We start from the raw sequence: 72,089 nt of genomic DNA, 5'->3' as shown, positions 1-72,089 counted from the left end.
CATTTTCCTAACTAATGATATCATATACCTTTTCATATGTTTAATGGTACTTTGAGTGTAGTTTCTTATAAGCCTGTTCCAGGCTTTTCCCCATGTTTTCACTGGCTTGTTTGCTTTTTCTTTTGATTTTTATAGATTTCCTTGTATACAAAAGGACACAAATCCTCTTTTTAATATTCACTTTCTTGAAAGTATCTTTTGATGAGTAGATTTCCTGTTTTAATTTAGAGCAAGCTGTTTTCCCTTTATATTTAGTGACTTCTATGATCTGGTTAAGAAACACTTGTTTGCTTTACTCCAACAATGTAAAATATCTTGTTCAATGGACAATAGGAACCTATTGTCCAAATGGGAACTTAATTGTTTCATTATCCACATTTAAGTCAATAATTCATTCGGAATAGCTTTTTGTTTGTGGTATAATAGGGAGGTCAAGTTTATTTTTTCTATATGAACATAAAATTAACTCCAACTTTCATTGGGAAGATTGTCTTTCCTACATTGCTGTGTGGTTGTACATTTATTATAGAGTGTCCATATGTTCCTTGTGTCCACTTTGGACTTTCTACTCTGCTTCTTCCATTTGTCTAATTCTAGGCAAAAATCAAATTCTCTTAATCATTGTAGCTTTGTAATAGTTCTCTACTGAATTGAGTAAGACTTCAAACAATTTTTAAAATTTCATTATGAATTTTAGAATCATCTTGTTAATTCACAAATACACGTGCAACACACCCACAAATCCACAGAGAAATTCTGAGATTTTGATGGGATTACATTGAACCTATAAATTGTCTTGTGGAGAATATTTCACAAACTTAAACATACTAAATTATCCAGTCATTGATTATACTTTGTCTCTCCCTTTTTTAGGATTTTTAAAATTTCAATACCGTTTTACAGTTTCCAGAGTAGAGATGATTTATATCGTTGTAAAATTTATTAATAGATTTTTATGTATTTTAAATGGTAACCCTTTAAATAGACTCTTCTAAGTGTTTGTTAAAAAATATAAAGAGCTATCTGTATGGTGACATTGTGTTACCAATCTTGCTACATCCTTTTCTTAATTGAAAAGTTTGTGATTTTTAATATATTATGCATAACCTATCACTGTTCCTATAAGTAAAATTATTTGTAATTTTTCCATTCTATTTATTCTCTGAATGTGTTTATGTGTGTGTCTTTGTGTTTCTTGTAATACCATAGGTAATTGAATTTACTGCAATCAATTATGAGAAACACATTGATTTATTAATATGTTTTAGGAAAAGAAAAATCATACAGTGGTTATATATGCTGATTGTGAAATACATTCTTAATTCATACACTTTAGGTGTATAAACAAATTCATGTTAACATATTACAAATAAGGATACTAATCTTTTATTACAAATGAAGAATTTTATTACAAATTTTCTAAATTTCATAATAACTGTATTAACACTGGCAAAGTAGAATGTGTTGATTAGAATGCAGTCATTTTCAATCTTCACATTAGTATCAACTGGGAAGCTGGCACTTTTGGATCTGAGTTCTATTTGATTTTTTAAAATATTTTATTTATTTGAAAGAAAGGGACAAAGGGGTGTGGAGCAGAAGTAGAGGGATGAGCAGACTTCCTACTAAGCAGGGAGCTGGACACTAGACTTGGGACTCCATCCGGACCCTGGGATAATGACCTGAGTCAAAGGGAGATGCTTAACTGACTAAGCCACCCTGGTGACCCCTGTATGATTTTGTTGTCAAATAAAAACAGAGAATTACTATTAACATCTAAGAGTGCAGAGTGGAATTCTAGGGACATCCCATCCTGATTTTTTCCAATAGCTATTTGCAGTTCTTCAAAAACTTGATTTACCTCTCTGGATCTTACCTTCTTAAAGTGAAGGTAGGGCATAGTAATAGTAATTGCATTTACTGAGCACCAAAGTGATTTAATTATCTGATTCCCATAGCTGCATGCAAGTAAACAGCAATATCTTCACTTCATATGTTAAGAAATGAAGAATCAAAAAATTAAGATCCTGTCAAAGTTTATTTAGATAGTATCAAAGGTAAAATTTGAACACAGCTATGTCTAAAAATTCTAAAACTTTTGCACAGGTTGAAAGTTTAATGGTAAGGTTTTATTTTATAAAATATACATTGCAGTGCACCACTTACAATTGTACAGCTGAGATTTGCGCATTTGAACATAACGGTGTCACTACTAGCCAGGTACAGAAATAGAAAATTATAACACCCCAGAAGCCACCTTTCTAGATCTTTCAGGTCTTTTTCTCTCTCCTCAGACGCGACCACTATCAGGACTTCAATTAAAAAAGATTAATTTTGAGGAACCTCCACACAGTTTTCCAGAGTGGTCACTCTGGTCACACCAGTTCACATTCCCACCAGCAGTGCAGGAGGGTTCCCCTTTCTCCACATCCTCTCCAACATTTGTGGTTTCCTGCCTTGTTAATTTTCCCCATTCTCACTGGTGTGAGGTGGTATCTCATAAAGAAATAAATTTAAAAAACTAATTTTGCCTGTTTCTGACTGTAAGTGAATAGATTAGTACTATATTTAAATGTAATCTTTTAAATCTGGATTTTAAATGTTTTATTGTTATTTTTTGTTTCACATTATGTTTGTGGAATTTATCCATACAGTTATGTCTAATTATAGTTCTTTCATGTTCGTTGCTCTATGATGTTCCACCCTGTGGCCTCACTTCTCCTCAATTAATTCATCCATTGGTTATTACTGGGTATTTGTTGGGATTTCTGTTTTTTTGTTTTTTGTTTTTTGCCAATAATTGCCAATAATTGCAATTGCCAATAATTATGCTGTGAGCATCATTCTCCTTGGCATTCAGGAAACATATGCATGCACTGCCCATGGTTGCAAGCCTGAGAGGGAAATTGTTGAGCTAAGTGCTAGTAGACATGACTAGGGGGTTTTCTTTTATTTATTTATTTATTTATTTATTTATTTATTTATTTATTTATCTATTTATTTTATTGGAGTTCAATTTGCCAACATATAGCATAACACCCAGTGCACTCATACTACCAATTGCCCCTCCCCACTTCCTTCCACCCAGTCATCACCACCCCCTGCCCACTTCCCTTTCCACCACCCCTTGTTCCTTTCCCAGAGTTAGGAGTCTCTCATGTTCTGTCTCCCTTTCTGATATTTCCCACTCATTTTTTCTCCTTTCCCTTTTATTCCCTTTCACTAAGGGGTTTTCATTTTAGCCATTAGCACCCGCACCAGCTGGACAAAGAAGGTGAACTTAATTCACATTTTTCTCTATAGGTGGAACTGCTTAGATTTTTTTGTTTGTTTTGCTTTCTGGTGGATGTTTACTGGTACCTCACTAAGGTTTTATTTTATTTTTTTAAAGATTTTATTTATTTACTCATGAGAGACAAGGAAAGAGAGAGAGAGGCAGAGACACAGGCAGAGGGAGAAGCAGGATCCATGCAGGAAGCCTGATGTGGGACTGGATTCCTGGACTCTAGGATCACGCCCTGGGACACTAAACCACTGAGCCACCCAGGTGTCACCTCACTAAGGTTTTAATTTGCATTTTCTTTGTGGCTAATCAAGTAGACCCTCTGATATATATTGTCTTGTTTGGATATCTCCTTTTAGGAAATGCCCTTCCAAGTTTGTGTTTTTGTGAAGACAAGTTTAATTTTCTATAGGATATACTTGCAAACAATACAAATGGCCAATTAGAATGGTGAGAAAGCAAAGAGATAGGTGCTATTTGTAACTTATTCCCACAACAGAAAGCTCCTTGTTCTGTGGTTGCTGACCAAAGCCTGGCCTTCCCAAATATTTTGCCTATTTTCTACCCAGTGATGTTCTTTTACCTCCTCATTACTCATTCATGCTTTCATTTCCATATGGCTCTCCAGAGATCAAGCAGCAGTTACTGGAGTAAGTATTCTTATGTCATCACCATGAAATCACTTTTAGTACAAGTCAAGTGACTATGTTTCCTTTGAGGTTTTCTGTTGTGTCCTATTGTCCATTTTCCTCTCCTTGTGCTGATACGTCACTGTCTATAACATGCTTCGATGTCCAGTAGTATCAGTCCTTCAGTTTTATTTTGCAACAGTGCCTTGACATTCTAGATCCTTCACCTTTCCATGTAAATATTAGCATAATTTCCACAGGAACACCTCCTAGGAGTTCACTAGGATCGAATAAGATCTCTTGGCTCTTTTTGGAAGACTAAACCATAGAACCTTATAATTCATGAACATGATAAATGCCTGTATTTGGATATTATCTTTAATTTCTTAATATCTCCAGCTGATGTTTAATCATTTTCCTATAGATACCTTTCACAAAGTTTTTGATGTAATCCAACTTATGGGATTTCTGGTGGTATTTTATTATATATCATGTGAGCACTTTACTTTTTAATTAATAGTTGTTGATATATAGAAATACAATCAATATTTTAATAATGTTCTTATATCCAGTTATCTTGCTTTATAATACTAATCACTAATAATCACTTATGTCACTTATTTTATATAATACTGTGCTTGCTTATTGTTTCTGATTATGTGAATGCACAATCATGTCATCTGCAAATAATTTGTTTTGTTTCCTTCGCAGTGCTAAACAGTCTTTTACTTTTCTTGCCTTATTGTAGTTGTTAACATCTCTTTACTAAATCAAGTAAAATAGTGATGGTAGTTATCATCATCATCATCCTGTGCCCAAACTCAGAGAGAATATTTTCAGTATGTTCACAATAATCGTGATTTTTGATAGGAAATTTCTGTCCAGTTTACTAAGTTATCATGAATTACTATTGGAATTTATCACTTTTTACAAATTTATTATGGAATCACATAGTTGTTTTCTCTCTATTCTGTTAATGGCTTAAATATATTAAATGATTGTTCTGTATTCTTGCTAGGTTATTTTTAATAATATTTTATTTGGTATTTTTGTCTCTGTGTTCAGCAGAGATTTAATTTCATTTGTTCTTGTTTTATAATATCCTTTCAAGGTTTTTGGCCTCACAAAATAAGTTAGGAAATGTTCTTTCTTCTCCCCCTACAGAACCATCACTTCAATCTCTGCCTTTGTATTCACATGTTCTCCATGTGTGTATGTCTCCGTGTTCAAATTTATTTTTTTATAATAAGTTTATTAGTCACATTGGGCTGGAGCACACTAAAATGACCTCATTTGAACTAAGGTACCTTTGTAGAAACCTTATCTGCAAATAAAGCCATATTCTGAGGTACTCCAAGATCACAACATATTCCAATCAACATGGAATAGTTTTGAAATGGAAGGCACCAGGGGGAGGCACTGAGCAATGATGTTGGAGCCATTCTGGTGAAAACACAAAAGAAAGCAGAGCACTGAGATAGATATGCAGGGACAGAAGGACAGAAATGTGAGAGGCATGTATGCCAACTATCCTGAGCAGGGCTTCTCCACAGAGCAGCTACATGGCTTGCAGTGTCATAATATATGGTGTTGTAATGACAAATACATCAAATCCAACCACAAAGAAGACCACCAGAGACCATAGATATGGTCTGGTGTCAGCATTTGCCACTTTTAGCACAGCCATATGCTCACAGTATGTCTTTGAGGTGATCTGTTTGAGGCAGAAGGGCAACCAGGAGATCATGAAGAAAAGGGGGCTCACATACTGCACGCTTTGTGCTATCACAGTTTTCCCCCAGCTGTGCTTCCAGTTATTGGAAGAAAATGAACATGGTGGAGTAGAAAGGAGATTGGTACATCTAGTACCCAAAAGCACATGGCCACCCCTGAGTGACAGATGACAAAGTATGGACGAAGCCAACCAGCATTGTAGAGGCAGTTATCTTGGTTTATTTTATGGGCTTGCAACCAGTAAAATGGACAACTTCTTAGGTGAGGTAGATGTAAGAGGCCCTTTACCATGCAAGCTAGCAGGGCCAGGAAGAAATACATGGCTCATAGAAGTAGTCAGAGCTGGCCACATTGGAGAAGTGAGCTATTTTTCACAACAGCCACAGCATAGCTGATATAGAGCAGGACCCAGATCCAGAATTGTGACTCCTCATGCCTTGGAAAGACACAGGAAGTGGGTGGGAGGCAGTCCCTGGTGGTAGCAGCTGAGGATCACTGCTCCTGGGGAAAGAACCTACCTTCTGAAGGGTCTAATCAAGTCATAAATCTGTGCTGTTTTTGAGAAGGCTGGGAACTATGAGAGCTGAGTGATCAGAACATTGTCTTAACAAGAACCCACTTATCATATGTTATAAATATACTTTTTTCTCCTAAAGTACGCTTAAAAAAATGGGTTATATCCAGTTATTCCTGATGGCAGTGTTTATCCATCACAGGCCCAGATTTATAGAATGAGGAATATACATTTCAAGCATTAAATCTCTAAATGGGAATGAGTCACAGTAAATGCTGTGTTGATCTTCATCCTTTTCTACTCCCAAAAGTCAATTGCATCTAAAGAAAGAAATTACTCCTTCATAATGCCTATGGAGGTATCTGAACATTGATCTTTCACATAGGTTTAAATGAGGTAAATTTGAAAAATCAAGGGAATGGGGAGAGGGAGGGAGGGTGTGATGTGATTTAGAATCAGAAATATATATATATTTGGTCTTTGTCCTCTTTTCTGGCACAGAGCTCCTAAAACTCTTGGAATATCCTAAGTGATAAGAACCATTAAGGTGTCCTTTGTTATGTTAATGAAGTAACTTTTGTATCCCACCCAAGGATGGTGGCTGGTTGTCAGAGGAACCAACCTTGTGACAAGAGAGTTGGAAGTTTTAGTTCAACCCAGACACCCAGGAAAGGGAGAGAGAGGTTGGAGGTTGAATCAACTTCCAGGTGGCCAATGATTTGATTAATTAATGCATGGGTATATAATAGAGCCTCCATAAAAATCCCAGGAGGACAAGGTTCCCAGAGATTCTGGGTTAGTGATCATATGGAGACTGGGGGGCCTAGCACAATGGAGAGAGCAAAAAAGCTCCATGCCCTTTCCCAATCCCTTGCCCTAGGCATTTCTTCCTTCTGACTGTTTCTGAGTTATATCCTTATAATAACCTGGTAGCTAGTAAGTAAAATGTTTATCTGAATTTTATGAGTTGTTCTAGCAAATTCATGGAGCACTAGGAGCAGGACATGGGAACCTCTGATTTATAGCCAGTAGTAAGGAACACAGGTAACAACAATTTGTTCTTGTGATTGGTATCTGAAGTGCGGTGGAGAGTGCACTCTTGTAGATCTGAATCATTAAGTTGTGGAATCTTATGCCATCTCCTGAACTGAATTGTAGGAAACCCAGCTGGTGTCCTGAAAATTACTTGTTGATGTGGTGTACCCCATACACGCTGGAACTTGGCCATGGAATATCCCTTTAGAGGGAGAAAGAGAGAGAGAGAGAGAAAGAGAGAGACCTAACTATCAGTCTTGCCCATCCTTCTCCTTCTGTTGCCTGGTTGACTAGGGAGACCTTGAGGCCTGAGGCCTCTGCCTGGTTTGTCCTCAGGACCTTGTGTGAGTGGGGGAGGTCTTAGTCTTATTGAAAGAAAATAATTTAAGGATTGACCAGACACAGTGGTTGAGAGGTTCAAGTGAACAGTTTATGAAAGAAAGCACACTCTGCAGCTGTGAGAATAGGCATTCTCAAGGGACAGCTATGCAACTCAGGGTTTGGGTTTCTGTCTTTCATTGATAGTTGTTAACTAGGGGGTGGAATATTTATTTCTTGGGGAGGGGATTTCTTGGGAGCAGGGCTTAATGCCTTTTCTCCCAGCTTTGGTCAGGGTCTCTGGCCTTCTCTTTCTTGGGTCTGATTGATCTGGCTTCCTGTGGACTGCTACTAAGACAGCCTTCTGACTTTTCCAATAGCAGATTATGATTTCTTCTTTGCCTCTAGGTATCCTATTAAAGTTTAACTGCCTATTCTAACCTGGGGAAGGGTGGAGGCTTGCCCAGTCACCCTGAAGAAAGAGGCAAGAGCTGGGTCAAGATCCCAGGTCTACTGACTCTAGGTAGTGCTTCTCTCACTCCCATGTTATTTCAAGGGAAATCTAGGGCCTAATTTCTGGGAAACTCAGGGAAAGGGATGTTGCCTCAGGGCTAGTTTCTTCAGTAGCTTCTACTTGAAGCATTGTTATTGCCAGGAGCCAGTGTGCCTTATGAAAGTGAGAACTCCCAGAGAACCCATAAAACAGTTTATATGAAACAGTGTTTTAGAATCCAACATGAGGCTTTTCAGAATGCATATTCATCATTCCCTCTTTTGTCCATTTAACTAATATTTAAGTATTGTCTCTTTGGAGGAAACTGAGTGTTGGGCCTGCATCAGTAAGAATATTTGGTGTCTGCCCTCAAGAAATCTCAATCAGTTAAAAGTTGAAATAAAAAACCTAGCTGTGGAGGAGTAGTAAGATAGAAGACAGAGAAAAGTAACTATTGAAAAATTACTGAATAAATAAGGCCATGAATGAATGACTGCTTCTCCCATGTGGATACAAGAAAAACTGACTTCAACACTAAGGCCACTACCCCAACTGGGTCAGAAGCTACATTGTCTCATGCTAGACTTCTCCATTCCTTTTTCAGACTCATTCTTTCTCTTCCCTCAAAGGTTTTAACTTCCTTTTTTTTTTTTTTTTTAAAGATTTTATTTATTTATTCAAGAGAGACACACACACACAGAGAGAGACAGAGACAGAGAGGCAGAGACAAAGGCAGAGGGATAAGCAGGCTCCTTGCAGGGAGCCAGATGCAGAACTCAATACCTGACCACAGGATCAGGCCCTGAGCCAAAGGCAGATGCTCAACTGCTAAGCCACCCAGACATCCCAATGATCTTTCCTTCTTGATGTCTTGCCTACCCATTCCTGCCCCAGTCACTGTGCTTGTATTACTGCTGTTTCTTGTGGTAAGAGAACCACTGCTACAGATCTGGTTTAGGACACCCATGGAGCCTTTTATACTCCATTCAGGAAGCCAGTTGAAATGGGGAACTACTCCACAGCTTTCCTATCTCTATCCCCTCCCCTCCAGGCTGAGTCTTTTTTTAAATATGTGAGGTTTAAAATGAAGCTGCCACATTCAAGAAATGGAAATGGGCAAATTTCTTTTTAAATCTTTCTCTTAAGGTGTAGTTTTGTACAACTCCAAAGCTGTCAATAATATGGATTATCATGTAAATTCCTCTTTAGAGTTTTCTAATCCACAACCCTTTATTTGTCAGACTAAGACCTATAGGTGATTTCTTAAAAAGGGTCAACTCCTACCTAGGAATCTGTTTTTTTAAATTTTAGCTTGTTTATTCCCTCCCATCCCCATTTCTTGGCTCTGCTATATATTTTGGCTCCTAAATATACCCCAAGATGTTACTTAGATTGTTTGGATTCTGTTTTTTTCATGTACAAAATGTAACCGGATAATTATACCTACTTGTACATATGTACCTGCAGAGATGCAAAACCCTATAAGAAATATCCTGGCCAGTATTTACCGAGAATCCTGTATCTTTTCTGTGGTGGTCCTTTGGGAACCCAAAAACTGAGACTCCAGGTTTATCTGGAATGGAGATGAGGTGAAGGCTCTGCAAAGTAAGACAAAATACCTACTTGGGCCATTCTTCTTTCTCTGGGCATGGGAGTTTTAGCCTCAAAAAGAAAAAAAAAAAAGAGTTGCATTAGTCAGTAACTTCAGGAGTAGCAGACTGAGAATCAATAAACACAATCAGATCATTAGGGATAAATTTATGATAATAGCAGATTGTAGCAGGTGCTGTGAGAGCTTGGAGAAGGGGTTTTTAGGATGATGAACTTGTTATGTACATAACTATAGCACCAAACACAGTGCTGGCACATACTAAGTGATGAAGTAATGCTTGCTGAATTTTGGTGTAAAATGCCATACTAATAACAAGGTGTTTGGCTCTGTGCAGAGTAGTCATACTGAAAATGCATGATTCTCCTTTTGAAGTTACTCTGGAACTGACTCCAGGCAGGCATAGTTGGACTCTGAGTACTATTTAAAATCCAGGAGAAACTGACCTGATTTCGTTAAATATTTCCTGGCCTCTCCTAGTCAGTAGGTCACCTAGAGGTGTGTGCTCTCTGAGAGAAGAGACACACTGTGATGACTCTGACCAACTCACAAATGGGAAGTCCAGTCCCAACTCAAAGCACTCCCTTAAAAGGTTTTGGAGATGAATACAGACATGATGGAGTCAGTTACAGAATTTATGTCCTGGACCTAATGCCCTCTGGTTCTTCAGGTTTTAATGAAGGCAATAATCTGTTTTCACTGATTCAGAATATTTGAGGATACTTCTAATCATGACAGAGCTGCATGGCTTAAGTAATTAGTTTTCATATTAGAGCTGGAATCGTAGCTGTCCAGTGTCCTTCTTTTGGTCATTTGATACTAACTACGTTCTCTGCCAGTCTCTCTTGGTCACTATGCTCTCCCATACTTTTAGAGAATGTTTGGTGCAACAAAATTTTTCAATAGATATTTCTTGGATAGAAACTTAAAATGTTCCAAATATTTGATATTTGTTAATAAAAAGAAGTGAGTGAGGGAGAAATTGTTTTTTATATATCAAATTTACCTTCTTTGACAACAATATCCTTTCAAGTTTCCATGAAATAATGAAAAAGTCTGGTATCCCACTTGGCATCCCACAATACCTGCACATGCCATCTTGTGGTCAGCAATGGAATTGTTGTGACAATGGTACCAGGCAACTGTAACCATTTAGTCATTCTTTCATGGAAGTAGGTTTTGTTTTGTTTTTCTTTGTTTGTTTTCTAGTGAGCTAGGGTTGAGTATTGGATAGTGAACACCTGTGCTATGCTTTTATGGAAGTTATATTCAAGTCAGAGGAACAGATGGTGAATAAGTAACTTGAATAATTACATATTGTGTTAAGAGAGGGAAGAAATGAAATATTTGCGTTGACAAAAATTACAGGAGCAAGAACTAGATGAGATGAGGAAATTAAGAAACATCTCGCTGTAAAGGAGGGTACTAGTTGAGACCTAAAGGATGTCAAGAGGAATATCGTATGCTTTAGAAAATAACAGCTGAGGAAAGAAGGAAGATGTAGAGCAAAGCTGTAGGCAGATAAGAAGTGGATATGTTTGGAAGAAGGCCAGAAGGGCTGTAGCCAAGGAAAAAGGTAACAATTGGTATGGTAACAATACCTCAGTGAGTGTGTTGAAAACATTGACTAGACTACGCAGCAATAACAGGAAAGGACCTACTTCTCATACATGCAACAGCACAGCTGAATCTGAAAAACTGTATACTGAGTGGAAGACACCAGACTCAAAGAATGTACTACTTATTCTGTCATCTATCAAAGTGCTAGTGAGAGAAAAATTAATCTATAGTGAAAGACATCAGATCAGGGTTTGCCTGGTTGGGGTGCAGAAGGGGTTTTGACTCCAGAGAGGCAAGAAAACGTTCATGAAGTGATGGCAATGTTCTATGTATTAATCGGGCTGGTAGCTACAGAGGCATGCTGTATGTATCAGAACTCTTCAAAGTGGGTGTTAAACTATTTATATTTTCTTGTCACAGTTATGCAGCAACCAAAATGATTTGAAAAAGAAAAAGAGAGCCTCACAATCGGTAACAGATTTGCTGATGTCACAGTCATTACTGGTTTGCTGATAACAGGGTCATGGTCCCTTTAGATCTCTAATATTTGGGAATCATGAAAATGCTCCTTCAGAATACCCATTCATTTCTGGGGACACTTTTTGGCTCTAATAGTTTCTCCTGGGAGAAGCAAACATGGTCCTGATTCCTCTTCAAGCATCTTCATCTGATGTTGGTTTTACTAACATGAGAGCCTGAGGTCTAGAACCTTCTTCACTATTGGCTTTGACAGGAGAATGGTGAAAGAGGATAAAAGGACAAATGCAACAATTGTGATGGAAGGTTTTTACCTTGCTTGTGATGATGCTATCATGTGTGTATGCATATGTCCAAATTCATCAAAATGAATACATTAAGCATGTGCAACTTTTTGTGTAAGGACACCTCAATAGAGTTGAAAAAATAAGAAAAAATACAGTTTTCTAAAACAGCTTAAATTTTTAATTTAAATTATTTATTTATTTATTTATTTATTTATTTATTTTTATTTATGATAGTCATACACAGAGAGAGAGAGAGGCAGAGACACAGGCAGAGGGAGAAGAAGGCTCCATGCACCTGGAGCCCGACGTGTGATTCGTTCCCGGGTCTCCAGGATTGCACCCTGGGCCAAAGGCAGGCGCTAAACCACTGCACCACCCAGGGATCCCTTAAATTTTTAATTTAAAAGGAAATTAAATATTAACAAATACTCAAATTTCTAGTGACTTTCTCACTACCCGTAACCATACAATATATCTTCAGAAGACAATCTCCTTTTTATTTCCTTTCCAAAACTTCTTCATTGTGAAATTTTTTGGCAACAGGGAATAGGCCATTTGTGGAAAGAGAGATCAACACACAACATCCCTAATTCTCACTGTCAGCAGTCTCAAGGAGTTGTGATTCTGTCAGGACTCTTAAGATTTTCAAGCTTTTCTGGAATTTGCTGTATTCAGGAGTCCTTCATCTTCTCAGATTACCCCCTCCGTTCCCCTGGGCCTTGGCACTGAGTTAACCTGTTCTGTACACTTTTGTTGTTGTGTCAGTTACTTTTTCCTCATACAAAAATTAAACTTGCTAAATCAAGGGTAATTTTTAAAAAATCCATGAAAGTGCAAAAGGGAAATTGAAATACCACAAATCTCATTACTCTGAGTTGCTATTATACGATTTAGATGTATTCCCAGAATCTTTTTCTATGCAAATTGTTATCAGCATTATGTGCAAATGTTATGTGTCTTTTTTCTTTACCATTATATCTTGATCATCTTTCACATCTATAAATACTTTTTGCAAATACATTAGTTAAATGATACATGATACTCAATTGTTCATTCTTCATCTGGGTCTTACAGATCAATATGTGGACGTTTCCCTGTTTTTATAAATGACCAATCTATACATGTCTTTGTACTTTTTCCCTCAATTCTATTTTTATAATGAGTTTCCAAGATGGGAAAATATGTATGCTTTTTAGCTGTCTTAGTGACAAGTTCTAATCTCCTGTTTAATTAGGTGTAGCAACTTATAATTCTCCTGGTGACATAAAGATCATTTTCCCTTTAATAGTCTGTAGAAGATGGCATTCTGTTGAAATCTTCAGTAATTTGATAGATGGACATATTTCTTATTGTGTTTTTGTGATGATGAACGTTTGTCCACTCAGCGTTTATGATCAGTCACATGCCTCAGAGAGCTCTTGTTCTGGACATTCTGAAAATTGTTCCTTTTGCTGTGGGGATTTCTAACCTCTGGGCCTTTTGTTCACAAAAATGACTTTGTGCTGAATGCGATGGCCTGGCAACCTTTTTGTGTTTAGGTTCCTAGATCAGTGGGGTGATGGGGTTGGTTGTAATGCGGTGACCCTTGGCTTAGGGATCTTTTCCACAACAACCTTGAATATCCCTGTCCCTGATCTGCTTGGTTCTGACTCCATAGATGATGGGGTTGAGCATGGGAGGTACCAGGAGATAGAAAATGGCGAACATGATATGTACCACTCGGGGCACATGGTGTCCAAAGCAGTGGGTGAGGAAAGTAAAGAGGGCTGGGATATAAAAAGCCAAGATGATACAGATAAGGGAAGCACATGTGCCAAAAGCCTTGAACTTGGCTTCATCAGAGGGCAACCCCAGAACAGTTCTCAGAATCATCACATAGCATATACTGATGACAATTATATCAAAGCCAACCACAGAGAAGGCCACAAAGAGCCCATATGCACGGTTTACTCTAGTGTCTGCACACACCAGCTTTAACACAGCCATGTGCTCACAGTATGACTGGACAATGATGTGTTTGGGGCAGAAGGGCATCCTGGAGACCATAATGCAGAAGGGGCTCACCCATAGCAATCCTCTCATCATCACAGCTACTCCCAGTTTACCCACTACAGCTGGGGTCAGGAAAGTAGAGTGGTGGAGTGGGAAGCAGATAGCCACATAATGGTCCAGGCCATAGCCATGAGCAACCTGGACTTCACAGAGGAAAAGGCATGGATGAAGAACACCTGGATGAGGCAGGCATGGTATTCAATCTCATGAGCACGAAACCAGAGTATAGCCAGCATTTTAGGTTGCGTGGAAGAGGATAGAGCCAGGTCAGTGATAGCCAGCATGGCTAGAAAAAGGTACATGGGCTCAAGCAGGGTGTGGTCAGTTCAGATTATATGAAGGATAATGATATTGCCAACTATAGCTATGAAATACATGGCACATAGAGGAGAGGCAATCCAAAATTGGTAATTCTCCAGTCCTGGGATTCCAAGTAGGATCAAGAACACAGGATGTGAAGAGCTGTTCCCTGAAGCCAGTATCATACGATGGGTAAATTGTTCTCCATTGCAAAGGCAATCTACTCTCTGTCATTGATAATAAGCAAGTAATTATTATTTTTAATATTTGAAAGAATCAATTGAACAGTGAAGCATTTGACATTAATGGAATAATTTAATTTCAACTGTTTTAATTAATAATTTTTACAACAAAAGTTATGATACTTTTTTCCTCATTTATATTTATGTCATCAAAATAGGATCAGAACACACTAGCTGTGTGATTTTTGTGGAACAATCAGTATGTTCCTTGAAAGTAGAATCTTCCCACAGAAAACTATTCTGACACTTAAGTCACTAATATTCATTCTTGCTCTTCTATTCTTCAGAACTAAGAGATTTGTTTAACCTTCCCATAGATTCTTTTCATCTCTCTGTTTAAGTCAGTTAGGCATTTTTTCAGGGTTGGAAGCCAATTGGAAAACACTTTGTCTTAAAGGCTCATAGTAATAATGTATATAGTGATGCCAAGTTTGCTCTGACTCTAGGAGTTACCAGGAGAATTTGGGCTGGAGGATAACTGACGATTGTACACCTCTAATTAATCCTACTATCCTTAGTGTATGTCCTCCGAGATTAGAGGCAAGCAAACTTTTTTCTTTTTGTTAAAAGTTATATCATACATTTTTTTAGGCTGTGTGAACTATAGTTGCAACTAGTGAGCCTAGCCACTCTGGCATGAGAGCAGCCACAGTCAATACAGCAATGTGTGAGTGTGGCTATATGTAAATAAAATTTTATTTATAAAACAAGTCTGCAGGCTGGATTTGGTCTGCAAGCTATAGTTTTCTAATTCCCATGCTAGATGATAATTTTTATGAGGTGAGCCCTGAGCAGTGCACCATTCCTAGCACCTCTGTGCTTGGCACAGAATAGGGATATAATAAATATTTGTTGAACCAAATAACAAATATAAGTCATGGTTCAGTAGCAATGGACTTTTTAACTGATGAGCCATATCTTAAAAATATCCTGATATAACTCTCTAAACACTACCTTGATGGCATGTCATTAGACCACTGTATATATTTTTTATACCAAACTCTGCCCTGCTGGCCAGTGAAAGAAATGAAAGTCCTCCTCTGCCTATGCTTTCATTACGTGATTGAACCTGTCTAATCCCTCTGGTGACTATCACTTACGTAAGAGTCAATGACACAAAAGTTTACATGGTTCTTACTCAACACCTTTTCACTATGTCATCTTAGTTGACTCCTTTGTATGAGTCTCCTCCATAGGAGAAACACTCAGACAAGAGGAGTATCTTTTCAAATCCCCCTTAACAAATCACCTCTTTTGACTAACAAATGTTTCATCCAACCAGACCTAATGCTTCCTAAAATGGCTATCTTTGAGATCCCAAATAAACCTGACCTCTTTCTGATTTTCCCTACCTCTATAACATTTTGAGAGAAATGGAGTTTACGCTTTATCAATCTTGTTGTAAATTGGAAAGTTTACTATCCTATCTTGAAAATAGCTATAGGCTTGTTCAAAACAAATACTTCTCTCTAGAATATGGTGAAAATTCAGACATGCATTATCTAGAGTCTGCAGCTGAGCTTTACCCCTTCTGTTGGCTTGGTCTTCTAATTGGATGTTCCCTTTGAACCAGAGTCTTCCTATCTCATCTCCCTCTGCCCCCTGTATGTCACCCTCCATTTGTCAGGACATGGTCACTGAGACTCATGGGCACCGGAAAAACTACTTAGACCATCTTTGTTCCTGTACTGGGTGCTGGTGAAGGTGCTGGATAAACCTACAATTTCTCAAAGTCCATAATAATCTCTTTAATTAATTGTGGAAGACATTGCTGTTTTTGTAAATATAACACTGTAAGCTTTTACATTTATTGTTTTTAACTCACACCAAGTTTCTGTCCATGAGCCTTAATGGAGAACTCACCTGTTCTCCATACTCCTTTTGGAGTAATGAGTCTTTGTAGGTGGTGAGCTGGGACCTAATTCTGAAACAGGAGATGGGGGCTCTTGACAGGTGCCTTTCTTTCTTCTCTACACTTATAATACCATGGAATATGGTATCCTCACTATCAGCAATCCTTTTGCCTTTTTCCCCCTCAGACTTATGAACCCAACATGTGTAGAGTAAGAACTGCAAGTCATGTGGCTTGGAGAGGGAGTTAACCAATGTTAGATCATTCTCTATAGTGTGTGAGGTTTGCAATAGTATTTCTGAGGGGGGCACAGGTTATCAACTTGCTGCTGGGGGGAGGGATGGAAATGTGCATTCCCTAAAGAGTAGGAAAAGAAGAGCAGTATACTTTCCCTTCTTGCCCAATATTCCTTCCCTCTTTCCTTGCTTTTATGTATGTACCTGTCCCTGCCCCTCAGGGGCTAGACGACTTCTGAGTCCCATATCTAGTGAAAGAAAAATTAAATTATCTTTTTTTTTTTGGTCTTAAAGCTAGGGTGATCACACATTGCACTTCAGAGTCAATTTTTCTGTTCTCCAAAGTACAGGCTAACTTGTGCAAACTTGGCATAGCTTTTGGTTGAGGAAATACGGTTGCAAGAAGGATGTTCTTACACTGAAGGAGCTCATTTCATCTGTGAGTGTTGGTTTGAATCCAGTGCTGGTACCACTGGCTCTATTGGCCTTCAAGTACTCCACTCATTAGGTGGAGTTATTTATGTCCATCGTTTTAACCATGTTGCTCAAGCCTGAAAGGGTGGAGGATAAAGTGGACTGAGAGCTTGCCAAGGAATATTTCAGAGACATTTAGTCTGTTTTCTCACTTTGGGGTATCTAAACCCAAGGCACAGAGTAATGATGCTGGAGCATGGTTTCAGATACAGTGTCCTTCCTGGAGGGACTGTGTGTGGAGGCCGCCTTCTTACTTTTCCAGAATTTCCCTGGAGGACACAGTGTGAACAGCAGATATTCTCTCCATCTCAAAAGGAAATCCATCAGTCAGAGATCTCTGGACCCGGAGCGCCAACGGAGGCAGGCCATTCTCCACAAAGTATTGCCTTGTCTTCCAGCTTCTTGAACCTCCGTGAGTCTTGCTGTTCTCTGGGAAGGGCAGAAGTGACTGGGGCACAGGGAAAGCACTCACCTTGAATTCTGCTTCACCTCTGACCATGAGCATCTCTAACTGGCTCCTGTGATTCAGCTTTTAGCAGAGACTGTAGATTAGGACCTATTTAAAGACCTTTAAAGTCTGGCCTTTCCCTTCCCCAAGCATTAATTTTCCCCCTCCTGCTACGCCCCCCTGCCTCCCACTCTGGCTTTCTCTGAGACCAGAGAGTGAAGCTAGAAGCATTAACCCCTAACTTTCCTCTGTCCTCTGTGTACACAAATGCAAAGGGTGGGGAATTGAATGCATGGCCAAGAATGTGTATTGTTGAGAATACACAGTTGTGAGCTTATCGCTATGCATGTATTTTTGTTAAAGAGTATTTACAATTGAGGAGATATTTTATACAATGTGAAAGCATGTTGATGCTTGTTGATGTGTATACCTGAGAGATGTGTTAAGAAACGTGTGTAAGGGGGATCCCTGGGTGGCGCAGTGGTTTGGCGCCTGCCTTTGGCCCAGGGCGCGATCCTGGAGACCCGGGATCGAATCCCACGTCGGGCTCCGGGTGCATGGAGCCTGCTTCTCCAACTGCCTGTGTCTCTGCCTCTCTCTCTCTCTCTCTCTCTGTATGACTATCATAAATAAATTTAAAAAAAATTAAAAAAATTAATAAACGTGTGTAAGCCTGGATTTGCCTGTGAATGTATGTGCATAACCTTGTGAATAATCATTTGTGGTAAGTATACACATTTAGTGGGATAGCATGGCTCTGTGAGTACAAGGCCACTGCATACACATACTTTGTGAAGACATATGCTGAGCTCCAAAGCTGACAGTGTGAGATTATACATCAGTGTGTGTATATACATGGGCATGTATAGACAAATTGTGTGGTTTGAAGAGGTGTTGACAATTTGTTGGTGATATCATATGTACCTAGGTAGCTCTGGTTTTGATGTCCTCTTTCTTCGAACATGGAGAGGCAAGAGGACTTCCAGATGGAGGACTTGCCATAGTTATTTTTGAAACTTAGTGAAGTTGGAAGGCCCTCCTCACTCAGCCTGAACAGTTAAGCTTATGCAGAGCTTCCTCTCACTCACTCCCCATATAGGGCCTTCCTGGAATCTCTTTCTTCTTTTTTTCTCAGCAGTCCCTGATGTCTGATATGTCAAATGAAGATTTGAGAAGAAAAGTATATAAAAACAGAAAGTAAGAATTTATGTGTAGAATTCAAAACTGTCAGATTTCAGAAGCTATGCCTCACAAAATCCACAACCCCACATACATTTATAGGGAAACAAATCATTCAGAATTTTACCATGACTTTTAGGTTTATAGTAATCTGTTTATGGTGAATTGCCATCATCATGTTCACAAAGTCAGGATTTATTTTAAGATACCACCATAACAAAAATCTGGGATAGAACTGTTTTTGTGAGAGAGTCCAGGTTTACAGGACAGATTCAAGGTTTTTTTTTTTTATTTGGGGGATCAGGCTGGTATTATAGATTTATCTCTGCTTGCAAATTCTTTTTCTTTGTCTGCTTCTTTTATTCCTCGTAGATTAAAAATTCAGTTTTAGGAATGTGGAAAAGAATTCCAGTCTCCCTTCTTCTCGCTTCTTATCCTCCTTCTTCTTCTCTCCCTCTGCAACTCCCTCCACCCTTTCTTTCTCTCCTACCCCCCTGCCTTCCTATTCTTCTGTCCTTCTCCCCTTCATCCCCAACTTCCTCCTTTTTCTCCTTTGAATATTCTTCCTTCTTATCCTCCTTTGGGTCCTTCTCCCCCTCCTCCTCCTCCTCCTCCTCTCCTCCTCTCCCTCCCCTTGCCCCCTCCTCCTCTTCCTCCTCCTCTCCTCCTCCTCTTCCTCCTCCTCCTCCTTCTTCTCCTTCTCCTCCCCCTTCTTCTTCCTCTCCTTTCTCTCCTCTTCCTCCTCCTCCTCCTCCTCCTCCTCCTCCTCCTCCTCCTCCTTCTCCTCCTCCTCCTCCTTCTTAACTAGAGGAACTTTTATCCTCAAATAAAATGTGATATCTAGGGATAGGTCCTGTGTGTCATTATCTCTTGAATCTTCCCCAGTTGCAAGTGCCATGGTGGCTCCAAACACACATGACATCCAAGCTCTTGTGGAAGTTATTGTTAGGATAATTACATTGTTTATCAAGTGTAGTTGGATATGAATTGCTGAAATGAGTGCACTGTAGGCAGATGAGTCCTTTCCTGATTTATCCTCTTAAAGTTATCCTCATGGTTATTATCACAAAAGTTGGTATCTCTGCAGGATGCATTGAAGATTTGGGCACTTGACTCATAGCCCTGCTCTAAACCTCAGTCTCCAGTAGAATGTGCAAAGTTTTGTGGGCTGTATTAAGAGACTAGTTACAGTTGGTTACTATAAACTAGGCACACACATGTGAATTATGTTTGGTAGCCTTGTGAGGGGGGAGACAGAGAAAAATGTTTGGAAAGGAAGTTTTGATGGAAGAAAACTTATTGAGAATATAGACATGAGAATTCTGGGACAGTTCAATATAACTATGTTGAAAACTCATCCACATTCATAACTTCATAACTTCTATATCTTCACTTGTGTTGACCTTTATCTACATAGTACTCAGTCAATCGTGTATGGACATGGACTGTACCTTGTCACAGCTCAGAGCTACTCAATCTCTGAATTCTCGAGCATCTAATAACCACATTATCTTTCTAGTTTTTTTTAAACTCATTCCATATTTTCTACATCAACAAATCCTTTAAACCCTATATATTTGTTCCAATCCTTTTAGCCCTCTTTTCTTTTCTATGAAATCTAGTCCTCATAGTTCATCATTTCAACCATACTCATATGAATAATCTCAACACCTATCTATGCATCACAGCTACTACTCCGAGTGTGATAGTCTCCTGCTACCCCTGCACTACAGAGCAACTTCAGGAAGTAGTAACAATCAGATTGGAGCCATCTAAATTTCATAGTAACTGACTTTATCTGAGCTTCCAAAACAGCCCTATTTTCACATTTCTCTCACTTTAATTGTCCTGAGACATGGTACTAGGAAACTATAATAACTGACTTCCCTAAGTTCAGACTCTGCCCCCTAATTATAATTAAAATCTTTTTTCTTTTCTGCATCACCTCAAGAAGCAGAACTTCCAACCATAATGTTGAAGAGGAAACCTCCTTCTGTTGGGCCTCAGAAGGTGTAACACCAGATGGCTTTTGCCTGCCTCATTTCTTACATACCTGAGCCAGGTGTTCTCACTGCCAGTTGCTCCAGCATTAATGGTTCATTACCACATTCAAATAAGGAAATCAAATCTGGGTAGAGGGGAAATAATTTGGTCTATGCTCTGCTTCCTCAATCTTCAGGGAGTACCTTACTGATGTCAACATTATAACAAAGGTCCTAACCACTACATAAAGGCAAGAAAATGTATGTGCATTGATTGGAGAATTGTTATGGTTTGAATTGTGTTCCCCCCTCAAATTCACATGTTGACGTTCTAATCCCTAGTACCTCAGAATATAACCTTATTTGGAAATAGGGTCATTAAAGATGTAGTTTAGTGAAGATGTAGTCATAGTGGAGTAGGGTAGGCCCTACTCCAATGTGACTGGTGTCCTTTTATAAAGGGCAAATTTGACACAGAGACATATAAACAGAGAGGAAATGCCATGAGGGTAAGAAGACAGAGATCAAGATGATGTATCTCCAGGGAGGCCTGGGTGGCTCAGTGGTTGCCTGTCTGCCTTCAGCTCAGTGCATGATCCTAGGGTCCTGGAATTGAGTCCCGCATCAGGCTCCCAGCAGGGACCCTGCTTCTCTTTCTGCTTATGTCTCTTCCTTTCTCCTTGTGTCTCTCATGATTAAATAAATAAAATTAAAATCTTAAAAAAAAAAGATGATGTGTCTCTAGTCAAGTTTCCAGCAAACCACCAGAAGGCAGAGAAAGGCATTGAACAGATTCATCTTCATAGCCAACAGAAGAAACCAACCTGGATGATTCTTTAATCCTGGCCTTCTAAACTCCAGAACTATGACACAATACATTTCTGTTGTTAAATCTATTTAGTTTGTTGTACTTTGTTATGGCAGCTTTAGAAAACTAATACAACATTAAATACATTTTTATCCATTATTTCAAGTCTTCATCTATAAATGTCTCTACATAAGCCATGGATTTTAAATATAATTTTAATAAATGTTTTATCTAGACAGGGATCCAGCAGCATCCTACATTGTGGCCTTGTTTTTATATTAGGATAGATCAGTACATTATTGAGAAATGATAAAGAAAGCAGAAGTAGTTCCAAGCATAGTTCATTTGCAGTGGAGATCAATGAAATTAAGGGACAGAAAAATGTCATGGCACTAAACTAATTGTATGAAAACAAAATGCACCTCAACTCCTACCTCAATGAAAGGGTATCACCTCCTAGTCTTACCTCAAAGAAAAACCTTTGAGTTATAATAACCTGAAAAAAAAGCCAAAGCTGTATAGATTTTTTTAAAAGAAAAAATAGAATATTTTTATGAACTTGAGAAATGGAAAGATTTCTTACTCTGCAAAAAGCATTAGATAGAAAAGAAAAAAATTGATCATCAAGATAAAAAACATCAATTTCAAATGACAGCCTTATATATTTGAAAAGGCAAGTCACAGATGGAGAAAATATTCACAATGCATGTAACTGAAAAATAAAGTCCCACAATCATTTAATGAAAAGACAAGTAATTCACTAACAATTTAAGGAAATGATTTAAACAAGCACTTGAAAAAAAAAAGAAAAAATAATGAACAAGCACTTGACTAAAGGCAGTAGATGAATGGGTATTAACCCATGGGTATTAACCATTTATCTATTGCTTTTACCTAATTACCATTAATGGTTAATACAATTTCTTATTATTCATAAGAAAAAAATCAGAATGAGATACTAATAAAAACTTATTAGTATAACTAAAATCAAATACAGTAACAACACTAAGTAGTGGTGAAAATGTGGGTCATTTGGAGAACCCAGGACTGAGTACAGCCACATTGCAACCCTTTTGGCAATTTTTAACAAAGGTGAGCACCTTTTTGACATAGCAATTCCACCTCTAGTTAGAACCTGAAATAAATTTTTTAAGTATGCACCAAACGTCAAAGAATATTTATAGTAGTTCTATACATTTTACTCTATTTTAAGCATTTCTGTGTCTCTACAAAACACACACACACACACACACATATATAAACATTTTTACTCTCAAATTCAAAGTAATTCAACTAATCTTATACATTTTGATAATTTTTCCTACACTGACAGACTTTTAAGCACCATTATATCATAAGATTCTATGAATAGATAATATATAATAATAAAAATCAAAGCATTCAGTTTTGAATATGTTGTATATGAAATGAGTAAGGGAAAACCACCTAAAGATTTCCATGAATCTTAAGTGCCCACATAGGTGTGAATTTCCAGGCAAAAGTCACCTGAACATTTTGAAGTTATCAATGTATACATGCCATTTTAGTCTAACAGTGTGAGTGAACAACCTCAGAGAGTACATTTACAAGAGAAAACCAATGAAGACAAACTCTGTAGAAGTTATGGGAAAGAACTACATACACTAAAGCAAGATGGACCTAGAGAACTTTACAGAAACTATTAAAACCAAGAGAGGTGGTGTAATGACTGGGTGTTACATGAACAACAATGTCAAATTACTGAAGTGCCCAGGTCCTCTAAGGATTAAAAATTTCAAACGCAGCCAAGAGCATAGTGGCCCTAGAAAAAACAGTTGAAGTCCAATGAAGAAAGCTGAGAACCTGCTACAGTGGCTTGAGGATAAAGGGACAAATAAGTGGTAGAGCTACAGTGTATATTATTTCTGGAAACTCCTCAGTGAAGGCAGGGAGAGAAATAGGCCATCACTAAGAAGACCATAGATGGATGAAGGATTTTTACAAGCTTGAACAGACTTAGATAAATGAAAAGTTATAGAAGATAGTGAGAGATGGAAAATATAGAACACTACAGATTAATTGGCATAGAAAACTCATTAAGAAAGTAGTAGGTGGCTGACTATGGAGCATGATAGTAATTCGCCCTCAAAAAGATGAAGATCGGCATTTCCACTGACCCTTGAAGATAAGTGGCAAAAGGGGAGATAGGTGGAGCGTTGTGTGAGAGCATTATAATGCAGTGCCTACTTGGTTTGTTCTTTATTCCTTTAAAAAAAAATTGATCAAATGCACGTGATATAAAATTTACCATGAGAAGCGGGAGCTTTACCAATCTTCCCGGATGGAAAGGCGCTCGCGGAGAGCTCAGGCAGGATCCCAGGAGGGGCAGGGATGCCCTCAGGCTCCCAGGGGCACTAACAGAGGACCTGTGCCCTGGGCAGAGCGCACCACACCCTGTGGACGAGCTCCCTAAAGGGCTGCAGCCCACGCCCGCCTTCCCAGGAGTAGCTTGGGTGGTGGCTCCACGCAGAGGGGGTTCCATGGCCCAAGAGCGCGATTCTAGCGGCACAGGCTGCAGAGCCCAGGGTGCCGGGGAACACAGCCCAGGATCCTGCGCTCCACAGGCAGAGGCCGGGAGGACACAGGACAGCAAGGCGCTCCTGCCGGTTGGCCCCAGAGCTGTGCAGATTGGCGCCCCTCGCCCCCGGAGCATCCAGGCCCCTGTGGACTGGGAGCTGTGGTAGTTACTACAGGAGTTGACTCCAGGGATGGACAACTGGCCACCGACACTGTTGTTCCTCCTGGTATTGTCTTGTACCTGGGATTGAGCAGGGGCCTCACAGGATAAACAGCACCCACTGAGCTGTGCACCTGGCAGGGGGCTGAGCAGCTCCCCCAGGTGCACACACCTGAGAATCAGCACAGAAGGCCCCTCCCACAGAAGGCCAGCTAGAAGGACAAGGGAAAAGCAAGTTATTGACCAAGCAGCACTGGAAAGTTCCAGGGGAAGTCGAGGGATTTACAGTACATAGAATCAGAAGATACTCCCCCTTGTTTTTTCTTTTCTGTTTGTTCCCCTCCCCTTTATTTTCTTTTTTCGTTCTTTCTTTCTTTCTCTCTTTTTCTCCTTTTTCCAGTACAACTTGTTTTTGGCTACTCTGCACTGAGCAAAATGACTAGAAGGAAAAACACAGCTCAAAAGAAAGAATTAGAAATAGTCCTCTCTGTCACAGAGTTAAAATTCAATGTCAGAAACCCAATTCAGAAGCACAATTATAAAGCTACTGGTGGCTCCAGGAAAAAGCATAAAGGATTCAAGAGAATTCATAATTGCGGAATTTAGATCTAATCAGGCCAAAATTAAAAATCAATTAAATGAGATGCAATCCAAACTGGAGGTCCTAACGACGAGAAGGGTTAATGACGTAGAAGGACGAGTGAGTGACATAGATTACAAGTTGATGGCAAGGAAGGAAACTGAGGGAAAAAGAGAAAAACAATGAAAAGATCATGAGGACGGGATCCCTGGGTGGCGCAGCGGTTTGGCGCCTGCCTTTGGCCCAGGACGCGACCTGGAGACCCAGGATCGAATCCTACATCAGGCTCCCGGTGCATGGAGCCTGCTTCTCCCTCTGCCTATGTCTCTGCGTATGTCTCTGCCTCTCTCTCTCTGTGTGACTATCATAAATAAATCAAAATTAAAGAAAAAGATCATGAGGATAGGTTAACGGAAATAAATGACAGCCTCAGATGGAAAAATCTACGTTTATTTTTTTTAATTTTTATTTATTTATGATAGTCACACACACAGAGAGAGAGAGAGAGAGAGAGAGAGAGAGAGGCAGAGACATAGGCAGAGGGAGAAGCAGGCTCCATGCACCAGTAGCCCGACATGGGATTCAATCCTGGGTCTCCAGGATCACGCCCTGGGCCAAAGGCAGGCGCTAAACCACTGCGCCACCCAGGGATGCCGGAAAAATCTACGTTTAATTTGGGTTCCCGAGGGAGCCCAAAGGGAGAGAGAACCAGAAAGAAAGTGTATTTGAACAAACCATAGCTGAGACTTCCCTAACCTGGGGAGGAAAACAGGCATTCAGATCCAGGAGATAGAGAGAGCCCCCCCCTCAAAATCCATAAAAACTGTTTAACACCTCGACACCTAACAGTGAAACTTGCAAATTCCAAAGATAAAGAGAAAATCCTTAAAGCAGCAAGAGATAAGAGATCCCTAACTTTTATGGGGAGAAATATTATATTAACAGCAGACCTCACCACAGAGACCTGGGAATCCAGAGAGCTGGCAGGATATATTCAGGGTCGTAAATGAGAAGAACCTGCAGCCAAGAACACTCTATCCTCAAGGCTCTCATTCAGAATAGAAGGAGAGATAAAGAGCTTCCAAGATAGGCAGAAACTGAAAGATATTATGACCACCAAACCAGCTCTACAAGAAATATTAAGGGGACTCTATAAAAGAAAGAGGACGCACAAAGAACCCACAAAAACATGGACTAAATAGGTATTATGATGACACTAAATTCATATCTTTCAATAGTAACTCTGAACGTGAATGGGCTTAATGATCCCATCAAAAGACACAGGATTTCAGACTGGATAAAAAAGCAAAACCCATCTATTTGTTGTCTACAAGACACTCATTTTAGAAGTAAGGACACTACAGCCTGAAAATGAAAGGTTGGAGAACCTTTTACCATTCAAACGGTCCTCAAAAGAAAGCAGGGGTAGCCATCCTCATATCAGATAAAGTTTATCCCAAAGACTGTGGTAAGAGATGAAGAGGGACACTATATCATACTTAAAGGATCTATCCAACAAGAAGACCTAACAATCATGAATATTTGTGCCCAGAATGTCGGAGCTGCCAAGTATATCAATTAATAACCAAAGTTAAGACATATTTAGATAATAATACACTTATACTTGGTGACTTCAACCTAGTGCTTTCTACACTCAATAGGTCTTCTAAACACAACATCTCCAAAGAAACAAGAGCTTTAAATGATATACTGGACCAGATGGATTTCACAGATATTTACAGAACTCTACATCCAAATGCAACTGAATACACATTCTTCTCAAGTGCACATGGAACTTTCTCCAGAATAGACCACGTACTGGGTTGCAAACCAGGTCTTAACACTACCAAAAGATTGGGATTGTCCCCTGCATATTTTCAGACCATAGGCTTTGAAACTAGAACTCAATCACAAGAAGAAGTTTGGAAATATTTCAAACACGTGAAGCTTAAGGACCATCCCACTAAAAGATGAAAGGGTCAACCAGGAAATTAGGGAAGAATTAAAAAGATTCATGGAAACTAATGAGAATGAAGATATAACCATTCAAAATCTTTGGGATAAAGAAAAAGCAGTCATGTGGGGGAAATACATCGCAATACAAGCATCCATCCAAAAACTGGAAAGAACCCAAATACAAAAGCTAACCTTGCACCTAAAGGAGCTGAGAAAAAAAAAAACAGCAAATAGATCACACACCCAGCAGAAGAAGAGATTTAATAAAACATCAAGCAGAACTCAATGAAATAGAGACAAGAAGAACTGTGGAACAGATCAACAGAACCAGGAGTGGTTCTTTGAAAGAATTAATAAGATAGATAAACCATTAGCCAGCCTTATTAAAAAGAAGAGAGAGAAGACTCAAATTAATAAAATAATGAATGAGAAAGGAGAGATCACCACCAACACCAAGGAAATACAAAGGATTAAAAAACTTATTAGGAGAAGCTATACGCCAATAAATTAAGCTATCTAGAAGAAATGGACACATTTCTGGAAAACCACAAACTACCAAACCTGGAACAGGAAGAAATAGAAAATCTGAACAGGCCAATAAGCAGGGAGGAAATTGAAGCGGTCATCAAAAACCTCCCAAGACACAAAAGTCCAAGGCCAGATGGCTTCCCAGGGGAATTCTATCAAACGTTTAAAGAAGAAACCATACCTATTCTCCTAAAGCTGTTTGGAAAGATAGAAAGAGAAGGAATACTTCTAAACTCATTCTGGCACTGGGGGTTATTCTGTATGTTAGTAAATTGAACACCAATAAAAAATAAATTAAAAAAAAAACTCATTCTATGAGGCCAGAATCACCTTAATTCCAAAACCAGACAAAGGCCCAACCAAAAAGGAGAATTATAGATCAATATCCCTGATAAACAGAGATGCAAAAATTCTCAACAAAAATACTAGCCAGTACGATTCAACAATATATTAAGAAGTTTATTCATCATGACCAAGTGGTATTTATCCCCAGTATGCAAGGCTGTTTCAACACTGGTAAAGCAATCAATCTGATTGATCATATCAGCAAGAGAGAAACAAGAAGCATATGATCCTCTCAATAGATGCAGAGAAAGCATTTGACAAAATACAGCATCCATTCCTGATCAAAACTCTTTAGAGACTAGGGATAGAGGGAACATTCCTCAGCATCTTAAAAGCCATCTAAGCAAATATCATTCTCAATAGAGAAGCATGGAAGCCTTTCCCCTAAGATCAGGAATAAGATATGGATGTTGACTCTAACCACTGCTATTCAACATAGTACTAGAAGTCCTAGCCTCAGCAATCAGTCAACAAAAAGAAATCAAAGGCATTCGAATTGGCAAAGAAGAAGTCAAACTCTCCCTCTTCGCAGATGACATGATACTGTACATAGATAGCCCAAAAGACTCCAACCAAGATTGCTAGAACTCATACAGCAATTTGGTAGTGTGGCAGGCTGCAAAATCAATGCCCAGAAATCAGTGGCATTTGTATACACTAACAATGAGAGTGAAGAAAGACAAATTAAGGAATCCATCCTATTTGCAATTGCAACCAAAAGCATAAGATACCTAGGAATAAACCTCACCAAAGAGGTAAAGGATCTCTATCCTAAAAATTACAGAACACTTCTGAAAAAAATTGTGGAAGACACAAAGAGATGGAAAAAGATTCCATGGTCACGGATTGGAAGAATAAATATTGTGAAAATGTCAATGCTACGCAGGGCAATTTACACATATAATGCAATCCATATCAAAATAGCATGGACTTTCTTCAGAGCGTTGGAACAAATCATCTTAAGATTTGTGTGGAGTCAGAAAAGACCCCGAATAGCCAGGGGAATTTTTAAAAATAAAACCATAGCTGGGGGCATCCCATTGCCAGATTTCTTGTTGTACTACAAAGCTGCGGTCATCCAGACAGTGTGGTACTGGCACAAAAACAGACACATAGATCAATGAAACAGAAAGAGAATCCAGAAGTGGACCCTCAACTTTATGTTCAACTAATATTAGACAAAGCAAGAAATATATCCACTGGGGAAAAAAAAGACAGTCTCTTCAATGAATGGTGCTGGATAAATAGGACATCGAAATGCAGAAGAATGAAACTAGACCATTCTCTTACACCATACCCAAAAATAAACTCAAAATGGATGAAAGATCTAAATGTGAAACAAGATTCCATCAAAATCCTAGAGGAGAACACAGGCAACACCCTTTTTGAGCTCGGCCACAGTAACTTCTTGCAAGATACATCCACGAAGGCAAAAGAAACAAAAGCAAACATGAACTATTGGGACTTCATCAAGATAAGAAGCTTTTGAACAGCAAAGGATACAGTCAACAAAACTAAAAGACACCCTGCAGAATGGGAGAAGGTATTTGCAAATGACGTATCAGATAAAGGGCTAGTTTCCAAGATCTATAAAGTACCTATTAAACTCAACACCAAAGAAACCAACAATCCAATCATGAAATGGGCAAAAGACATGAACAGAAATCTCACAGAGGAAGACATAGATATGGCCAACATGCACATGAGACAATGCTCTGCATCACTTGCCATCAGGGAAATACAAATCAAAACCACAATGAGATACCACCTCACACCAGTGAGAATGGGGAAAATTAACAAGACAGGAAACCACAAATGTTGGAGAGGATGTGGAGAAAGGGGAACCGTCTTACACTGTTGGTGGGAATGTGAACTGGTGCAGCCTTCTGGAAAACTGTGTGGAGGTTCTTCAAAGAGTTAAAAATAGACCTGCCCTATGACCCAGCAATTGCACTGTTGGGGATTTACCCCAAAGATAAAGATGCAATGAAAAAAAATAAAAATAAAAAAAAAATAAAGATGCAATGAAAGGCCGGAACACCTGCACCGTGATGTTTCTAGCAGCAATGTCCACAATAGCCAAACTGTGGAAGGAGCCTCGGTTTCCATAGAAAGATGAATGGATAAAGAAGATGTGGTCTACATATACAATGGAATATTACCCAGCCTTTAGAAACGACAAATACCCACCATTTGCTTCAACGTGGATGGAACTGGAGGGTATTATGCTGAGTGAAGGAAGTCAATCGGAGAAGGACAAACATTATATGGTCTCATTCATTTGGGGAATATAAATAATAGTGAAAGGGAATAGAAGGGAAGGGAGAAGAAGTGTGTGGGAAATATCAGAAAGGGAGACAGAACATAAAGACTCCAAAGTCTGGGAAATGAACTAGGGGTGGCAGAAAGGGAGGAGGGCGGGGGTGGGGATGAATGGGTGACGGGCACTGAGGGGGGCACTTGACGGGATGAGCACTGGGTGTTATTCTGTATGTTGTTAAATTGAACTCCAATAAAAAATAAATTTATTATAAAAAAAAGAATGTAGTTCTTTCCTACTTGCAGCATTCTAGCAATTCTTATCCTACAGGAAAGTTTGAATTCATGGACATTCATAATGATTTGATTGGTATCTACCTAAGTTCTAATGACGGGTGATATGAGGTCCCCTATTCTTCTACCAGCTAGCCCCTTCTCTATAATATTTATTTTCTAAATGTATTTTGTTACTGTTTTACATAGTTAACTCCATTCAATTATAAAATAGATTTATTCTTGAGATGACAATAATCAATTTTAAAAGTTTCCTTGGGGAGTTGATACATACAAAATGCCTAATGTCTACTGTAAGTTCCTGTGAAAGATAGACTATTGTGCAAAAGATATTTTGAGTTTATTATGTACATAGACACATTGTTAGAGGATTTTAATATCTAGGTTCATAGCAAACATTAATAATAGATGCCTTTAGGGACAGTTGAATGTACATTGGGTGAAACCTCCCCTCTTTCAGCCTTGGAGAACAAAGGGGCAACTTGCAGGTGAAAGGATTAGAAGCAGTGAGCAGCCAGCATTGAGGGTGGAAATGATGCTTAGGGCCTGGAGTCGGTGTGAGCATGTCTGACGTGTCCTCATGCTCCCCTCATCCCATTGCTTACCTTCTCTTGATATTGAAAGACTATTTGTCCAAGTAAGCCTGAGTGGAGTCTTGGTAGCAACGTTTTTGGTAATATACAACCAGCACCAATTTGAAAAAACAGGGCACCTACACAAAGAAATGACAAACTACCGTGTAAGACGATGACTTACAGCCTTGTATGACAACACACTTCTTTTCAGGAAATTAGGTGCACAAAAAAATATTGAGAAAGTCAACCTATAAATATGGAAACGCTTGATAATTTTTGGAAATGCAAAGAGGAATGAAATGCTTCTATTTCAGGAGTTAAATGCATCCTGCCTGGTTAGATCATGTTGATTAAATCACAGTCCTTTCACAATCCACCGCCCTCCCTTTGACTGAAGAGAAGATGACCGGCAAGGACCCTTCTCCCTCAGGGAATTGCTCCATATCCCAGCAACTCTAACCTGTCCAGAACACTATACTATCATCCATCTGTGTGACAATCTCCTGACAAAGAAGAGGTGGGCACAGGATTTCAGATCACTTCCACTCCAATTTTGGTCCTTGGGTGACACCTCAGAAAGACATTCTCAACTGAATGATTGTGGGCTTTGAGGTTAACTAATGGATGCTAGGTTACAATTATATTTCTTAGGGGTAGATTGACTAAATCCATTGTTGAAAGGTAATTAATGCATGATTATGCAGATTCTTATCATTTGGGCGATCATTCTCATGGTGTTTTAAACTGGTCAATATGCATGCATTTAAGGTTTCAATTATTTCCTTTCAGAATGGAGTATAACATGCACGTATCACAGTTATTAGAAAATAATGTGACCGTTTGAATCGTGTAGAGAAAATATCAGGGTGTTTTTTGACATTTTATTTATTCATTAATCCAATTGAGATAGAAACCTAAGGCGATAGATCTGTGCCAGTTGGAGAGTGAGATGGAGCTTCTCACTGAGCAGGGACCCAGACTGTGCATGGCAGACCCAAAAACTAAACCACATTGTTGGAGAAGTCTGCACAATGTCCCTGAGTTGGAAGGTGGATTGGATGTGAGAGAGGAGGTCAGTGTAGCAAAGTCCAAAGGACTTCAATACTTCCCACACCATGAAATACTGAGTAACACTGGACTCCACGGATCTAATTGACTTGGATGTGGGAACATTGATGCAAAGATGCAAACATGTTTCATTGTTTGTTTCTTGTTTAAGATAAATAGATAGATAGATAGTAGATAGATAGATTGATAGATAGATTGATAGATTAATTGATTGATTTGAGACAGGAAGAAAGCAGAGAGAAACCACAGAGTAGCAGGAGAGTGGGGGCTGAAAAATAGAAGGAGAGAGATTCTCAAGGAGATTACCCAGCAGCCATGCTGCTGGGTTCTGAGCTGCCTCCCATATTCCTGAGACCAACATGTTTCACACTATTTTTCATTTCCATTTAAGAAGCATAGAACAGTAAGGCCCTCGACCAGACATTTTCTAGAACACCCCAACTGCGAAAGCAGCCACATTGGAAGGAAATGGCATCGGATTAGTTCCTACAGTGGAGCTTTTCCTTATCCACTACTGTCTCACGTCTATGAACCAGAGTATCTTCACTCCCTTGCTCTTACTCTGTGTGGGATTTCTTAAAATTCCATTCTCTCCCTGAGTTCCCTTCCTTGCTTATGGAGTCTTCAGGTACCATATTTCCTTCAATTCTTTGCTTCTTTATGATCCCTGACATGTGAGACCCAACATGCTAGAGCCACCACATGGAACTGATTTACTTAGATGTCTCCAAACAGAAAAATCCCAAATACAACAAAATGTATTGATTCCATAAAGGTTCCAAATTGTGTATCACACACACTATCACTAAAAATTTTAAAGACAGGATTAGCTCTGTCCGCTGCCAGAAGTGTGAATGCAATGGCTTCCGCTAAACAAACTAAAATACTGTATTGAAACCTTCTCATCTCGCCCTCTGGTAACAAGAGGCTAATGTATTCTATGTCCCCTTATCACCACTCGGTTGGGTTTCTTTTCCCAGTAAAATGCGCACTTTTAATAATATCACTGTGGATGGATTTTTCTTATCTCCATGCCCTTACTGTGGTTGATTGCCAACAAGTGGAGAGGCAGAGGTAAGATGTGGTCTATCGGTGGTATCTTCTATTAGAGCAGTTGGTAATGGTATGATGCATTCCACATGTGAGGAGGCAATCTCTCTGGAAGCTGTTTCCAAAAGTCTCCTGCATGAGCTCAAACCTGTCACGAGACACACATGCACTAGGATATCTGCTGTGAAAAGCCCTGACTTTGTTTTCTCTTGCTGGACAACACAAAAGCTCAGGAAGGGAAGTCAAGTAATCCCTTCAGCTTACATTCACCCACCATGGCCAGGAACCTACCCTCGTTGTCAACCTCACAGACCACTGATTCGATGTGGCCTCCCAGATTAAACCTCCACATACCACCATGGAATCTAGCCTTGGGGCTGTCCCCAAATCCCAGTTTCAGCCCAGATCCCTCTTGTGAAAACATTTCCAGCCTGACATCTTGCCACAGGTTGATGGAGCCCGGACTCAACACATTATAACCTGGAAACAGGTTGGAGGTCTCCCTAGAACTGCATCCAGTATTGGCAATTCCGGGTTCCCTGGAAAGGACTGGGGAATCCATTCTGTGGGAGGCTATGCAGATTCTTTGGTCTGTCCTCATGACTAATAGATCTTGATATTGAGAGACACCCCTTAAGTGACTAATGGATACCTGGACAGGATGAGCATTGACCTCCAGACACCTACCCAGAGAATTCATCTGCTGGCTGTCCAGCCTCCACAGTCCCCACAATGTGCTATCCAACCATCTCCTGGTCATCCCTCCCAGGGGTCTCTATTAGCCTTGGCCAGAGATGGTGTGCTCCTGGTTCAAATCTACTCCCCCCACCTAATTTTTCACACACACTTCTTCCTGGTCAGAGCCCTCATAACTGAAGAGACCCTGAAGAATAATATGCTTATGTCCCATTGCATTTCCTCTTAAATGGCTCCTGGCGCTTCCCCTATATTGATCCAGTGAGTAGGAGTGAGACATTCCCATAGGGAGAGGATATGAATTTAGGCTGCAGGTGACCTAGAGGTGGCTGTGGGAATTCCACTCAGGGTAAACAGGCAAAGAAGCCTCTGTGAGGAACCAGCCTGAAAATAAAATAACTATTTCAAGGACCTGAAATACTGGGGAGTAAAAGCAAGCACACCAAATAATATGTTGCAGTCTTCTATTAAGAATAAAAAAACACACAACTTCCTAATAACATTTTAGTTCAAAAATGAACAAAGCAGATGCAATATTTCCCATAACAGTTTTAGAAAAATAATATCAACAAGTACAGAAAATGTCTTCTAGGAGAAAACATGGTGTAATTTGCAGAACTCTGGATGGATCTTTTTTCAAATCAGAAATTCATTTTTTATAATAAATTTATTTTTTATAATAAATTTATTTTTTTTGGTGTTCTATTTGCCAACTTACAGAATAACACCCAGAGCTCATCCCGTCACGTGCCCCCCTCAGTGCCCGTCACCCATTCACCCCCATCTGACGCCCTCCTCCCCCCCCAACACCCCTAGTTCATTTCCTAGAGTTCGGAGACTTTATGTCCTTCTCCCTTTCTGATATTCCCCACACACTTCTTCTCCCTTCCCTTATATTCCCTTTCACTGTTATTTATATTACGCAAATGAATGAGAACATATAATGTTTGTCCTTCTCCGATTGACTTCCTTGACTCAGCATAATAACCTCCAGTTCCATCCACGTTGAAGCAAATGCTGGGTATTTGTCACTTCTAATGGCTGAGTAATATTCCATTGTATACATAGACCACATCTTCTTTATCCATCATCTTTTGATGGACACTGAGGCTCCTTCCACAGTTTGGCCATTGTGGACATTGCTGCTAGAAACATTGGAGTGCAGGTGTCGCGGCGTTTCATTACATCTGTATCTTTGGGGTAAATCCCCAACAGTGCAATTGCTGGATCGTAGGGCAGGTCTAATTTAACTCTTTGAGGAACCTCCATACAGAAATTCAGACATTTATAAAACAATTTCAGATTAACTCATTCATTTCTGCTTACAACCAATGTACAATTTGCCAGGATGATTTATCTACATTTTTTAGAATTTGAACTAGTCTGAAATCCAGAGTCCACTTCTTCTGTGTCAGGAGGTGCCACATAGCAGATGGTAGCAAAATATTCATATAAACTTATGTTCAGTGGGAGGCTGGGCATTTCCCCTTGGAATAAGAGTCCCTGTCAGTTTCCTTCTCTGCCGTCTTAATGTAGGAGATAGTGAAGGGAACATAATATAATCAATGTGATTCAATCAGGCTGGATGCAGTTATCTCCCCAAAATAAGCATTTAATTCCTTTCTTACCATTTCCAAGCAATGACAAAAACACATCGCTGGCAAGGCCCCACGCATACTTCTGTTCAGGCAAATATTTTTTCGATATAAATAGAAGATAAGCAATGGGAAGTAGGGAGCATGATGAGAGGGTCGAACATACTTCAAATCCAGGTCCTCAGCATCATATCCACTCTCAATCCTGACTGCTCACTGCCTCTCACCTGCAAGTTGCCCCTACTCTCCCCAAGGCTGAAAGAGAGGCCGGTTCCTGGATAGACCCCATATGAATCCACACTATTCCAATATAAGATCATGACAATGAACCCGCTTTAAATGTCAGTGTCCTCTAGTTTCAGTCGAAGGCCATAGCCCATGAACACACCCAGATAGATGGTTCTTCCATACATGCAGAACACACATTTCACACAACACCAAATATTTCCAGTGTGGGACTGTGTTTGGGTTTGGTGAGTGAGTGACACCGTGTGTGTGTGTGTGTGTGTGTGTGTGTGTGTGTCCATGTGCAACAAAGTTAGTAGACACATCCCTGCACTGCTTCCCTAGACCTCTGTCCATTCTTGCTCGTCCTCTTGGTTGGTCTGGCTCTCCCTGGCACATGCGGGACTTTGGCCACATCCCCGGCCACGTGAGGTGGGATCATCCCAGCTGCAGTGTGGAGCAGGTCCATGGTTTGCTGAGGATGCTTCTTGGGCATCTCATGTCTGTATTTGGAGTGCTGAAGGATGACTGCATTCTCAGGAAGAGCAATTTCTCTTCTCCTGACATGAAGTTCAGGCTTAGGTCGGTTGCGTTCTTGGAGGCATCTCCCCTGGTCTAATGTGGTTTGTTGCCTTGAGGTCTCTTCCCCATGCTCCTCCGACTCAGCAAGGTTCACAGTGGGATCTCTTCTGCTCTCTCCTGAGGCCTCACCCACCTCCGCGGGGTCTGCCTCGGGAGATGCGATTCCTCCCTCGACTGACCCACTCACAAGGTCTCTTTCCATATCGGTCTTCTGCATATAAAAGAGGACATAGGCAGGTTGGCGCAGGGCACAAGTCACAACGCAGGCGCTGACCTTAGCATCATCCATTTTATACCACTGGCCATTTCCTGCCTTTACGAAACAGAAATAACGTCCACTGTGGCAACTCCACCCAGCATGCACCAGCACGGCATAGAGCACATAAACCAAGGGTCCTGCCCTCTGCTCAGACAGGTAGTGTTGCATGTCAAGGCACTTAGGATATTGCACCTCCTTAGTCATTTTGTTGTCTGTGAAGTCTGAGAATCGTTTCAAGACCAGGATGAGGACTTTTGCACAACTGTGCAAAGTCAACACCTTGGACGCAGGCACTTTCTCTAGACCCTTACTACAATGGTAGGCATTTTCACCTTCAAGCATTTCGGGCTTCACCAACTGCTCCAAAGCTTAGCTGACACTCTGAGCAGCCCCGATGTCCAGGCTGATGTCCAGGTAAGGTTCCAGAGTGCTGGAAATGCTTTGGCAGTGGAGACACTGGATTTGTGACCTCCAGTACCCCCCAAAGATATGCTGGATGAGGGTGCTGTCCTGAGCATGCTGAGAGTCTGAGGGCTTGTCCTCAGGCAAGCATGCTTGCTGCATTGCATCCAGAATGAACATGAGATACTCATGGGCATCTTCTTGCTTGTGTGTGTGGAAGGCGGCGAGCAGGAGTGGAAGGGGTAGGAGCACACGTCCAGGATGGCAGAGAACCCGGGTCATGTGAGCCTGCAGAGTACACAGCATGCAGGATGTCTGCTTCCTACAGGCTGTCCCATGCTTCTGGACAGCATGTAGCTGGCAAGGGGCTCTGTGTAGGTCAGACACTGTAGGGTTGCATTCACGTAGCAAGTGTTTCCCATGTTCTGAAGCCCAGCTCCCACCTGGGAAAGGCCCTCCCAACTCAGAGGCGTCTTGGTGGGAGGCCGCCCTGCTGATGCGGGAGCCAAAGGATCAGTCAGGGAGGAAAGTGTCTTTGATGCAGGGGATGTCTTCTCAGGCAGAGAGGGTCCTCCGTAGACTTCAGCACCACCTCTCTTTGACCAGCATGATTGGGGTTTGGGAGAGTCGTTGAACTGAGACTCCTCTGAGTGGTGGAGGTAGGCAGCCTCCATGTCGGCAGAAACAGTGTCCACAAGATAAATTCAACCAGGAACTTCAGGTTCTCTGAAGCTTCTCTCACTGAGCCAGTTTCCAAATGGCAGATAGTGACCCTTACCTCCACCTTTTATGGCTTTTGGGCCCTGGGATAAGGCACAAAATCCTCTAATCTACTCTAATCGCTTGATTGGATTACGGGATTTGGGGGTGGTCCCTTTCTCATAGAGAACATTCAGGTCAGCCCACCTCCTAATCTTGCCTCCCAAAACAGGCAACACTTTCAGATTCTTCTCTACCTCCTTAACTGTCCTTGCACTTTTCTGTACAGAATTTGTTCAGAGTTTCTATGTTCAGAGGAAATCTTTTTGAAAGTCCTTTTCCTTAGAATAACCACAAGTGAGCCAAGGAGTATCAGATGTCAGTCCTGTAGGACAGGGAAGATCACTTTCCCAAAGGAGCTGAGATATGACATAGGAACACGTTCTCCTCACCAGCCAGAATGTTTGTAGCTGTAACCAATTATTTGGGAACGTGGCATCCATTGCTTTGCTTCTACACCTTCATCTCTCTCTACTATGATTCCAATATACAAAGATTATGAAGGTTTTGATGAATATCATTTTCTACCTAGGTGTGTCTTGGGTCTACAACAAAAGAATTCCTCTGGCTGGTTTTATGCTTTGGGAAACATTCCTTTAAAACTCCTTTTCCTGCAAGTCTATATCTTAAATCCAGTTTTTATATGCCTAATTATAAGTGTTCCTCAGGTAATTCTACACCAATATCCATTATATACTTTTGATTTAATTGGAGTATGTTGTAGGCTTGCACATTTTTTACACATTATGTTTTGGCAGTTGTAGATGCAGGGAGGAAGGCACTGCGTTAGATCGTGGTTTGGAAATGTCATTATGGCTTATTCTGCTTACAGAATTGGTAGTGTCTGCTGAAAATTTTGAGTTGACAAGACAATTCCTACTTTTGACCATGACCATTTCCAGTTTATGAATTTGGATAAGTCTTAGGAAAGGTGGAAACCAAAGTCTATTTGTCTTCTTTACTAAACAGAGGCCAAGAGAAACAGGAGCATTTTGCCAGGCCTTCGTTAGTGACTGGGCTTTAGAAGCACTGGGGCCCTGCTGAATTCTTGACGTTCACTCGTCATCACTGGACACTAAGAGAATAAATGTGTCATCCCGTAAGCCACCATATTTTAGGATATCTATTCTGTAACCACGGAGTCCAAAAATTTTTTTGTGTAGGATGCTCTTTATGATATCTCCGTTTTTAACTGGAAGTTTTAATTGACAAAATGAATATTACATCATGAATATCCTCAAACTTTGACCCCATTTTCATTGCCATTAGCTCTAAATCGAGCAGAAGTGTTGGTAAAATACCAATAGTCAGGAAACAGGAGTCCTGAGGTTAATTCCCACGCTAAAATGTACCACTATGATTTCACTTGCAGAAATTTTGGTATCCACCAAATCCGCATGGACTTACATCTCCATTCAGAGAGACACACACACACACACACACACACCAGGCACACACACATAGTCATTGAAATCGTTCTGATGAGGGCATCATTAGCTTCCTTGCAGCTGCTGATGGGCTCAATCCCTGCTGCAGCTAAGAGGATTTGATGGATGTCTTTCAAGTGGCTGAAACGTCACGTGACCTTGGGGCAGTATAAATGTCCGGGAGGAACGGAAGAGGCCATTTATGATCATTCCTCTGGACACATAGTCTCCTGCAGTGGAGTCTGTCCAGGACCTTTTTCAGCCTCTCCTGACAGACGTAAAGTCCACAATTCCACTTCAGGTGAGCTTTTCGGACCACTGTTCCTACCTTCCCTGACCGAGCATTGGGAGAGTGAGGAAATCTTGGAGGGATTGTCCCTTCCTCCATGGGTTAAGGACTCTTTCTGGTCTAACATTTTCTGAGAACAGAGACTGCGCCAAGGCATGGCTGTGAATGCCCCGGACTCTTGGAAGTTCCTATTCGAATGGAATGGGAACTCAGGTGTCAAATTGGTGTGGGGTGGTGTACGAGCAGGGACAGAATGCCCACAAATGTCTCAGTGGGCACTGCAGGCCTAGAGGAGACACAGCATCAGGGCACGTTGCCAGTTCCATTGTTTTAGGGACTGAGTTGGATCAGGTCATGATCTCAGGGTCTGGAGATGGATCCAGGCTCTCACTGAGTTTCCTGATAACTGGAGTGTCTGCTTTTCCATCTGTCTTTCCTATAGCTTATGTGATCTCTCGCCCTTACACATGCACACACTCTCTCTCGTAAAAAACTTACATTTTTCAAAAGAAGAGTTAACTGGTTCCCACAAGCTAAAAAAAAATATATATATTTTTTTTTTTTTTTTTCAAATTTGGTGAGGCTGTATTGGGGACATTGCCCATGAAATGGGACTGTTCATAGGCTCACATGGGCAGCTTCCATCATGGAGTAGAGGAGAATGTGTTTCCCAAGTGACTTTGGACATAATCATGGTTTCCTCCGGTGTCACCTGGGGCATTCAGATATTAGAAAGGGAATTCCACTTTCCTGAAGCCTGTTCACTTTGAGTCTTCCATAGTGGATCCCTCTAGACCTCAATTTGGAGAAGTGCCATCCCTGATTTTGCTTCCCAAGGGATTTTGGAGAGACTTAATGATAGTGTCAGCAAAAGTCCTTCAAGGCAGACTCAACAACCTTCCTTATTGGTGGCATCCATCAGAGCAGGGATGTGGCTTGGCCAGGAGGGCATAAACAGGAAGGAGGAAAGAGAAGTGACAGGGGGAAATGTGTGTTTGTCACGATAGTCCTGACACTCGCTAATGCCTCCTTGGGGAGACAGTACAGGGAGGAGACCCATTTCATGGTGAATAGGACTCTCTTGTTTCTTTTCCCTCAGGCTACTGGAAACCCATTCCTAAAGCAGACAGACTTGTCCCTCTAGGTTGTGGTACTGATGGTGGCCCGTCACTCCCAGCTTGGGCCTGACAGACCCTTGAGAGCCCAGAATGGCAAGAGGCCCCAGACAGCAGGACTGGTCCTCAGAGTTCCCAGACAAGACAGGAGGATGCCAGGGTAAGTGTGGAGGCTGGCATGGGTTTTGAAACAGAAGTTCTGCCAGGAGTCTTGAGACAGGCTAGGTTCCCAGAAGATCATTGACCAGACCCTGTTGTCCATCCTGACATGAGCTGGAATCCCAGCAGGATACACATGGGACACTCAGAAGCTCTGAGAATCAGCCCCAAGACAGCATAAGATCAGATCCAGGCTTGTGTTTGTCCCGAATCTTAATGATGTTTCCACCTGTCTTCAACTTGACACCTGCAATCCCTCCTCCCCACCTCTCCCTACCACTGGCTGGGGGAGGATGCATCCTGAGGTCTTCACTATGCTGGCACCTCACTAGCCAGATAGGTTGTTGCCTGTCCTCATCCCATGTGCCATTCCCTGAGGATGGCCTCCCATCCGAGTGCTTGGCAGGTTCATTGGCATTTGAGTGGATGCACTGACCACCCCCCTTTCCTTCACAGGTAAAGTGCAGGGACTGCGGGGCATTTGGAAACAAGGCATCAAGCACCAGATGCCCCATAAAACACTGGGGTGCCACCCTCCTCCCCTTGGCCTGGGCTCCAAGGGGCTGAAGGAGAACGTGGAGCAATGGAGTCAGCAGGACCAGCGGCACCAGGCTGAGCCGTTGAACCAGGCTGAGAGGGAGAAGGTAGAGAGACAAAGGTGAGTAATGGGGCTTGCTGACCCGAATGCCAGGCATGATACCGACAGACACCGTGTCTGTGCGCATGCACACTGTGTGCAGTGCAGCATGTGGGCAGAGTCAGGCGAGGCGAGGCAGGCAGAGGAGCTCCCAGGCTAACAGGGACCACATTTCCTTGATGTTGCTCTTCCTTGCTGACTTGGTGTGGGGTTTTGTGGCTCGAGAAGTGTCCCTGCACCAGTGAATGTATGGAGCTAGGCACATGCCAAGGCAGACCCTTTCAGAGACTCTGCATGTAAGAAACTGCTTGGATGACCTGGTCAGCTCCTTGTAGTTAGGATGTGGGGCAGGGATGGGCGTAGAATGGCTGAGGTGGGAAAGGACCATGTTGGCCAAGCCCAGAGCAGGTGTCTGGCTGAAAGACAGGGAATTGAGTTCCTTCTCCTTTCCATGCTTTGATTTCTTGTGCAGGCAAGAAGCAGAGCAGAGGAAGGCCCTGCTCCACAGGTTCTCCAGGAGACCCCGAGAGGGGCAGAAGGGCACCTGGAAGGAAGGCACAGAATCTTGGGATTATGTGAGGGTGAGTGTGCGCTGTTTCCCACTGCTGTGCTCTGTGGAGGACTCACTGGGCTCCACTTGCCTCCTGGGGGAGGGCAGGGCTCCACTTCCACTCTGACCAGTGGCAGTTGAATGGCGTGGACTTTGCACGCAGTTTTCCCTTGGTGCCCATGATGTTGCCTTATGTCTTGTATGTGTGTAAACAGTGGGCTGGTTCATGTGTGAAGGTCCTTGGTGGTCACTCCTGAAATACATACCATCCTCAGAGAAGAACAGACCACTGTCTTTCGTGACACATCATCCCACACTGGCCATCCCCACTCAGGAGCTGCCACTGTGACTCTCCAGCAGCAGGACTCCTATCACCTCCAGAGCAGAGCAGATGGAAGAGCCGGTCCAAGGGAGTAAGCATAGAGGTGTGGCAGGACCTTCCGATGTCAAAAGTGCATCAACAGCATCCTGTCATGCATTTGTTCCGCCCAGTCCTGGAGCAGGATTCCCTACTCCTTGGTCAACAGTTGCCATTTCTGTCTTTACCTTTTCTGGGGAGGTTACAGAAACTTGGGAATTTGTTGGTTTCTTTCTTGAACAAATGTTCATTTTGCTTTGGTGCCAAGGTGAAACTCACAGTGTCCTGAGTCTTCTCTTTTCCCACAGTGTCCGCATATGCCAAAGCCTGTCTACACCACCAGGAGGCCTTCTATCCCTGAGCCTGGCCTGCTGATGCAGCCCTGCACTGAGGCCCCTGACATGAGACTCTGGTCCCATTCCACATCTCCTCTGAGTAGCCCTAAAGTTTGCCTCAGGCCACCTGGTGGACCTCCTGATGCCCAGGAAATGCCAACCGCTGACACAGCTCAGCCGGCACGCCAACCCTGTGTCAGGGCTGATGGGCTATTTGTGCAGCTGAGATCCAAGAGGGCCTTCAGAGTCTCCCATGAGGGTCCGCAGGTTGGCTCCAAGGTCCATGGGCTCTGACACACCCAGGCACTGCCCAAGTGTCCTGAGGAGAACACCCCACCAGCTGTCAGCAATGCATTGGCAGACAATTCCCAAATGCCCCTCCAGACTCCAGGCAAGAAATGTGCCCAGATGCCCCTAGACAAGTTCCAGAACCCCCAAAAAAACCACGATGGAGGCCCTCCCAGCACTGCTCTAGGATCATCGAGGAAGCCCATTCGGGGATTTTAGGGAGTCTGTGTCCTCTGGCAAGCAGATGTGCATTTGGATGCACAGCCATGCCCCCGCAGACCAGGAAGACACTTGCCCTCCTGCCAAGCAATGACCCCCAGGTCACACATGCCACACCTCACCTGGAAAGGCTGCAGCAGTGCACCGTGCCCCCACGGCCACCCTCTGTGCTGGCCCCCATTCAGCCCCTGAGAATGGTCTTCACCAGATTGGACAGAAGCTCCTGGAGCTCCAGGTTCCTAGCAGCTCCCTCATTCCTTCCTCTTGAGAAGCCAGGCCCTGCTCAGGACCCTCCATCCCCCCTCCGCCCCCATCTCGGACAGAGCCTGTGTCTGTGTCACCTGGAGTGTCCTCCATGATGACGTACAGGTCTTTTCATCCTCAGAAGATACTGAGAGTGAATGAGTCATCTTCTGGCTTCAGATACTTTTTTTCCACCGAACTGCACCCTGATGGGGTGTCTGTGGACCTGAGGATGTGGCCCACTCCTGGACTGATGTGGGGAATCAGTGCTTGCTCAGCTACATTGCATGGATATTCTTGGGTCCACAGGGTGCTGCCTCTCATGCTCCTGGGGCCATGCACAGACACCCACCCCCAAAACACACCCTGCACTTTTCTTTAGGGAAATCCATGGGCTGTTGCAAAGGCTACTCTTCCCTCTGGAATGTCAATTTTCTCTTCTTCAAATAGATTCTCCAAGAAATGGAAAGAATTTCGAATGAGCACTTGTCACTACAATGGAAATAGAAACTAAGACTTTAAGCTCTCTTTGGTTTACACATGTCTGCATTTGGGTTTTCAGCTTCTAGCACCCGCTGTGGGCTCTGCAAATGGACATTGTGTTTTCTACTGAGATGTTTTTTTCTTGTGTCAATGCTGGTAGCTTTGCGGGTACTGTGATTGCCAATATTTAACCCATGCAGTTCGTTTATTTTTTAGTGTTAATTTAGAATTGTGTGTAGTGTTTTATGTCCCTTAATGAAATATTAGCACCGATGAATAGCGTGCATGTCTTTCTTTTGATCTTGTTTTCTGATTTCTTTTTTTCCTCGGCAAATCTGAACCTCTCTATAGCTATATTAATTCCTCCAACCTTAGTTACCTGAGGGGAGACAGCAGCTTGATCGGTTCAGGGGATACGTAGACATTGAGGGTCTCCAGCACATCCAGTGTTCTGCATGAAGTACTGCATAGGGAACATTGATCCCTGAGCATCCAGTGTGGGTGCCATTTGCACCACACAGGGCCTTGGTCGCACGTTGGTCTGTAATGGGATGAGTTGATGGTTGTCCTCTACAAATATCCCGATACCCACTTCAATGTTGGTTCATGCTGCCTCCTTTTGAGGCCTGAGCATGGAGATTTTTCACCCTCCAGATGACTTCCCAAGGAGGCAATGTTTGACAAGTGGGCACATAATGGTCCAATAGCATGAGACCCAGGACCGGTTGCTTCCCTCTGAGTCTCTCTCTCTTTCTCTCTGTCTCTCATTCTCAGGCATATCTCTGATGTGGGCTCATGGAAACAAAACAATACAACACCATGTGAAACCAAACCATCTGTGCAGATGCCTGTAGGTGGAGGTTAGAGGAGCTCCTCGGTGAGCGCACTGGGCTGTTAAAAGTCAGAGGGCAGTAGAGAAGCCACGGTGTGGGATCCTTCTCCTGCCCCCAAGGCCTAAGTAACTCCCATTCATGCAATCATTATGTGACCCATGTCAGAGTCTGGTCCCTTGAACCTCAGGCCCTGGTCTCATCCCATGAACACTTGCCTAATGCTATCTCATGGCTTCTGAGGAAAATGCAGCTTCCTGGGCACTCAAGGGATGCATGCAGTAATAGTAATGTTCCCTACTTTCTGGAATCCTATAAAGATCCCAGATGTCCAAGGGTAGAAAGGCATATCCTCACAGGGGACATCGGGATTGGACCTAGTAGTAGCCTAAGGATTCTTGGACCTGCAGGTATATAGGGCACAGGGGTGAGGAGGCAGGCAGGCATGAGCAAAGGGCCTTAAGGCTGGGCTCTCCAGCAGAATTGGGATTTCATGTGCAGTTGAGGGGATTCATTCCATGTGCCCAGGGAGACCAGGGAGAAAGGCTAGTTGAAGAAGTCCTGAGCAGGCCCGTGATCTCCCCTCTAGTTACCTCACATGTCTTTTGCTTCCCTGCCATCCATTAACCAAAGCAAAGCGAAGCAAAGCAGACCAAACCTGTCTTCCCAAAGGAAAATCCACTCCCATCCAGATATGGAGGAAGACAGAGTTATCTGGACAAACTGGCATAGGCTATGGATATACCATGAGCGTGAGACACTAAATCTCAAAATTGTCAGGAAGCAAAACTTATAGATGGAGAACCATAAAATTCATTCCAGTGACAAAAAGCCAAACATGAAGAATGTATCTATAAAATATAAATGTAAAAAATTGATGTTAACAAAAGCCTTAAAATCAGAGTTGAGAAAATATGAAACCAGGTGAAAAGGGGAAAAAGACAAAAAAGCATCATAAAATTTTAAACCGCAGGTATGAGAATAATTAGGCAAATGCTCAAATTCTGTATACTGTGTTGTCCCACACCCGGGATACGCAGTCTTTTGATGTCCATAAACATGGTGTTCATGGGATCTTCGGAGCTGATCTTCTGAGGGAGGGGCATGCTGCACTGATGCTCAGGGGTCTGTTCCTCATCTGGTTTATACCTCCCCTTGCCATGGGGCCTGGCTCTTGTGAGCTCTTTCTGGCTTTCCTGTGTGGCTTCGTTCCCTGAAAGCTCCCTGTGTCACTTTAGGAGACCAGCACAAAATGGCTGGAATCTGATCTCCAGTCTCAGAGCAGAGAGATCAGGCTCCTGCTCTTCAGTCAGCTCTCAGGGACAAGCAGGAGTCACTGCTGGGGGTGCCAGATGCTGCAGACTCCTGTGGTGGATGCCCAGACCAATCCGCCTGGAGGAGAGAGAGGGTTGCCCTGTTACTGTTTGTTCCAGTGTCCCTGCACTGAGGGCTGTCCCCCGGTGGTGCACCTACACCCTCTGTCTCTCCCAGGGCAAGGCGCAGGGTCCCCACTTCCCCGTCCCTTGCAGAATTCCCAGGTGGAGAGTGGTCAGCCGACTAGGCAAAGTGGCTCCAGTTTTACGGCCAACTGAGCTGAGAGCCCCCTTGTACTCTTGGTGACCATGACCAGTGTCCACAGCCCAGGATTTGGGAAGGCCACCCCCTCGGGCATCCCCATTCTTTCTGGAATTCTGGGAATTCTGAGACACTGTGTCCGGACTAGTGTCTGCCCATTTCACCAACTGAGCTCCTTTCAAGCAAGGTTGTCTCTCACCAGATCAGATTGCTAAGGCTTACAATTGTGGGCTCCGTGGCCCTTTCCTTTCCCAGTCCTGTGATGTGTAAACTGCCTGCCCTGCCATTTGCCTTCTGATGTATCACTTTGGATTCACGTCTCGCATCTCCCACCTTGCCGAGGGTGGTTGCTTTTCTACTTGCAGAGGTCCAGCAAGTCTTTTATTAAACGTCATGTTGACTTCCTGGCTGTTCACAATGATTTGGTAGCATCTACCTAGCTTCAAGGATCCAGATGAACTGAGGTCCCCAATTCTTCTACCATCTTGCCCCTTCCCTATAATTTTTCATTTCAATTGTAATTTTGCCACTGATTTACAGACTTGAACTCATTGGGTTTTAAAATATATTTATTCTTGAGATAACAATAATCAATTTGTCAGGCTCCTCGTGAAGTTGGTACATATACAACGCCTAATATCTTTTGTAAGTTTTTATGAGAATACAATTATTGTGATGAAGCTATTTTGAGTTTATGATGTGCATAGAAGCAGGGTTAGAGGATGATAACACCTTAGTTCATATCCAACAGTAGATACTGATGCATTGATGGGAAGCCAGAATGGTCACTGTCCTCCTAATTTCTGTCAAATGCACCTAGTCCAATTTGGGAAATTTCAAATTCGATGTAGAATACTCTTCTTGGTTAACTGATGTGCAGCATCTCATGGCTCTAGCTTTGCTTATTTAATAGAGGATGCGTGGGCATAGCTGGTTGTTTTCCTATCCCGAGGAATCCACACACATGTGGAGAAAGTATCCTCTTCTCTTTTATAATGTAAAATAAATATGTGTCACTTGCTTCAAAAAGTTAAAATACATTGGATCCAGAAGTGATGAGGTCTGAAGACAGGTGGAAAACCATTTGTCTTACTTAGACAATATTTAGAGTCGTTCACTTATGTGTGGATGTGTGTGTTGTTCGAGTATCTGTGTGTGTTGGGGGTTTGTTTCAGGAAAGAGGGTCTACCTGGAGGAAGACCAGACCTTGCCCACCCCACAAGCTGTCCTCCAAAGCCCCATCTGCCCTGAAAACTCTAGTGATGAATGACCTGTCACTCTTCCTGCAATTTTCTCTATCCTACAACAGTCATGTCTGGGTCCAGGTGTGACTCTGAGACTGGGCTAAATAGTTCCCTCTGTGCCCTGAAATCCTGTGTGTGTCATTTTGGCTGGAGCCATTTTGTAAAACCTACCAACCTTTGCATCCCTGGATCCAGGAATTCCAGATCAAAGAAGACTGATATAGTATTTTTGGAATTAAAGGGTTTAAACTCACAAAGTGGAGTTCGATTTTGAATGACTACATCCAATGAAGTCACTTTTATTGTTGATTTGATCTAAATTGACAAGAATCTTAAGTGACATGGAAATAGGGCAGCACGCATGAATGACGAAGGAAAAAGCCACAGAAAAATCCACATATACAAGTCAGTCTGTAGATTTTGGTATCCAAACTTCTGCTGGATTAACATGTGCTTTCATACGCACACACACAAGCGCACACATTATTTGATCTTATCTCATGAAAACCTCCATAATTACCCATTCAGCTCCCTGCACGGTGTGGCCAGCACCTCCAGGAGGCCCTTCTCCCACCTGTGCTACCCACACCTGAGGAAGTCCACCCACCTGGTTCGCATTCCATGGGGGAAGTCACAGGAAGGAGCCTTGCACGGTGATCTCAGACCAGCAGGGGGCGACGCTGGCCAGCACAAGTTTTTCCTAGGCTTCCAGGAGGACCCCACTTTGTGCAGTTGCTCAGGCTGGCAGGTGTGCAGCTCCACACTTTGGGCTGCAGCGTGTGCAATTGCTAGAGCTGCAGAGGCACGATGAATATTTACAGAAGGTCTGGGAACGTGGTATTCCCACCTTGCAACTCTAATGTTGGCACAGCTGGACACTGCATTCTGAGGAAAGGTGAAAAAATCCTTCATGTGCTGTGCTTCCAGTACTCCACAGTCCTTGCTCATCCCCTGTGCAGCCCCTGCATCTGTGGAAATCGTGGCTTTCAATGGAAGACTGGAGGCCCTACTGAGAGTTAAATATTGGTTTGGAAAAGAGTAGATAGGTTGTGACCCTGTAGGAGCCAGGAAGTTTCTGATAATATTGCCCTGCTAGTAATTGCTCCTCAAGATTCACCTCTGGCTAGGACCTTCCAAGCAGGGAAGGAGGCCTGAGGAATCGCTCTCAAGAACAATGTTACTCCCTATCTATTTTTCGATCTACTGTTTTGTCCACCTATCCCTGAAGAACCTATCTGTAATCCATGTCTCCTCCATCATCTCTCCATCATACACCTAGAAATATCTCATTCATCACAGTCCACATATTCACTTTCACATAATAGGAGAGGAGATGATTTTCCCGCTGCTGTGCACCTGATTTCACAGAAACTACTAAGGCAGGACTGTCTTGGCCCAGTACATAGTAGTTTTTAAACATAACTGTCTTGTGTTTTAAAATGACTTAGCTTGTGAAAAGTCCATTAAAAATGACATTGGCACAGGCATGTTGACTTCCATGTCTCTTAAACATCCTGCCTGCAATGCTGCTACTTTCTGGTGAATAACTCCATGACCAAGAGAAGAGAAAAAGAAAGTAGAGGAGCCCCAGTTTGCACAAACACCACAGTGTCCTCCATTAACTTGGTAATGAGCATGTCTGCACGTGGCCTGGCCCAGAGCCTGATCCTTTATACTCCTGAGCGCTTGCCCCCAGGCCTATAGCCTTCCCCACCGCTGTGACACAGTCAGCACACACTAGCTGCACTGGAGCTTCAGTTCTGTGAAAGCAAGTGTTCCAGAAGACATAGGAAATAACCGGCCCCCTCCTGGACTCTTCTAAATAGCACATGAGTTAGTGAGTGTGCGTGTCCAACATAGATATCATTTAATTTGGAATAATTTGTGTGGAGTCAGTCTTCTTGAATGTGTAACTCATGAATCGAAGTGTGAAGAGAAAGGACGGTTTTCTGAAATAGCTGCAGTTTTGAACACCTGACCCAGGGTTACAGGGCACCAAGGGTTCCATTCAAGAGCAAATCCACAACCCCAGACTCAGAATCACAACAGGAGTCCAGAGGTATACCTTCTGACTCCGACCTTCTTCCATGCAAACTTCCTTCCTGGAAAACACTCACAGTCAAACACACACGCACACACACACACACACACACACACAAACACACACATTAAATAGTATTGTTGAATTGGAAAGACAAATGGTTTTCCAGATATTTTCCTACCCCATCACTTTTTGCTTCAATGCATTTCTGCATTTTGGAGCAAACAGCTCATATCTAACACACATTTAAAGAAGAGGACAAGTGCTTAGTTACTTGGATGTGTCTCTGAATTACTCAGGAAAGAGAAATGTTGAGGCACATTAGTATATCTTTTTTTTTTTCCAGAGAAGCAAAATTAACACTCATCAGATAATGCATCATTTTCTCTTAACAAACTTCGGCAAGAACAGTGTTCTATTTTAGCCTTAATCCTTCCAAACATGACTCCATGAGTTTGATGGAAGCTGAAAGGACAAGGAGATAACTTGCCTTCCCTAAATGCTTCTTTTCTAGTGCACGATATTAAATGAGTTATTAAATTTCTGACAATAGGCTCATCAATGCTCTGTATAAAAAGAAGTGTTATTTCTGTGAGTGAATATTTCCTTTAGAAATGTGGATGTTTAGGATGACTCCATGGGGCAAGACCAAATCCACTGACTTGGCATCAGTAATTGCTCAAATACTGGTCCAAGTGAGGGCACCCTCTGGTGTTCCCATAATCAGTGTCACTTTGCCAATCATTGCGTTGTTATTATCCGAAGCCTTGACTGAGTTGGATATACATCCTGGAAGAAGATTTCCTGGAAAGCCTCGAGAACGTAATACCATTGCCTGAGCTTCCTGCAAATCTTTCACCTCAGTTCAGTGCCCAGGGTCCAGCAATTTTCAAAGTAGCATCACTAGGGGGGATTTCTGGGTCCTCAGATATTCTGTAATTACCCACTGTCCCTTTAGGGCCCTAGGAAATGCTCACACTGCAACCCCAAGCCATGGAGATGCAGACCTCCCTCCCTGGGCACCTGCACAGTGTCAAAGCCTCCTGGAAGCTTAGGAAAGGATTCTGGTTGCCGACGTCGCCCCCTGCTGGTCCAAGGACTCCTTACACGACTCCCTGTGGTGACCTCCCTGGAGAACCTGAAGCCAAGAGGGTGGACTTCCTTAGGTGTGAGTGCACTGCAGAAATTCATGTGGGAGCTGCCAGCAGCAATCATGCAGGGAGCTGCGAGGATGCTAATGAATGTCCTTATGAGGACCATTTCAATCATATGAGCATGTGCATGTGTGTGTGTCTCTGTGAATAGAGATGGAAGTCCATGAGGAATTTGGTGCAGGGTTTTAGACTGGAGAAAAAAGCAGGACCCATCTATTTGCTGTCTACAAGAGACTCATTTTAGACAGAAGGACACCTACAGCCTGAAAATAAAAGGTTGGAGAACCATTTACCATTCAAATGGTCCTCAAAAGAAAGCAGGGGTAGCCATCCTTATATCAGATAAACTAAAATTTATCCGAAGACTGTAGTGAGAGATAAAGAGGGACACTATGTCATACTTAAAGGATCTATCCAACAAGAGGACTTAACAATCCTCAATATATATGCCCCGAATGTGGGAGCTGCCAAATATATCAATCAATTAATAACCAAAGTTAAGACGTACTTAGATAATGATACACTTATACTTGGTGACTTCAGTCTAGCGCTTTCTACACTCGATAGGTCTTCTAAGCACAACATCTCCAAAGAACAAGAGCTTTAAATGATACATTGGACCAGATGGATTTCATAGATATCTACAGAACTTTACATCCAAACACAACTGAATACATATTCTTCTCAAGTGCACATGGAACTTTCTCCAGAATAGACCACATATTGGGTCACAAATCGGATCTGAACTGATACCAAAAGATTGGGATCGTCCCCTGCATATTCTCAGACCATAATGCTTTGAAATTAGAACTCAATCACAAGAAGTTTGGAAGGATTTCAAACACGTGGAGGTTAAGGACCATCCTGCTAAAGATGAAAGGGTCAACCAGGAAATTAAGGAAGAATTAAAAAGATTCATAGAAACAAATGAGAATGAAGATACAACTATTCAAACTCCTTGGGATAGAGCAGTACCAAAGTTTCTACAAATAGTCCTATATTGGTTGATTTTACTGTGGGTTTTAACCTGAGGCTTTATCTCTGCTGAATTTTTTTTTATTTTATCACGATTCTGCTCAACTTAGAGCAAAAAACAATGGAATAGACCTACAAATGTGGATCACCAAATTAACTGAAATAGTTATCAGTCTACTAGTTTTAAAATGACCAATGGACGCCTGCCTGGCTCAGTCTGAAGGGCGTGTGGTTATTGATCTTGGGGTCGTGACTTCGAGTCCCACATTGGGCACAGAGTTTCCTTAAAAAAAAAAAAAGAAAAGAAAAGCACAAGTGTTTAAAAATGCCCCAAATCAATAAGGCTCCCACCGATGAGCTGGCCCATTGTGGGATGGGACTTCCCACCTGCTCCTTCAGCCGCTGAGCCCCAGCACAGATAGTGCCAGAGCTGAGAAGCAGACCAGGTCCTCCTTCTCGGAGCTCATGCTCCAGGGGGAAAGATGGACAAAATACGGAAAATCATCAGGAATGAAAAGAGCAATTTTTCCCTAAAAAAACAGCCTGGTGCTACCTCTGACTCTTGAACTCTACAGGTGAGGCTGTGTCAAACTGTGGGGCTTTGACAAACGCAGCAGCTGGGGCTCCAGGGAGCCACTGAGGGGAGGAGGTTCAGATCCAAGCAGAGCCACTGCCTGCCAGGATCGCAGCCTGTGAAGAAGGCAGAAGGGGGCATGAAGCCAGTTCTGTGCCTTCTTTTGGGGTCAAGGCTGCTCCTCCCTTCCTGAGGGGGCTGGGGAAAGGTTGTGTGGATGGAACTGGCTACAGACATGGAGATGTGACGGGGGTGGGGGTGGGCACTGACAGCCCAGACAGGAGGCATTCCAGCACATTCCAGTCTGAGGAAGAGCCCGGGTCAGGGCGACACACTGGGTGCACTGCTGTCCACAGCTCACCCAGTGGAAATGAAGGAATGGCTGTAACACACGACAGGTAGGGTTTCAGGATGAGGACAGCCTCACACCTTCTGGCCAAGACTCCGACAACTTCTGTAGGGTTTGCCTTGGATTCAGGAGACTATTATCGTGGGAAGCTATTACCCATCCCTCCCCCGGAGGGACTGTCATCTTCTGGGCCTCCAGAATGAGAATACAGGTGCCCACGTGTGTGCACACAGGACCTTGTGGGCCTGGACACAGGTACACACCAAGGAAGAACATGTGGTGGGAGGTATTTCCTGCATGTGACACCCGTCTCCAATGTCATAGATATGATGCCACAGTGGCCTGGGGACATCTGGAGGAAGCACCCGCTAGGATACTCCCTGTTCCACAGGCAAGACGCAGACCATCCCCGACAGGCACAATGGCTTCTGAGGGGTCAAAACCAGGGAAGAATGGAAAGTTGTGTCTGAACCCAGGTGTGTTTCCAGGCTGGGGCCCTGGCTGCACACAGTCCTTCCATGGGGCCTGCGGAGAGGAATGCGGTTGTGTCATTGTGTGCACACAGGCCATTGCCTGCAGGGAGCCGTCGGCAGCCCCGAGCACTGCTCCTGAAGCTTCCTCCAGGTGTGGACTCAGGCAGGGGGTTCCAGGCAGTGAGGTGACTTCCTTGACACAGAGCCCAACAGAACTTAGAACCCCTGTAACCAGGAACCCGCATTCTAGGGCAGCCCCACCTCAGGCTCACTTGCTGGAGACATCCACGACTGAAAGATGTTCTCTTGCTACTTTCCCACTTCTGGGGACTCTGGTTTCCAGGAACCCCAGGGATGCCGCTTGTTCACAAGGGCATCTAGTCGGAGGAAGAACCCGGGTCAGGGTGACACACAGTTCACAAGGGGCTGTAGACTTTGGCTCCACCATAAAATCCAACGCCTCAGGGCGTTTATCAAGAGGCACCATAAGGTAATACAGAGCAGCCCAGCCCAGGCCAGGCCACCTCTGCCAGCCATCCTGGGCAGCCCCATCCCCTCCTCTTCAGTTTCAGGGAAACAGGGATCTGTGGGCAAATCACATCCAGGCTGGAGGAGGTTGCAGGGCAGCAGGTTCCTCGGTGATCCCTTCAGGGTCACCCTGATGTCACGGTGGGCAGGGTGGAAACAGGATTCCTGAGGTGCCTCTTACCCAACCCAGAGTTAACCCAAGGCCTGGCAGCTGCATCCCTTTGCTCTCCTTGGGGGAGGTGTGTGCCGACTGCACTGTGGTGTGTCTGGAATGGAGTCAGCTGGCTGTGCGGCCCAGCCAAGGCAGCCAGACCGGGCGCTGAGGCCTCCTGCCGGGCTGCCGGGCACTGTCTTTACAGGGAGATCCACCCAGGACATGGGGCAGGAGGGGGAGGAAGAGGTGGTCTGCCCCACTGCCTTGAGGAACTGGGAATTGCCCTGCACAGCTAACAGAGGCCAGCGCGGGCTCCAGGTGAGTGCAGGGGCTGGGGCTATCTGACACCCAGGGCTCTGATGTGGCAGGAAGACCCCGGGTCCCAGAAGCCAGCCTGCAACTCCCCTGGGCTCCCCCCTAGACACCTGCTCCCACATGAGCTGGATTCCCCTCCTCCCCAGACTTGCCCCCATGGCCCTGACCCTGCCTGGGCCAGATGCAGAGTCCCTGTGCACAGATTTGGAGGAATATCAGAATAGAGCCTTCAGGGGATGGCTGGTCGCCCAGTGGTTTAGCGCCTGCCTTCCACCCAGGCCCTGACCCTAAGAGTCCCGGTATCCAGTCCTGCCTCGGGCTCTCTGCACGGGGGCTGCTTCTGCCTCTGTCTGTGTGTCTGCCTCTCTGCTTTTGTCTCTCTGTGTCTCTCATGAATAAATAATAAAAAGTTTTTAAAAAGAGACACACCATGTCTCATTGCACTCACTCTCCAGTAGTTTGCACTGTCCTATGCTTTCTCCTAACTGGTGCTCCCCGGAGACCCCATTGGCCTGAGGTCCTTCCCCACCTTCCCCAAGGCTTGAGCATGGTCCTGGTGAGTTGGGAGACTTTTTCCCAAAGCGACACGGGGCTCACTGTACTGTGTCTATTGCTCCGCAGTTAGGTTTTGAAGGAGCACATCCCTGACCCCCCTCCCGGGGTCAGGCACAGGGGCCTCATGTGCTGCACAACATGTTAGAAGTCCAGTTGGTTCCCACAGCCATTGAGCCCTTCACTGATGCAGGACTCGATGCGATTCCCTTCTGTTGCCAAATTACAGGACGGCGCTCAACATCCTGCAGCCCTCACACCCTGAGCCCTCCCACCCAAGGAAAGGTCTCCCTGTTGGCACCTCAAGAGACAGACGTGTGGTCAAATTCAAGGGGTAAAGCCATTAACGCAGGGAAGTGATGTTAAAACTCAGCTGGCAGTTGGACCTGGGATGCCAACCTCTCCCACTAGATCCTTGTATTGATCCAAATTTTTTTGAAAATTTATCCTCTCAGATTATTTCTTTATTGGATAATTTGCTTGTTTAAGAGGCAGGCAGGGAGCAAGGAGTAGGAGAGGGAGACACGAGCTCCTCAAGCACACTCTGCCCTAAGTGCAGAGCCTGCCAGGGGCAAGATCTCAGGATGTTGAGGCTATGACCTGAGCCACAAGCAAGAGTCAGATGCTAAGTGACTGAGCTGCAGGCGTCTAGCCCCAGGTTCCTGCTGTGGGGAGAGAGAGTCCCTGAGATGTTTCCAAAGGAAATCCTGGCCCCTTTGGGAACATGGACCCTGTCATTTGGAACCAGTACACCACCAATGCTCAATGGAGGTCTGGCCATGAAGACCAATGAGATCTCTGTGATCCAGAGTGGGGGGATTCCTACCCTCCCAGTCTCCCTGGGGCCAGCTCCATTGTGAACAACACCCCTATCTCCGAGATGGATGGCTCCCAGTCTGCCATCAGTGCTGAAGTGGAAAAACCAGTTTCTGCTGACAGCATCCCCAAACACCAATTCCCTCACTTCCTTGAAGAAAATAAGATTGCAGTCAGCTAAGCTCTTTGTGGAGGGAGAAATGCAGGCAGAATGACCTCTAGAACTCTACTTTTTTTTTCCTTGTTGGAAGAACCCACCTCCTCCTGTTTTTCTTACTGATGTGCAGATGTTTACACTTGTGATCACAACCTCAGGCAAGTCCTACAATCAGATGTTGTTATGCTGCTTTGCAAAAAAAAAAAAAAAAATTAAAGAAGAGAAAAGAAATTGAAAAAAGAAAAAAAAATACTGAGACATATACAGACTAGAATTTTTTTTCTTCTTTTTGGAAAGAAGCGGGTCCTGCAAAGTAGCTTTGTTACTTGCGACAAGCTGTATACATAAAAGCCTTGTACAACCAAGAATAAGTATTTCCAAAGACTATCCTCCTATTTCAAGTTGGAACTTACTGAATTAAAATGGACAAGACAACTGTTAGCCTATTGGGGGAGGGGGTACTGTATACTTCCCTGGTGACTCTATGTGGGTACGTGGACAAGATCTGGCATCTGTTTAGGGCCCTGTTTCGTATGACACCCACCCACCATCTTTCCTTTTTTTTTTCCTGAATGTACTTTTTTTCCTTTAAACCAAGGTTGTAGAATTACAAAATTCCTTCAACCTTGGTCCTTAAGTAGGATACCCTCAAATGGACTGGTTTAGTCCTTAGGGAGTCAATATGTGTTGCTGCTTATTTAAATAGAGTCATTCAGAGCCCCAAGAGTGGCAATGTACTCCCTACGCTTTCCAGATGCCTCCTTCGGGAGCCAGCAGGAGGGCTAGGCACCTAAGCAGGGACCCTCAGGTGACTTAATTTGGTTCCCCAGTGCCTACTCGATCAAAGACCTGGGTTTTCCTTCTTGAAGAAACTCACGGAAAGGGCATATTTCTTACAGGTTCACATGCTACTTTGTACAAAAAAAGTGTCCTTGGTGCAGCTTATGCCAAGTTAGTATGAAGATTGTTCTTGAGTATTGCATGAAGGCCACGATGTTCGAATGGGCAAGTCATGGGTGTGAAAGCTTTAATTTATCTACCTCATTTATTTTTTATTTTTGTAGCCATAATGTCTATTTTCCTATTTTATGACCGCTGAAGTGTTCTAATGCGCTGTCTTAAACCTGAGTTGATGTGTGGTGGGAGCAGCTGGACGTGGAAGATATTTTCATGGTTCTTTTTTTTTTTTTTAACTCTACTCGCCCCCCTTTTTTTCGTATATGTAATGATGAAACATGCTCTGATGGTTGAACAAGGAGGGAGAAAGAAAGACCTTAATTTCGGAGTGGAGAATCACCTTCTTTGTGGAAAAGTAGATCAAGACTGTTAACAAAAGTTGGTCTGTGTTATTGCACCTGACTTTAGGATCCAAATTTTTTTTTTGCCACGTTGTACATTTCCTTCTGGAATTGTAAGTTGAGAACACAATGCTAATACCTCCTAACACTGTTAAGTGGATATTGTTACTGAGAACACACCAGCACTTTTTTCCCTGTTAAGCAAATCATGCCCGTGTGAATGTATGATCTGTGGAGAAACCCCTGTAGTTTTTACCTGCTGATGCTGTCGGTCTTGTTGGAGAATAAATTTTGGATGTTTTTGTTCTCCCCCCAAAAAAACAAAGAGCAAAATCAAGTGATAATCATCTTTCTCTAATCGACTTATTTTGCTTAGCATAATAACTTCTAGTTCCAACAACATTGTGGCAAATTGTAAGATTCCACCATTTTGATGTCTGAGTAATATTCCATTACACATATATATGAATATATATATATATAATGCATATATATTCCATATATTTATAATATAATGTTGCTTTCAAAACCCCTGCTCACGCTGCTTCACCTCCTGTGGAGGAATTCCAGCTCCACTCAACTGCACCCAGCAAACATCCCTTTGGGAGATACTCATTTTTCTTTCTCTTCAACAGTCTCCTGTCTATTCCTTGGGACCAAGGTCTCCCACTTTTCTACTCAGAGGCCTTTTCCTGATGCTTCCGTTATGAGTGATGGCATGATTTGTGACATTAAAAATACATGTCTCTCTCAGACATGACATCTTAAGTTCTTGAATTCAGGATATGGTTTATTCCTTATGGAGCCTAGAATATGGCCAATGGCCAATGTACATCAGCAGAGCTGGTGTTGGATAATCGACCCAGGATCACACAACTCATTAAGAGCAAAACTTGATGTGTGTGCCTGCAAGACTTGGTTCATTTCCTCTTTGCTTCCCTCCCTGACAAAGAGATCTTCTACCCTGGAGATGCTGAGCTTGAACACAAAGATCTTTCTCCTGGAAATGCACATTTCTGGAATCCTGTGGAAGAACTTGGAAATGATATTCTGATAGGAAAAATGTTACATATAGGAGTTGTTTTAGGCAGAGCTAACTAATGGAGAAAGATTTAATTTTCAAAAATGCATGACACAGTAAAAATACCAAAGAGTGCAGAAATAAAAGCTGAGGCCAGGAGAGGTGATCTCCAAAAACGTAGGTCTCCTGAGATAATCAGTTACATGGAAAATAATCAAATATCAATCTTGCCCTCCTGTCCTATATTTACTTGGGAAGAGATTCCCAAGCTGCTGTTCATCAAAGGAGTTGTACCAAGTTCTGGATCTTATAAAGGCCAAAGAATGTATGGATACTCATTCTGACTAGTGTATTCTACACAGAAGAATAACAAATCTTCCTTCTCTTTCCTCCTTAGATTCTTTATCACACTCAGATCTCTTACCAGAGGCAGACAGCTTCTGAGATGCCTCTGTTGACCCTTGAGGATGAAATAGAGGCCAATCTCTTGACCCTACAGCAAGACACTACAGAGGTCTACCTGTAGAGTCAGATGTTCTCTTAATGAACCAACCTGTTATGGGCAACTCAGAGTACAAATTATCAGTAACTTGGTACTAAAAAAAGGTGGAGGGCAAGACACTTACACTATAAGTGTATAATATAAGAAATTATATATCTTACAGTATAAGAAAAGGTTTATGATGAAAATAAGAACTGCCTTGCAGAGAGAAAAGACCAATAAGCTATACACATTAACAGCCCTGGTCCCATAGTTGAAGCCACAAGGGGATGTCTGAAACATTTAATCTGGACTCCAACATCCAAATAGGTAGTATGTAAACAGTTATACTTAGATACATTTTATAAACAAGACTGCAATAATGAAATATGAAAACCACTATGGAAATTAATAGTTTAAGACATACCTTAAACATTAAAGAGAAATACACAGAAATGTATTAATAAAAGACTATATTCACAATAAAAATATCAACGAAACAGAATAAATACATATCCAGGACCAAAAGAATAAGTAAATGCTTGTTATCTAAAAGGAAATTTTGTAGTAGAATATCTACCAAGACAGGGTTGCTTGGCTGACTCAGTCGGTTAAGCATCAGATTCTTGACTCTTGATTTCAGCTCAGCATGGACTTATGGTCCTGGGATCAAGTCCCACATCAGCTCTGTGCTCAGAGGGGTGTCTGCTGGAGATTCTCTCTCCCTCTCCTTCTGCCCCTCCGTGTTTGCTTTCTCTCAAATAAACAAATCTTTAGATAATGATAATAATCCTATTAAAAGAATATCCACCAAGAAAATCAAGGAATACTCTTTTCTATTCTGGATGCACAGGCCACTTTTAAATATTATTTGCATTATATTCTCAAAAGAGAGAGAAATTGATTTTCCTCCTACCCAAGAAGGACTCAATTCAAATGTGTTTTCTCATCCTTTCCTAGGAATGCATATAGTTACAAATGAAAGCAAAGGAAGAGATTACGTGCTGTAAAGAACAAATAAGTATTATACCAATTTCTCAAAGAAATAAAATAAAAGTCAATGAATTATCAGTAAGGTGCTCAAAAAAGATAATTATCTGTCAGAATTCTGAGGTTAATGAAAAGTCCTTTAAAAACAGAATTAAATACATTTTCATTTAAGAACAAACATTATGTTTTGTATAGAAAAGCATTATCTTCAGATAAATGATACTGATCACAGGTGCAGGGAGCCTGAAGAATCAGGAAAGGAGAAAGAAAACAAAAAGGGCAAATTTTCAAGTGATTAAAAAATAAGCAAGTAGTGTGTAGCAATGCTAATTTTATAAAAAGTCACGTATGGCATATAAACACATACACACACTAATATTTATATATATATAATTTATATATTTAAATACATATATTTAAATAAACTAATACACTAGTATCATAGTACACAATCCATAAAGGTAAAATTAGTTAAAGCCCAAAGACACATAAAATACTAGTTCATACTTGACATTAGTCTGTAGTAAGTCAAGGTTGTAAGTTTTTCTTTTTGAAGATTACTTTAAATATAAATGAATTAAACTCCCCAACCTATAGACATAGAATGGCAGCATGGATTGAAAATTTTAAGCAAAGCCAAAGCACTCCTACTGTCTCTGCTCCAGAATTTGCTCCTGGGTTGATTCCAAGTGAGGGAACACTCCTGGTATATCCATACCCTATACCAGTTTGTCCAGAATTTAACTCTTCTTCCATATCTGGATGAGAGTGGATTTTCCTTTGGGAAGATAGCTTTGGTTTGGTTTGGTTCGGTTTAGATTTTTGTTGGCGGAGAAGCAAAAGACACGAGAGGTGACTAGAGGGGGAGAACAGGCCTGCTCAGGACTTCTTCAGCTAGCCTTTCTCACTGATCTCCCTGGGCACATGGAAGGAATCCCCTCAACTGCACATGGAGTGCCAAATCTGCTGGAGAGCCCAGCATTAAGGCCCTTCACTCAAGCCTGCCTGCCTCCTCACCCCTGTGCCCTATATACCTGCAGGTCCAAGAATCCTTAGGCTACTTCACTAGCTCCAATCCTGAGATTCCCCTGTGAGGATAGGCCTTTCTACCCTTGGACCTCTGGGATCTTCATAGGCTTCCAGAAGGTAGGGAATGTTTGTTTCCCCACCTATACATCGAGTGGCCAGAAATCAAGAGCCAGGAAGCTGGGTTTTCCTCAGAGGCCATGAGATAGCAATAGGGCAGCATTAACGGGATGAGACAGGGGCTTGAGGCTCAAGGGGCCAGACTCTGACCCTGGTCACATAACGACTGCATGGATGGGAGTTACGGAGGGCTTGGGAGCAGGAGAGGGATCCCAAACCTGCTTCTGTACTGTCCTCTGCCTCTTAAAAATCTAGTGTGCTCATCGAGGAGCTCCTCCACCCTTCAGCTACAGGCATCTGCAGAGAAAGAGAGAGCACCCTTCAATAGGTGCTCTGGAGTGAGGAAAGACCAGTCAGTTGCTCTTCCTAAGAAAGGAATCCTCTCAACACCACTATGGCTTTGTTTGCTTTGGCTTGGTGTGGTATGGTTTTGTTTCCATGGGTTCTCATCAGAGATTTCTGAGAGAGAGAGAGAGAGAGAGAAAGGAGAGAAAGAGAGAGAGAGAGAGAGAACTGTAGCCTGGATCTCATGCTAGTTGGACCAACACGGACCCAGTTGTCAAACATTGCTTCCTAAAGCATCTTGAGGGTGAAAAATCTCCATGCCGAGGCCTCAGAAAGGAGTCATCATGATCCAACATTGAAGTGGGTTCCAGAATATGCATAGAGGGAAACCACCAACTCATCCCTTCATAGACCAACGTGTGACCCTGGCCCCTTGCGGTGCACATGGCACCCACACAGCATGCATGGGGATCAATGTTCCCTATACAGCTCTTCATGCAGGAGAGCTGGGTGTACCCTAGACCCTCGATGTCTAAGAATCCACTGGTCATAACATGCTGCTGTCTCTTCTCAGGTAATTAAGGCTGGAGGAATTAAAATAACTGTAGAGAGGTTCAGAAATGCTGAAAAACAACAACAACAACAACAACGACAAAACCCCACAAAACAAAATCAAAAGAAAGACATGCACACTATTCATTGGTGCTAACATTTTATTAAGGGAAATAAAACACTACACACGACTCTAAGGTAACATTCAAGAGCAAAAATGAGCTACATGGGTGAAATATTGCCCATCACAATTCCCACAAAGCTACCACCAGAGAGTCAAGAAAAACTCATGTCAGGAGAGAATACGGCATCCATTTGCAGAGCACACAGTGGGTACGCCATGCTGAATCCCCAAATGCAGACATGCGTAAACCAAAGAGAGCTTAACATCTTAGATTTTATTTCCATTGGAGTGACAAGTGCTCTTTTACCAAAAAGATCAAAGTTTGCTGTCCTCTAATCTCGGAGGACATACACTAAGGATAGTAGGCTTAATTAGAGGTGTACAATCGTCAGTTATCTTCCAGCCCAAATTCTCCTGGTAACTCCTAGAGTCAGAGCAAACTTGGCATCACTATATACATTATTACTATGAGCCTTTAAGACAAAGTGTTTTCCAATTGGCTTCCAACCCTGAAAAAATGCCTAACTGACTTAAACAGAGAGATGAAAAGAATCTATGGGAAGGTTAAACAAATCTCTTAGTTCTGAAGAATAGAAGAGCAAGAATGAATATTAGTGACTTAAGTGTCAGAATAGTTTTCTGTGGGAAGATTCTACTTTCAAGGAACATACTGATTGCTCCACAAGAATCACACAGCTAGTGTGTTCTGATCCTATTTTGATGACATAAATATAAATGAGGAAAAAAGTATCATAACTTTTGTTGTAAAAATTATTAATTAAAACAGTTGAAATTAAATTATTCCATTAATGTCAAATGCTTCACTGTTCAATTGATTCTTTCAAATATTAAAAATAATAATTACTTGCTTATTATCAATGACAGAGAGTAGATTGCCTTTGCAATGGAGAACAATTTACCCATCGTATGATACTGGCTTCAGGGAACAGCTCTTCACATCCTGTGTTCTTGATCCTACTTGGAATCCCAGGACTGGAGAATTACCAATTTTGGATTGCCTTTCCTCTATGTGCCATGTATTTCGTAGCTATAGTTGGCAATATCATTATCCTTCATATAATCTGAACTGACCACACCCTGCTTGAGCCCATGTACCTTTTTCTAGCCATGCTGGCTATCACTGACCTGGCTCTATCCTCTTCCACGCAACCTAAAATGCTGGCTATACTCTGGTTTCGTGCTCATGAGATTGAATACCATGCCTGCCTCATCCAGGTGTTCTTCATCCATGCCTTTTCCTCTGTGAAGTCCAGGTTGTTCATGGCTATGGCCTTGGACAATTATGTGGCTATCTGTTTCCCACTCCACCACTCTACTTTCCTGACCCCAGCTGAGTGGGTAAACTGGGAGTAGCTGTGATGATGAGAGGATTGCTATGGGTGAGCCCCTTCTGCATTATGGTCTCCAGGATGCCCTTCTGCCCCAAACACATCATTGTCCAGTCATACTGTGAGCACATGGCTGTGTTAAAGCTGGTGTGTGCAGACACTAGAGTAAACCGTGCCTATGGGCTCTTTCCGGCTTTCTCGGTGGTTGGCTTTGATATAATTGTCATCAGTACATCCCATGTGATGATTCTGAGAACTGTTCTGGGGTTGCCCTCTGATGAAGCCCGGTTCAAGGCTTTTGGCACATGTGCTTCCCTTATCTGTATCATCTTGGCTTTTTATATCCCAGCCCTCTTTACTTTCCTCACTCACCGCTTTGGACACCATGTGCCTCAAGTGGTACATATCATGTTTACCAATTTCTATCTCCTGGTACCTCCCATGCTCAACCCCATCATCTATGGAGTCAGTACCAAGCAGATCAGGGACAGGGATATTCAAGGTTGTTGTGGAAAAGATCCCTAAGCCAAGGGTCACCGCATCACAACCAACCCCATCACCCCACTGATCTAGGAACCTAAACGCAAAAAGGTTGCCAGGCCATCGCATTCAGCACAAAGTCATTTTTGTGAACAAAAGGCCCAGAGATGAGAAATCCCCCAGAGCAAAAGGAACAATTTTCAGAATGTCCAGAACAAGAGCTCTCTGAGGCATGTGACTGATCATAAACGCTGAGTGGACAAACGTTCATCATCACAAAAACCCAATAAGAAACATGTCCATCTATCAAATTACTGAAGATTTCAACAGAATGCCATCTTCTTTTTTTTTTTTTTGCTGTCTTTTTTTAAAAAATTTTTTATTGGTGTTCAATTTACTAACATACAGAATAACCCCCAGTGCCCGTCACCCATTCACTCCCACCCCCCGCCCTCCTCTCCTTCCACCACCCCTAGTTCGTTTCCCAGAGTTAGCAGTCTTTACGTTCTGTCTCCCTTTCTGATATTTCCCACACATTTCTTCTCCCTTCCCTTATATTCCCTTTCACTATTATTTATATTCCCCAAATGAATGAGAACATATAATGTTTGTCCTCGGTGTCCAACGAAAGATGAATGGATAAAGAAGATGTGGTTTATGTATACAATGGAATGTTACTCAGCTATTAGAAATGACAAATAACCACCATTTGCTTCAACGTGGATGGAACTGGAGGGTATTATGCTGAGTGAAGTAAGTCAGTCGGAGAAGGACAGAATGCCATCTTCTACAGACTATTAAGGGGAAAATGATCTTTATGCCGCCAGGAGAATTATAAGTTGCTACACCTAATTAAACAGGAGATTAGAACTTGTCACTAAGACACCTAAAAAGTGTACATATTTTCACATCTTGTAAACTCATTATAAAAATAGAATTGAGGGAAAAAGTACAAAGTACAAAAAGAAAAAGTACAATCTCATGTATAGATTGTTCATTTATAAAAACATGGAAACGTCCACATATTGATATGTAAGACCCAGATGAAGAATGGACAATTGAGTATCATGTATCATTTAACTAATGTATTTGCAAAAAGTATTTATAGATGTGAAAGATGATCAAGATATAATGGTAAAGAAAAAAGACACATAACATTTGCCCATAATGCTGATAACAATTTGTATAGAAAAAGATTCTGGGAATACATCTGAATCGTATAATAGCAACTCAGAGTAATGAGATTTGTGGTATTTCAATTTCCCTTTTGCACTTTCATGGATTTTTAAAAAATTATCCTTGATTTAGGAAGTTTAATTTTAGTATGAGGAAAAAGTAACTGACACAACAACAAAAGTGTACAGAACAGGTTAACTCAGTGCCAAGGCCCAGGGGAATGGAGGGGGTAATCTGAGAAGATGAAGGACTCCTGAATACAGCAAATTTCAGAAAAGCTTGAAAATCTTGATTAAGAGTCCTGACAGAATCACAACTCCTTGAGACTGCTGACAGTGAGGATTAGGGATGCTGAGTGTTGATCTCTCTTTCCACAAATGGCCTATTGCCTGTTGCCAATAAATTTCACAATGAAGAAGTTTTGGAAAGGAAATAAAAAGGAGATTGTCTTCTGAGGATATATTGTATGGTTACGGGTAGTGAGAAAGTCACTAGAAATTTGAGTATTTGTTAATATTTAATTTCCTTTTAAATTAAAAATTTAAGGGATCCCTGGGTGGTGCAGCAGTTTAGCGCCTGCCTTTGGCCCACGGCACGATCCTGGGGACCCAGGAACGAATCATACGTGGGGCTCCAGGTGCATGGAGCCTGCTTCTCCCTCTGCCTGTGTCTCTGCCTCTCTCTCTCTCTCTCTCTCTCTCTGTGTGTGTGTGTGAAAATCATAAATAAAAATAAATAAATAAATAATTTAAATTAAAATTTTAAGCTGTTTTAGAAAACTGTACTTTTTCTTATTTTTTTCAACTCTATTCAGGTGTCCTTACACAAAAAGTTGCACATGCTTAATGTATTCATTTTGATGAATTTGAACATATGCATACACACATGATAGCATCATCACAAGCAAGGTGAAAACCTTCCATCACAATTGTTGCATTTGTCCTTTTATCCTCTTTCACCATTCTCCTGTCAAAGCCAATAGTGAAGAAGGTTCTAGACCTCAGGCTCTCATGTTAGTAAAACCAACATCAGATGAGGTGCTTGAAGAGGAATAGGGACCATGTTTGCTTCTCCCAGGAGAAACAACTATTAAAGCCAAAAAGTGTCCCCAGAAATGAATGGGTATTCTGAAGGAGCATTTTCATGATTCCCAAATATTAGAGATCTAAAGGGACCATGACCCTGTTATCAGCAAACCAGTAATGACTGTGACATCAGCAAATCTGTTACCGATTGTGAGGCTCTCTTTTTCTTTTTCAAATCATTTTGGTTGCTGCATAACTGTGACAATAAAATATAAATAGTTTAACACCCACCTTGAAGAGTTCTGATACATACAGCATGCCTCTGTAGCTACCAGCCCGATTAATACATAGAACATTGCCATCACTTCATGAACGTTTTCTTGCCTCTCTGGAGTCAAACACCCCCTCTGCACCCCAACCAGGCAAACCCTGATCTGATGTCTTTCACTATAGATTAATTTTTCTCTCACTAGCACTTTGATAGATGACAGAATAAGTAGTACATTCTTTGAGTCTGGTGTCTTCCACTCAGTATACAGTTTTTCAGATTCAGCTGTGCTGTTGCATGTATGAGAAGTAGGTCCTTTCCTGTTATTGCTGCGTAGTCTAGTCAATGTTTTCAACACACTCACTGAGGTATTGTTACCATACCAATTGTTACCTTTTTCCTTGGCTACAGCCCTTCTGGCCTTCTTCCAAACATATCCACTTCTTACCTGCCTACAACTTTGTTCTAAATCATCCTTCTTCCCTCAGCTGTTATTTTCTAAAGCATACGATATTCCTCTTGACATCCTTTAGGTCTCATCTAGTACCCTCCTTTACAGCGAGATGCTTCTTAATTTCCTCATCTCATCTAGTTCTTGCTCCTGTAATTTTTGTCAACGCAAATATTTCATTTCTTCCCTCTCTTAACACAATACGTAATTATTCAAGTTACTTATTCACCATCTGTTCCTCTGACTTGAATATAACTTCCATAAAAGCATAGCACAGGTGTTCACTATCCAATACTTAACCCTAGCTCACTAGAAAAAAAAACAAACAAACACAAAACAAAACAAAACAAAACAAAACAAAACCTACTTCCATGAAAGAATGACTAAATGGTTACAGTTGCCTGGTACCATTGTCACAACAATTCCATTGCTGACCACAAGATGGCATGTGCAGGTATTGTGGGATGCCAAGTGGGATACCAGACTTTTTCATTATTTCATGGAAACCTGAAAGGATATTGTTGTCAAAGAAGGTAAATTTGATATATAAAAAACAATTTCTCCCTCACTCACTTCTTTTTATTAACAAATATCAAATATTTGGAACATTTTAAGTTTCTATCCAAGAAATATCTATTGAAAAATTTTGTTGCACCAAACATTCTCTAAAAGTATGGGAGAGCATAGTGACCAAGAGAGACTGACAGAGAACGTAGTTAGTATCAAATGACCAAAAGAAGGTCACTGGACAGCTACAATTCCAGCTCTATATGAAAACTAATTACTTAAGCCATGCAGCTCTGTCATGATTAGAAGTATCCTCAAGTATACTGAATCAGTGAAAACAGTTGATTGCCTTCATTAAAACCTGAAGAACCAGAGGGCATTAGGTCCAGGACATAAATTCTGTAACTGACTCCATCATGTCTGTATTCATCTCCAAAACCTTTTAAGGGGGTGCTTTGAGTTGGGACTGGACTTCCCATTTGTGAGTTGGTCAGAGTCATCACAGTGTGTCTCTTCTTTCAGAGAGCACACACCTCTAGGTGACCTACTGACTAGGAGAGGCCAGGAAATATTTAACGAAATCAGGTGAGCTTCTCCTGGATTTTAAATAGTACTCAGAGTCCAACTATGCCTGCCTGGAGTCAGTTCCAGAGTAACTTCAAAAGGAGAATCATGCATTTTCAGTATGACTACTCTGCATAGAGCGAAACACCTTGTTATTAGTATGGCATTTTACACCAAAATTCAGCAAGCATTACTTCATCACTTAGTATGTGCCAGCACTGTGTTTGGTGCTATAGTTATGTACATAACAAGTTCATCATCCTAAAAACCCCTTCTCCAAGCTCTCACAGCACCTGCTACAATCTGCTATTATCATAAATTTATCCCTGATGATCAGATTGTGTTTATTGATTCTCAGTCTGCTACTCCTGAAGTTACTGACTAATGCAACTCTTTTTTTTTTCTTTTTGAGGCTAAAACTCCCATGCCCAGAGAAAGAAGAATGGCCCAAGTAGGTATTTTGTCTTACTTTGCAGAGCCTTCACCTCATCTCCATTCCAGATAAACCTGGAGTCTCAGTTTTTGGGTTCCCAAAGGACCACCACAGAAAAGATACAGGATTCTCGGTAAATACTGGCCAGGATATTTCTTATAGGGTTTTGCATCTCTGCAGGTACATATGTACAAGTAGGTATAATTATCCGGTTACATTTTGTATATGAAAAAACAGAAACCAAAGAATCTAAGTAACATCTTGGGGTATATTTAGGAGCCAAAATATATAGCAGAGCCAAGAAATGGGGATGGGAGGGAATAAACAAGCTAAAATTAAAAAAAAAAAACAGATTCCTAGGTAGGAATTGACCCTTTTTAAGAAATCACCTATAGGTCTTAGGCTGACAAATAAAGGGTTGTGGATTATAAAGCTCTAAAGAGGAATTTACATGATAATCCATATTATTGACAGCTTTGGAGTTGTACAAAACTACACCTTAATAGAAAGATTTAAAAAGAAATTTGCCCATTTCCATTTCTTGAATGTGGCAGCTTCATTTTAAACCTCACATATTTAAAAAAAGACTCAGCCTGGAGGGGAGGGGATAGAGATAGGAAAGCTGTGGAGTAGTTCCCCATTTCAACTGGCTTCCTGAATGGAGTATAAAAGGTTCCATGGGTGTCCTAAACCAGATCTGTAGCAGTGGTTCTCTTACCACAAGAAACAGCAGTGATACAAGCACAGTGACTGGGGCAGGAATGGGTAGGCAAGACATCAAGAAGGAAAGATCATTGGGATGTCTGGGTGGCTTAGCAGTTGAGCATCTGCCTTTGGCTCAGGGCCTGATCCTGTGGTCAGGTATTGAGTTCTGCATCTGGCTCCCTGCAAGGAGCCTGCTTATCCCTCTGCCTTTGTCTCTGCCTCTCTGTCTCTGTCTCTCTCTCTCTGTGTCTCTCTTGAATAAATAAATAAAATCTTTAAAAAAAAAAGGAAGTTAAAACCTTTGAGGGAAGAGAAAGCATGAGTCTGAAAAAGGAATGGAGAAGTCTAGCATGAGACAATGTAGATTCTGACTCAGTTGGGGTAGTGGCCTTATGGTTGAAGTCAATTTCTCTTGTATCCACATGGGAGAAACAGTCATTTATTCATGGCCTTATTTTTTCAGTAATTTTTCAATAGTTACTTTTCTCTGTCTTCTATCTTACTACTCCTCCACAGCTAGGTTTTTTATTTCAACTTTTAACTGATTGAGATTTCTTGAGGGCAGACACCAAATATTCTTACTGATGCAGGCCCAACACTCAGTTTCCTCCAAAGAGACAATACTTAAATATTAGTTAAATGGACAAAAGAGGGAATGATGAATATGCATTCTGAAAAGCCTCATGTTGGATTCTAAAACACTGTTTCATATAAACTGTTTTATGGGTTCTCTGGGAGTTCTCACTTTCATAAGGCACACTGGCTCCTGGCAATAACAATGCTTCAAGTAGAAGCTACTGAAGAAACTAGCCCTGAGGCAACATCCCTTTCCCTGAGTTTCCCAGAAATTAGGCCCTAGATTTCCCTTGAAATAACATGGGAGTGAGAGAAGCACTACCTAGAGTCAGTAGACCTGGGATCTTGACCCAGCTCTTGCCTCTTTCTTCAGGGTGACTGGGCAAGCCTCCACCCTTCCCCAGGTTAGAATAGGCAGTTAAACTTTAATAGGATACCTAGAGGCAAAGAAGAAATCATAATCTGCTATTGGAAAAGTCAGAAGGCTGTCTTAGTAGCAGTCCACAGGAAGCCAGATCAATCAGACCCAAGAAAGAGAAGGCCAGAGACCCTGACCAAAGCTGGGAGAAAAGGCATTAAGCCCTGCTCCCAAGAAATCCCCTCCCCAAGAAATAAATATTCCACCCCCTAGTTAACAACTATCAATGAAAGACAGAAACCCAAACCCTGAGTTGCATAGCTGTCCCTTGAGAATGCCTATTCTCACAGCTGCAGAGTGTGCTTTCTTTCATAAACTGTTCACTTGAACCTCTCAACCACTGTGTCTGGTCAATCCTTAAATTATTTTCTTTCAATAAGACTAAGACCTCCCCCACTCACACAAGGTCCTGAGGACAAACCAGGCAGAGGCCTCAGGCCTCAAGGTCTCCCTAGTCAACCAGGCAACAGAAGGAGAAGGATGGGCAAGACTGATAGTTAGGTCTCTCTCTTTCTCTCTCTCTCTCTCTTTCTCCCTCTAAAGGGATATTCCATGGCCAAGTTCCAGCGTGTATGGGGTACACCACATCAACAAGTAATTTTCAGGACACCAGCTGGGTTTCCTACAATTCAGTTCAGGAGATGGCATAAGATTCCACAACTTAATGATTCAGATCTACAAGAGTGCACTCTCCACCGCACTTCAGATACCAATCACAAGAACAAATTGTTGTTACCTGTGTTCCTTACTACTGGCTATAAATCAGAGGTTCCCATGTCCTGCTCCTAGTGCTCCATGAATTTGCTAGAACAACTCATAAAATTCAGATAAACATTTTACTTACTAGCTACCAGGTTATTATAAGGATATAACTCAGAAACAGTCAGAAGGAAGAAATGCCTAGGGCAAGGGATTGGGAAAGGGCATGGAGCTTTTTTGCTCTCTCCATTGTGCTAGGCCCCCCAGTCTCCATATGATCACTAACCCAGAATCTCTGGGAACCTTGTCCTCCTGGGATTTTTATGGAGGCTCTATTATATACCCATGCATTAATTAATCAAATCATTGGCCACCTGGAAGTTGATTCAACCTCCAACCTCTCTCTCCCTTTCCTGGGTGTCTGGGTTGAACTAAAACTTCCAACTCTCTTGTCACAAGGTTGGTTCCTCTGACAACCAGCCACCATCCTTGGGTGGGATACAAAAGTTACTTCATTAACATAACAAAGGACACCTTAATGGTTCTTATCACTTAGGATATTCCAAGAGTTTTAGGAGCTCTGTGCCAGAAAAGAGGACAAAGACCAAATATATATATATTTCTGATTCTAAATCACATCACACCCTCCCTCCCTCTCCCCATTCCCTTGATTTTTCAAATTTACCTCATTTAAACCTATGTGAAAGATCAATGTTCAGATACCTCCATAGGCATTATGAAGGAGTAATTTCTTTCTTTAGATGCAATTGACTTTTGGGAGTAGAAAAGGATGAAGATCAACACAGCATTTACTGTGACTCATTCCCATTTAGAGATTTAATGCTTGAAATGTATATTCCTCATTCTATAAATCTGGGCCTGTGATGGATAAACACTGCCATCAGGAATAACTGGATATAACCCATTTTTTTAAGCATACTTTAGGAGAAAAAAGTATATTTATAACATATGATAAGTGGGTTCTTGTTAAGACAATGTTCTGATCACTCAGCTCTCATAGTTCCCAGCCTTCTCAAAAACAGCACAGATTTATGACTTGATTAGACCCTTCAGAAGGTAGGTTCTTTCCCCAGGAGCAGTGATCCTCAGCTGCTACCACCAGGGACTGCCTCCCACCCACTTCCTGTGTCTTTCCAAGGCATGAGGAGTCACAATTCTGGATCTGGGTCCTGCTCTATATCAGCTATGCTGTGGCTGTTGTGAAAAATAGCTCACTTCTCCAATGTGGCCAGCTCTGACTACTTCTATGAGCCATGTATTTCTTCCTGGCCCTGCTAGCTTGCATGGTAAAGGGCCTCTTACATCTACCTCACCTAAGAAGTTGTCCATTTTACTGGTTGCAAGCCCATAAAATAAACCAAGATAACTGCCTCTACAATGCTGGTTGGCTTCGTCCATACTTTGTCATCTGTCACTCAGGGGTGGCCATGTGCTTTTGGGTACTAGATGTACCAATCTCCTTTCTACTCCACCATGTTCATTTTCTTCCAATAACTGGAAGCACAGCTGGGGGAAAACTGTGATAGCACAAAGCGTGCAGTATGTGAGCCCCCTTTTCTTCATGATCTCCTGGTTGCCCTTCTGCCTCAAACAGATCACCCCAAAGACATACTGTGAGCATATGGCTGTGCTAAAAGTGGCAAATGCTGACACCAGACCATATCTATGGTCTCTGGTGGTCTTCTTTGTGGTTGGATTTGATGTATTTGTCATTACAACACCATATATTATGACACTGCAAGCCATGTAGCTGCTCTGTGGAGAAGCCCTGCTCAGGATAGTTGGCATACATGCCTCTCACATTTCTGTCCTTCTGTCCCTGCATATCTATCTCAGTGCTCTGCTTTCTTTTGTGTTTTCACCAGAATGGCTCCAACATCATTGCTCATGCCTGCCCCTGGTGCCTTCCATTTCAAAACTATTCCATGTTGAGCGGAATATGTTGCGATCTTGGAGTACCTCAGAATATGGCTTTATTTGCAGATAGGGTTTCTACAAAGGTACCCCAGTTCAAATGAGGTCATTTTAGTGTGCTCCAGCCCAATGTGACTAATAAAATTATTATAAAAAAATAAATTTGAACATGGAGACATACACACGTGGAGAACATGTGAATACAAAGGCAGAGATTGAAGTGATGGTTCTGTAGGGGAGAAGAAAGAACATTTCCTAACTTATTTTGTGAGGCCAAAAACCTTGAAAAGATATTATAAAACAAGAACAAATGAAATTAAATCTCTGCTGAACACAGAGACAAAAATACCAAATAAAATATTATT

General features: G+C 42.1%; 2 protein-coding genes and 3 pseudogenes across 2 annotated transcripts in view; 2 read left to right on the top strand and 3 right to left on the bottom strand.

The window, feature by feature from the left end:
- OR51F1 (olfactory receptor family 51 subfamily F member 1) overlaps nt 1–10,722 on the bottom strand; it is a 17,557-nt gene extending 6,835 nt beyond the window's left edge. Inside the window, exons 1-2 of the mRNA XM_072795416.1 lie at nt 10,622–10,722; nt 9,515–9,668 (exon numbers count right to left, since the gene is read on the bottom strand). The gene's annotated coding sequence lies outside the window, so the exon portion shown is untranslated. The remainder of the gene's footprint in view (nt 1–9,514; nt 9,669–10,621) is intronic.
- A 2,807-nt stretch (nt 10,723–13,529) lies between these two features.
- Nucleotides 13,530–14,476, bottom strand: LOC140615551 (olfactory receptor 52R1-like; annotated as a pseudogene).
- A 21,236-nt stretch (nt 14,477–35,712) lies between these two features.
- On the bottom strand, nt 35,713–37,316 carry LOC140615320 (ubiquitin carboxyl-terminal hydrolase 17-like protein 6; annotated as a pseudogene).
- A 2,900-nt stretch (nt 37,317–40,216) lies between these two features.
- Nucleotides 40,217–41,705, top strand: LOC140615319 (protein FAM90A24-like). The gene is made up of 3 exons (XM_072795225.1): nt 40,217–40,392; nt 40,848–41,049; nt 41,501–41,705. The coding sequence occupies exons 1-3, from the start codon at nt 40,326–40,328 to the stop codon at nt 41,703–41,705; spliced, it is 474 nt and encodes a 157-aa protein (XP_072651326.1). The 5' UTR covers nt 40,217–40,325.
- A 20,360-nt stretch (nt 41,706–62,065) lies between these two features.
- Nucleotides 62,066–63,012, top strand: LOC140615550 (olfactory receptor 52R1-like; annotated as a pseudogene).
- The last annotated feature ends 9,077 nt before the right edge of the window (nt 63,013–72,089 follow it).

Source organism: Canis lupus, chromosome 23 (genome assembly GCF_048164855.1).
Source record: "Canis lupus baileyi chromosome 23, mCanLup2.hap1, whole genome shotgun sequence".
Taxonomy (NCBI): domain Eukaryota; kingdom Metazoa; phylum Chordata; class Mammalia; order Carnivora; family Canidae; genus Canis; species Canis lupus.
The sequence above is the reverse complement of the archived record's forward strand: the minus strand, read 5'-3'. Positions and strand labels throughout refer to the sequence as shown.

Coding starts and splice junctions, on each gene's coding strand:
- LOC140615319 (XM_072795225.1), top strand. CDS start 40,326: ATGGCAAGAGGCCCCAGACAGCAGGACTGGTCCTCAGAGTTCCCAGAC. Junction 40,393..40,847: donor CAAGACAGGAGGATGCCAGG/GTAAGTGTGGAG, acceptor TTTCCTTCACAG/GTAAAGTGCAGGGACTGCGG. Junction 41,050..41,500: donor GAGAAGGTAGAGAGACAAAG/GTGAGTAATGGG, acceptor TTTCTTGTGCAG/GCAAGAAGCAGAGCAGAGGA.